Source organism: Euleptes europaea, chromosome 12 (genome assembly GCF_029931775.1).
Source record: "Euleptes europaea isolate rEulEur1 chromosome 12, rEulEur1.hap1, whole genome shotgun sequence".
NCBI classification, from domain to species: domain Eukaryota; kingdom Metazoa; phylum Chordata; class Lepidosauria; order Squamata; family Sphaerodactylidae; genus Euleptes; species Euleptes europaea.
The window spans coordinates 43,882,196-43,954,284 of NC_079323.1; the positions used below are offsets into that span (position 1 = coordinate 43,882,196).

Here is a 72,089-nt window from a genome sequence, read left to right on the forward strand (position 1 = left end):
ACTCTTCTCCCAACACAGCCACATGGAATCTCCAAAACACTGCTATCAAGAGTCTGCAAACCCTCAGAAACAGAGGAGTGCCACTCAAGGGGGCTTCATTTTTAAGGGAAATCATCAATTTGGGAGTTCTGAAAACTTTCTGAGGAATTAAGGGGAAGACTATTTCTGTCAAAGTTTCCTCCTTGTTTCCCCCCCTGATGCTCTACACTCTGTTCCAGAATATATGCCATTGCTAAGATCAGCTTTTAGGAAAATACAGAAGAGTGAACAGGAATGTAGGGGCAAAAGGAAAAACCCATTCTGTGAATTCCTTTTTACTAGTTAGCAAGTAATTTTGCCAGTAGGGTTATGCACTTGGATATACTCAAGCTGAAATTAAACCTGAATAGGGCTATGCATATAGATAAACTCAAATCGAAAATAAACCTGAAAAAAGCCTTTTTGGCTTCTTTCAGGTTTAATTTAAGCTGAATATTAAAACTGGGAATCAAGCCTAAGCCAGATGCCCGATGGCTGAAAAAGCTGAAGGTATTCGGCTTTTTTTGGCTTTGGCTTTCCCCAGGGATATGTGAATTTTCCCTATGAGAATTCTTTAATGTGCTCTAGGGGAGGTATTTTTTAAGGTAGAGTCACCACATTCACAATGTAGCTACAAGGGACTCTCCGTACATGAATGCCAAATTTTGGTAAAGTTTGGGACAGAGGCCCCTGAAGAGGTCACCCCCATTCTCTATAGGAAAGCATGTTAAAGTTTCAATGCTTTTCTATGAAGGAGGGGGTCAACCCCTTCAGGACCCCATAGAATTGGACCCCCTGTCCCAAACTTTGGGGTTCATGCAAGGAGAGGCCCTTGCAGCTATGCTGTGAATTTGGTGACTCTACCTCGAAAAATGCCCGCCTGGGAGAATTTTAAAAATACTTACTTTTCATACTCTGTAATGGCTGCATCTGCACCTGAAATTCATGGGAAAACTCAATGTCCCATGAATGGTTGCAATGCGCCCACACAGAGCTATTGCTATTTATTCCAGTTCCTTTAACATTCAAAGGAATAGGGGACTCTAACTAATAGGTGTATGGCAGAGCCAGCTTCCTCTCCTCCAGCTTCCTTCCCTCCCTCCCTGCTTCTGTTGCCTCTGTGGGCAGAGGGAATAGGGAGAACTGGAAAAATGGTCTTGAACTTTCAAAAGTACCTCCCCCAAAATCCTGAAATTGTAACAAGGGTCTGGAAACTTCAGTTAACAAAAAGCATGCCTTCCCCAATATCCCAATCTAAAATTACCACAAAATTGTTTGAATGAAACACCACTAATTATCAGAAATGAGTACTGTGAAAAATAGTAGTTTTCTAGAGTATATAAGAGATCTAGTAAATTTGTAAGTCTCTCTCTAACTTTCTCTGTTGATGTGGGAAAGAGAATATTAAAAATGGAAAAAATCTGAATTACTTTGTCAGACCTTTTGAATTGTACAGACAATATTGTCTTGAAGTAACATTTCCTGCACACATTCCACAAACTCACGAGGAAACTAACCTTATATACTCACTCCTTATTCACCTGTGTTTTGAGAACCGTGGGAACCCTCTTTTTCTGATCACACGGGATACTCTCTGTTATATACATTCAGAGATTGTTTTTCAGAAATCTGGTACTAGGGCAGGTGTCCTGGAAAACAAATTATCTTAAATTTTTATCCATATCAAGTAGACTCTTTCCCCCCCTCATCTGGGCTTTAAGGCTATTGTAGACCATAATGAAGTTATACCTTTTCTTAGTCCAAGCCCAATGAACCAGATCTTGGCAACAAGAGGTAATATGCCTTCTATATGTTTTTAAAAGCCATCTACACTGTATTAGTCCATGGGAAAGTATCTTCCTTTAAAATCTCCTAATCCTTTTTCTTTATCAGTTTTCTTTGCTACACTGGCTATGTCTGTATATGATGCAAACTATTAGGGAATTGTTTTGTACGTTTCAGAAGTGTAAAGCATTAATTGCAATGTTTTATGTATATAATAATTGAGGAATCTTCACTTATAGTTTCTCCCAGAACAAAACTTGATATTTTTCCGGTGACAGTCTACAAGGCTTTACTACTATCTTCTGAAAAGCTGCTGTCACTGTGCTCCGGAACTCTGCCCCTCAACCTTTGGGACCCAGAAGAAGGTCACCTGTGAGCTCCCCACTCATCTGTGGCCCTAGATTTGACCATTTTCTAATGTCCGTTCTGATAAAATTATTCTCTACTAGCTTCAGCTCAGGACATCCTCATGGTTCATCACCTGGGGGGGGGGGGTACGTTTTTTGTAAACCAGAAAATTGTACCCACATATTTTCCCTCAAGCAGCATTTTTAGACATTAAAAAACACTTGATGCGGACCTGCAACTCATCCGTTTTTGTTCTTCTTGGAATAATAGTGTTTGCCAGAGGTCCCCAGTAGGGGTTTGCAACAAACAAACAAACAAACAAAATTCTGGTAAATTTGAGGTTCAGGTTTATTGGCCCCATTTTTTTCTGGGTAAACCAAAATAAAGCTGAATGCCCATACCAGTAAATGGGTATTTGGCTTTATTTCCAGCTTTCTGCTTATCACAAGCTATATTTTGTTTGTTTTATCTGAATATAGCCTCGACAATATTTATTGCTGAATCTCATTTTGCCTTAATATTAAAAAAATCAGATCACATCCATCTAGTTCATGAGCTTACTTTTCTTGCATATATTTTTTCTTTAAAAATGTTAGTTTTCCAGCCAATTACCTTGTCTGGAAAAAAAAATTGCTGTGGAGGCCTTCCTCCCCCTTCTTTTTCAGACAGGTGTTACTACAGATAAATAACACTAGCTTTCTGCAACTATCGTGTGAGCAGAAATTGGGATAAAAGAACTGCTTCCAGCTACCTATCCAATGTTGTTACTACACAAAAGCCAGCTTTAAAGTATCTGCAAAATCGTGTCTCTGGTTTCTCCTCATTAATTTGGTGTCCATTATATTTGGGTGGGAAGGAAGGAGGTTCCAGAATGATCTGGCAATACAGCCCAGCAAAGCACATTAAAATGGATCAAAAGATTTCCACATGGTATAAATACCTGCACACGACCACCCTGTGCATCGTAGTTCGGGTCATGTATATATGCAACTGAGGGAGTTGCATTAGAAGTTGAACTTCGCTGAACTGCATAGGATAGACTTGGAAGAAAGCAAGGCACGGCATCTCTTTATTGCTCCTTTTTGGTGGGAATGAGTTGTCAAGCCTTTCCTTCATCTGACACCTTCATCTCTTTGAATGCTGAGTCGTCTCCCACTCTGCCTCTGATAATGCACCATAGTGCTGCAGAGTGTTTGCCCGTCTCCAATCATGCCACTAATGTGGTATCTACAGGTACTTTTATTATAATAATAATCATTATGTTCTTGTTTGTGTTCTGTTTTACCACCTCAGCGTTTTTCACATGCTATGCAAGTGCTTTAAGAAGGATATGCAGATTTTTTTTTAAAGAGCTCTTTAGGATACTGCAGATAATTTGAATGCAAGATTAAATAATTATATAAGTAAAAGGTTCAAACAAAAACAAAAAATTACTATGCTAGGTTTGTAATGATCTATGCAATATAATTAAGTTTTGGAGTTTTCATTGCCACGTACGCTTTCTGTTACTTTTTTCCTATTGATAATCACATGGCACAATCAATTTGATTCCATGCTGAAAAAAACTAATGTGTCCACTGAAAAGTGATTTTCACCAGTATAAAACTGGTTTCTTATTTTTTTAACTATGTAAAAAAATGCTAGGGAAGGAGAAGAATTAAGTTTTCTGTTTTATGAAGTAGAGGCTTCAAAATGTAAACATTTGCCAAACTGCACAGTACTCCAATCCCAAACAAATTTCTTCAGAAATCAATTTCCTTTGATTTCATGGCTAGTTATTTTATTTTAATTTTGGTTGACCAAAAACATCCATTTGTGCTAAGTGCCATGAAACATCTTTTGTCTTTAACTAGTACATGGCTTCATCAGTGTCTCTTAATTCAAACAAATGCAAGTCACAGAAAATAGAGTAGAATATTATTGTCATTTCTGGTCATTATGTCAAAGACTTTGATAGAGGCAGAAAGAAACAAGTGCTGAAATTTTGGAAGAGGAAGATGCTCATTAAGGGAGGAAAAAAACTAATTGAAAAAATTATCAGCATTTTCCAAAGATAGCTGTGTTGCTCTGTTAATTCCAAAAAACAACAGTAGGGTTATACCTTTGTCACTTTATAGACCAAAATATCCCAAAATAGTATGCAAGCTTTCATCTAGATGTTCAATACAAACAAAAAAGATGAGGAAGAGAATATGTTTCAGGGCATGAGGCAGAAGCCCTTCATCACCAAAGGCCTGTGTATCATGGCACAAAAGAGTTTTCCTGTGCACCATTCTCTTCCTGTGAGTGTGAGTTAAAGGAGCAATCTGGGCCAATTTCTTCAGACTGAAACAAAATGGAAATCATTAATAATTAGAGTATGATACATGTTTAAAATCCTAAGGCTATATAACCATTAAAATTTAGGAAAGAAATACATAAACATACTGAATAAAACATTTTCTGGAAGATATTATTTACTGTATTTTACTTTTTAAAAATGGTAGCCTTTATTGTCCTATTTTCTCTAGCTAACACCAGAGGTAGGCTGTGTGTAAGTTCACATTAGTATATTGCAGTGAATAGCTTCAGTAAGAACTGTGAGGTGTTTCTGTGTGCACATATAGAAAAAGAAGTTTCGCTGAACCCTCTTTCAAGGCAAAGGTGTTTATGATAAGGTTGCTAAAATGTAAACATTAAGAATAAGAATCGTCCATTTGTAATTATAGGTAGACCTTCATTGTCTCCTAATTCATTGCTCTCCAATGGAACAAAGTTGTGCCTAAAACTTGTCTGACAAAAAGTCAGATATATTTATGTCGGTGTGCTTTTTAGGAGCAGAGACTATATCATCAGACACACCACCAGCTGGAAGATATTTTCATGTTTGCGTGTGTGTTAAGTGCCATCAAGTTGGTTCTTGTAGGTTATCCGGGCTGTGTAACCGTGGTCTTGGAATTTTCTTTCCTGACGTTTCGCCAGCAACTGTGGCAGGCATCTTCAGAGTAGTAACACTGAAGGACAGTGTCTCTCTGAGACACTGTCCTTCAGTGTTACTACTCTGAAGATGCCTGCCACAGTTGCTGGCGAAACGTCAGGAAAGAAAATTCCAAGACCACGGTTACACAGCCCGGATAACCTACAAGAACCAATGAACTCTGACCGTGAAAGCCTTCGACAATATTTTGCCATCAAGTTGCTTCTAACCCTATGAATCAATGTCCTCCAAAATGTCTTACCATTCACAGCCTTATTCAGATCTTGCAAACTGAGGGCCGTAGAAAATATTGTCGAAGGCTTTAACGGTCAGAGTTCATTGGTTCTTGTAGGTTATCCGGGCTGTGTAACCGTGGTCTTGGTATTTTCTTTCCTGACGTTTCGCCAGCCACAGCTGCTAGCGAAACGCCAGGAAAGAAAAAAACCAAGACCACGGTTACACAGCCCGGATAACCTACAAGAACCAATGAGGGCCGTAGCTTCCTTTAAAGAGTAGCAGGCGGTACCATATTCCAGCACTATGTTCATGTACACAGGTCCAAAATGACAACAGGCAGGTAGATATTATTTTACAAAGAGGGACCAGAAAGTCACAAATTCTAACATGAGATTTTAAAATGTTGGTAGAGGTTCCTATGTCTCCCTTCATGTTGAATCAATTAAGTAACACAGAAAATAGTTTTATAATATCATTTCCCTCCTTTTTTAGCTGCTCCGTTTTTTTAAAGAAACTCTATGATAAAAAGGTGCCCTGTTTTCACAATATTTTTCTTCAATGGTGGAATCACACAATCCTCAAAGATGGTTGAAATGTGAGCTGAATGAATTTGGTCTGGTGGTGCTCACACAGTTGCTTCCTTGCATACTTGGAGTCCTAATGTATTGGTGTATCATGCCACCATGTATCCCTACACAGGCTTTCTGGAGTTGCCCACAGTAATAGGACAAAAAATCAGTCCCTACTAAGCACTGTTTGCTCAACTCACATGTCTACCTGTCTGCAGGACTGCATGCAATCTGTCACGGAATTGAGATTTTTTTTTTAGAATAAGATTTCAAAATAAGGCAAGTTGGTTGATTCCTAGAGGTTTCTCTCCATGACGATCAAGGGACAACAAAACTCCTGTCAATTATTTGGGCTGAGCACCATCTTAGCGGTTTTTATTTGAAGTGCTGCAGAATTTGGATCTCTCTGAGTAATCCATGAAAAGGCGTGACCAAATGAAACCTCACTGACAGAAATTTTCACTATGGTCGGATCCTATGGTCTGCTTGTGAAGCTGACCCCTCCTCTCTTTTTTCTCTATTAAATACGAAGGGCTCTCCAGACCCCCAATAATAACACTGAGCATGATGAGGGGGGTCTGCAATGGGACAGAGATGGAGAAAAATTGCCCCCCTACTCCCTTGGGATGTGCCATTGCACCAGCAGAAACAGACTGTAGGGTCCTATGAGTTTCTTCTGCCTTCTATGTTCCTCAGATGATTACATCATGAATACATGAAAGTCAGTGACAAAAAAACTCTCTTTTCCAGATTCTGCAAGGTTTTGTATGAGTACAAGATTTTGTATGAATCCAGATTTGTTGTTTTAATTTCAGAGTCATATCAGGACAGGTGTTAAAGTGGATGACGAGGGAAGTATATTATTTTATGTTCAACTCTAACTGCTTCCAAGACCATTAACCTTTGAGCAGTATGGTAGACTCCAATTTATGAATTCCAGAGAACTGAAGCGACAAGTGCTGAGTTATTAATTAAATGTGAAATAGAATACTTCCAAGATGTGTATCTTTTTTTATTATTATTATAATTATTTGGACCAAGAAAGGAGGGAGGGATAGGGAAACAGGGAAGGGATAAGAGACATTAAGAACATAAAAACATAAAAACAATGCTAGATTAACAATGCTAAAAACCAGGCGTCAGCCCGGGGAATAAAATTTCCTAACTAAGCTAGACTGGGGGCGGAGCAAACTGCCTAAAGGTTACCAAAGGTAGGCATTGAGAATCCTTTCTTCTTAGAGTATCTATTTTAATGATTTAAAACAAGCCTAAAAGAATGAAAAACTGGAGTGATTGGCTTAGATCTACCAATGCATTTCCATGGGTGTAAGGATTTTGAACTGTGGAGTACAGTTTTCCCATATCCCCCCTCTTGCTGCAGCCCAGGATGCCCTTTGCTGCTTCCAAAGAGCTCTCATCTTCCAGGAGCACTCTCTGAGGGGCATTTTGGGATATAATTGGGAGGAGCAGAAAGTTATGCTCCACAGGGGGAAATCCTTCTGTCCACAGAAACTCTCTAGAAGATCCAAGCTGCTATTTGTTTGCATCAAATGTTTTTTCCTCCCAGGGATCTTTTTTTTCTTTTTTCTTTTACTAGTTTCTTCAACATGTATTCATATCTGGCATCCAATAATTGCTTTTGCTATTTTGAATTTTCCCACACAATGATTGACCTGCAATTTGATTATGTTTTCCTTAAGATTTGAATGTATGCTTTAAATAACTCTAGGCTAAAGTAAAAACAATTCATGCAACAAAGTTAATATTTCTGTCTGGATAAAATGGGATGGAACTATGACTAACCTTGTTCAGGATTTTTAAATTGCCTGGACTTGTTTTTATTGGCATATTTTATTGTTCTGTTGTATTTATTCTACTGGCTTGACTTGTTTTTTTGCATGATTTGTTTTGCTCACTTGTTTTATTTTGTTTGTTTTCATTGTGAGCTTCCTGCAGTAGGTCTGGAGATGCCACATACAGATTTCTTAAATAAGAAATATTGTGTATGAAAGAGACAGAGGATTCAAAATTGCACCCTCTGATCCCAACCTTAACCATTTATACATTCAAGATCCCATTTGAACAAGAACAAATACTTTTCACATTAGAAAACACACCATTTGCATGACCCATTCTCTCCATTTTTTCCCAGGGTGGATTGTGTGTAGGAACCATCCCATGTTTCAGTGAATGTGAATTAACCCCTTTGAACATGGGATCCTGAATGCATGGAAGTAATTGGCAGAGAGGGCAGATACAATCCCAATTCTCTCTCCATGCTTTTGTTAGTACACTCAACAACCATCTAATATACACAGCTCACTGAAAAAAAATGATTGTTCATGTCTGAAATATGTGTGTGTGTGCATTGTGTGCAATTGTATGAATGTGATCATTTATGTTCCAGAGTATGGGGTTATCTGACACAGCATTGGATTGCTCTCTCCTTATGAAAATCAAAGACTTATCATAACATCGAGCGCTTTGGTAGGATATGCTGCATAATGAAGTGAAAAATAATTATAGTCTAGATTATGTACTTGATTGTGGAAGCCATGTGGGGTCATCTTACCATATTTGTGGTTGTGAAAACTGACTCTCTGGTGGGTTGACTCAGACAGATCCAAAATGTCAAGATAATACCCTACCATCTGACTGAAAAGATGCATCTTGAATTTTCTTATTGGTCTCATCTATTTTGTTTTTGATCCCAACTCTTAAATGTTCCCATGTATACTTCTCTATGGCAACTTTGGGAGCTACTTTATCAGGTCTGCATTATTCCGTCCCTTCTTGTCATTATGGAAACCAGCAGGCTGCATATGGGGTGATGGCAGGTAAGAAATTCTTTCTTAAACGTGATTTTTTTTATTTAAAAAATGATCCATAAACTCCCCCCCAAAAATCTGGAAACATAACAAAATAATTTTCCTATCAATCACATACTTAACTTCATCTGTAGCTGAGAACAGTTCCAGATTCTATTGCAAGCTTCCTTAGAATATCCATGACACATATTAGTTGGAATTATTCTTTATTCCTATAGCCAAGCCTGTATGTATATGTGATACATTGATAGATATTTTATTGTAGCTGTGAATATGTTACTACCTGTCAGAAAAGGCTTCCTGATCAAGATGCCGGGCTGCCTGAGATCACAGTAGATTCCCTCGTCAAACATGGAAACTAGAGATAGAGGATCTAGATGTTATATGTGAAGTTCAGCCAATGTTATTCAGAAGACTTTATCCAGGAAATAGGAAATGAGGCACAGAATAGATCACTCATTCCTCATATATATATGTAATTCTTTTGCCGTCAAGTCACAGCTGATTTATGGTGACCCTGTAGGGTTTTCAAGGCAAGAGATGTTCAGAGGTAGTTTGCTATTGCCTGCCTCTGTGCAGCAACCCTGGTATTCCTTGGTGGTCTCCACCCAAAATACTCACCAGGACCAACCCTGTTTAGCTTCTGAGATCTGATGAGATACAGCTAGCCTGGGCTATCCAGGTCAGAACAATATCACAAAACAACACACTGCCAATTTTTCAGGTTATGGAGTATTTTGTGTCCTGGTTAGTAAAATATGTAGCTGCCACTGGGTTTGGGTCTGCACATATTGTCAATATGTACCGACCTAGTGACTCCAACTGCAAATTCATATTCAGAATTACTACTTTTTTTGTCAAGCAGCTGCTTTCCACTAGCTTGTGGGTCCATATAGTTGTAATATTCCACTTTTCAACCAAAAGTTGGCACCTAGGAATAATAATAAAAAGTTAAAATCCAGTGCAATGTTTCTGGGGGAGGGGCCTCATCTGGAGCAGAGCTAATTAGAGAGGAGTGCATGGATATTTATGCCCCTATTCCCACCGAAGCAATGGCAATGTGATTTGGAATTTATGTTATTAGCAAGCAAGCGTGGTGTAGTGGTTAAGAGTGGTGGACTCTAATCTGGAGAACCATTTTTGATTCCCCCGTTCCTCCACGTGAAGCCTGCTGGGTGACCTTGGGCTAGTCACAGTTCTCTCTCAGAATTCTTGTGGCCCCACCTACCTCACAAGATGCCTTTTGTGTGTGGGGGGGGGAGGTGATTGTAACCCACTTTGAGACTCCTTCGGGTAGAGAAAAACAGTGTATAAAACCAACTCTTCTTCTTCAGATGGCAATCCTTCAAGCTTATATTGTGATATTAAACTCAGAGTGATACAGCTTCTTTTAAAAACAAGGTGCAGAGAAAAGAGGGAATTGTGGGAAATTTCAATTCAGCCAGAATATACTTAGCCCTGACTGTCATATTTTTTGTATTGTATGAATAGCTCTATAATTCCTGTATCCTAAATGGGACTTTTGTCCTCCATATACTGGCTAAAGGTTAGAGATATTCAGACTGAGGGAGTTTTTGTCACTGACCAAATGCATATCTACAACATTCATTCCTTGAACCAGCATTGGTGGTGTACTGTATACCAGAACAGACTACTACTTACCAGTTCACGGATCTTTTTCTTTCATCGATATCCCACCTTTCTTCTACCTTGGAACTCAGTATCACCAATGCAGGTTCAGACTTAGACCTCCTGCTTAGCTGCAGTAAGTTTGCCATATCTCATGCCTTCTAGCCACACTCAGAGATCTTGTTCTGGATCAAAATGCCACAGGTTGCTATTCCATGCACAGTTTTCCAGCAAAGCATCAAAGCAGGAGTGCAAGAAGATTTCATGTAGGAGACATGGCTTCTAGCATAGGGACCTCTTTTACTGGAAATTAAATATTGGCCTATGGCACTTCCATGCATCATAAAGTGAACTTTAGCTGAACCCAGCACAAACATTTTCAAGTTCAGCTTTGTATATTGAGTTAAAATGGAAAGACTTTTTTTGCAACCCCCCCCCCCATCAGCCATACACCCCTTGTAGTGCTGCTACTGCTACTGCTATTGAAAGGAGCAAACATATGTAAACATCTGGGATTTTATTTCAGGGAGCTTTCAGGTCCCTCTAAATCCCTCCTTTGATACAGAAAACTTTTTCTGTACAGTTTGGCATATAAGGTGGGTATGTGTTTGCCAGAATTCTGGCTGGATAGCAAGTGGTTAATAAATATTGCTAGCTGACATCCCTAATCAAGCATGGTGGAATCATAGAGCTGGGGGAATGTTACAGAAAAAATATTTTCATTAATATTTCTCTGACTGACCATATTATTTCCCCTTATCCATTAATAACCATTGTTTAATTTTTAAAAAATTAGACATGCCCCATACTGTGCAGGAATTATTGATTGAGAAGAGAATGAAAGATTTCCCCTGTTCCATTTCTTCACTGTGCCAGAAGTTCACTCTTCACCACTCCTCGTGAATTATGGTGTAAGAAGAAGAAGAGTTGGTTTTTATATGCCAACTTTCTGTACCACTCGAGGAAGAATCAAACTGGCTTGCAATCACCTTCCCTTCCCCTCCCCACAACAGACACTCTGAGAGGTTGGTGGGGCTGAGAGAGCTCTAAGAGAGCTGTGATTAGCCATTGGTCACCTGGCTGGCTTCATGTGTAGGAGTGGGGAAACCAACCCGGTTCACCTGATTAGTGTCCGCTGCTCATGTGGAGGAGTGGGGAATCAAATCCGGTTCTCCAGATCAGACTCCACTGCTCCTAACCACCACAACCACTATACCACACTGGCTAACAGCCCATTCCTGAAGGGGGGGCAGTTAGGCAGCAGCTGGGAGCAGTGCAGCCATTCCACCTCCACAGAGGCTTCCCAGTCGCCGGAAAAAAAAATAAAAGGCTTTTGAAAAAGTTAAAGGGGGAAATGCCCCCATTGAAAAGATCAAGGCTACACCACCAAAAAAGGTGGCGTAGCCACGCTTCAGCTCAGGCAGGCGTTCCCAGGTCCAAAGGGGTTAGGAAGCTGCCTAAAGGCAGCTCCACCCCCAGAAATACCCCAGAAACGCCCCCCATGTCAGCGTGGGCTTTCCCTTCTGGGAATTTCCTGCCAGTGTGGTTGTGTTGGCAGTGGGGGCTGGCACAGCTCACTGGCTCCCTGGTGCCAGTGTGTTTGCCCCAAGGATGGCGTAAGTGCCCGTTATCCCAGGATAAATGGGCACTTAAACTGTCATGGGCTCACGCTGGCTCCTAAGGAGCTTTGCCCCCCTCCTTTCAGGATTGAAGCCTATGAGAATTGCAGAAACCATGACATTGAATCAAGGAAGGTTTGCCACAACTTTCAGTTCTTTCAGTAGATGTTAACTTTTTTATTGCCTGTGTTACTATTGTGTATTGAGAAAGCACAATAAAAAGTTGGTGTGATTATAGATAGGATCATATCAAAATTTTGTTTGCACAATATTTTACTAATGTAAACATATACATTGTCAAAATACTACACAAAAGAGCATCCCAATACAACCATGCATAATGTCATTTCAAATTTGCTTATTATGATTTTTGGCATTGCACACACATGAATAGCCACATCGATAAAATATTGTATCCAAATAATCCTGATGCAGTTACATATGCATTCACATTGCAAATGCTGTTTTGCAGCATTTTATCAATGCACATATGCATGATGATAATGTAGAGGAGTAGGCATGAACAAACTGAAGCAGTGGCAAAGTGCTTATGCAAAGAATTCTGTCCAAATTTACTTTTAAAACATGAGGATTCCTAATGTATCCAAATTACAGTTTGTATGAAGTAATTTGGAATGCCAAAAGACAAAGTAATTTGGAATGCCAAAATCCAGGAAGAAATTTAAATGAGCACCATTTCAGAAGCATTTAGGTGAAAATTATTCCTGGTTGGTGATTTTTATCTGTATATTTTCCAAATAATAGATTTGTTCTGTATATACATATGCATAATTATTTGTTTTAACAACCTACTATCCTACCTTTCTCCTGGAAAGGACTCAAGGCAGCTTTGCAGCCTCTTCTTAATTTTTTTTCCTGCTACTGTCAACAGGCATCAAGCCTGCAGCTTCTGACATGTTAGCAGCCAGTCTCTCTCAAAGTCGCCTTTTGCAGACCTGCACCATGCCTCATCCCAATGTCGTGAATGGAGTCGGTGGCTTACAAGGCAAGTCTGCCCATTTTTGTGCACTCTTGCTTCTCCTGTTTGAGCATGGATTGATGAGTTGTTTGGGGAAGGGCCGTAGCTCAGTGGTAAAGTATCTGCTTGGCATACAGAAGGCCCCAGGTTCACTCTCCGGCATCTCCAGTTAAAGGGACTAGGCAAGTAGGTAATGTGAAAGACCTCTGCCTGAGACCCTGGAGAGTCGCTGCTGGTCTGAGTAGACAATACTGACTTTGATGGACCAAGGGTCTGATTCAGTATAAGGCAGCTTCATGTGTTCAAGGGAATCCACCCTGGCCTCCCTACTTCCCTCCCCCCACCATATTATTATGATCTTATCTAGGGGGGGGGTGCTGACTGTGGTTCTGTGCTTCTTTAGCTGTGCTCTCTATGGTGCGCCACTTTTTTTATTTATTAGAATTGATTAGTTTTTACTGATTACTATTATTTCAATGATTATAGATTGCTATGTATAGTTTTATTACTGAAGAAATTGCTATATTTTATGTTGTTAGCCACCCTGGGCCCAGCTTCAGTCGGGGATGGAGGGCAGAGCAGAAATAAAAAAATTAAAATAAATGTTACATTTTTAAAAGTCCATGATGATACTTCATGCAACAGCAGAGGTGCCCTTTTGTAGAAGACAAACATTAAATTTGACCATTAGATTTGGGAATCAAATGTGATAAATAGGTGTTCCCAATGCCCTATATTTTGCATTCATTTTGCACAACAGGAGTCAGCACTGAGAAGTGCCAATAAATAAAATCATATTTGTGATTATTGTTTAAAAAAAATCTTGGAAAAAATCTTCTATAAAATATAAACCTTTCAAATGCATTAAACTTACATTAAAACCAAACTAAGGAAAGAGGAACACATTTAAGTTTTATTTATTGATTTTATTTAAAACATTTTTACGCTGTCTTTCCACCCAAATAGGGTCATCAGAAACACATGAACTGCTTTATACTCAATCAGACCATTGGTCTCTCAAAGTCAGTATTGCTTACCCTCACAGCGGTTCTTCATGGTCTCATGCACAGAGATCTACCAGGGAGATGCCAGAGATTGGATTTAGGCATGCCAAACAGATACTCTACTACTGGGCCATACTCTACCACTATGCATTGTCTTGTCTTTCTTGTTTTCTAAAGGATTTACTAGGTAAACCGAAATCAGGAAGAAGAGGGCAAGAGGGGCAGTCAAGAGAAATGAATAACACTACCTATGTCAATTTCAGTTGAACTGATGATCTGGTTGCCAGTTCACTAGGTGTGAATAACTGCTCACGTGAGCGATCTACCTGCATGAGCACTGGAATATCAGAAGAATTGAACTTGTGTGAAACTTTTCTTTTTGTGAATTTCAAGTTGTGGTTTTTCTATTCACAAAAGCATTGTTATCTTGTATACATTTGCTTTTCTAGTATTACACTGCTCACTTGAGGAGAATACTCACATGGACAGCTGTTTGTGCTATTGAGTTAGCTTGATTACATCCAGCTTAGTTAAAGGTAGAGGTAGTCCCCTGTGCAAGCACCGGGTCATTACTGGCCCATGGAATGACAATCACATCGCGACATTTACTAGGCAGATGTTGTTTACAGGGTAGTTTGCCATTGCCTTCCCCAGTCATCTACACTTTACCCCCAGCAAGCTGGGCACTCATTTTATTGAGGATGGAAGGCTGAGTCAACCTTGAGCCGGCTACCTGAATGACTTCCGTTGAGATAAAACTCAGGTCATGAGAAGAGCTTTGACTGCAGTACTGCAGGCACTGCGCCACAGGGCTGAATCCCAGCTCTTCTAAATCCTTTGAATTCAATAGATAAACATGCACCACTGAAATGACAAAAGACTTTGGCTTGTCTATCTTGTTTTCTAAAGTAATTGTTTTTTAAGTAATTAAGTAAATAATTGGACTTGCTTGGATTGTACCTGGAGACCATAGAAGATTGCTTTTAAAAATATATATATGTTTTTATTTAGCGTATTTTTTCTGCCGCCTTTCCAGAAAAAGGTAGAGGTGCATATTAAAGTCAATAAATTGCAAAATCAAAATAGCTGTTAAATTAACTAGCAGCAGTAAAAGCTTATAAGAAAATATAAAGAATAATAAATATATAATATAATAAAATAATAAATTTCAAATGTACAATCTATCTTAAAACAACTCCTCAAGGAAAACAAAGGAAAAAAATCAAAACCAGCAAAGACATAAAAACACACTGAGTCTTATATAGTGATAAAAATTGCCTGTTGGTCTTTGATAATCAATTTAATTACAATGCAAGCTGAGATTACAATAAAATGGTGATTAGACCCTTTGTATTCACTCACTCTTTCTGTTTTTATTCTCTTCTTCCATTGTTCTATTGTTCTCACCAATGTGGACAGAACAGCCTATGTTATGTATGGGAGAACCATAAATGAGATAAGATAAAATAATTTGATCAACTGAACTTATTCTAACTAGTATTTCTCTTGTGATATTTTCATTAGCCGGGAAAAGTGCTCTAAATCCCTAAGATTTTGATTTCAGGAAGTCTGAATTACTTTACGTGGTGTTGAAATTAGCATTTCAGCATATTTCTAGCTTGACAGATTTTATACTAGTTTACTTATATGAAAATAAATAGTATGAATAATTAAAATATTTAACGTTGTTTGCTTTTTTTCAAGATCTATATTTACCACAGCTGGAATTTTCCATGGGAGGGAGGTTGTGACTCACAAGCTCCTTCGAAACAATCCATATGAACATATTAAGCTGCCTTATACTGAAATGAGACCCTTGGTCCATCAAAGTCAGTATTGTCCACTCAGACCGGCAGCAGCTCTCCAGGGTCTCAGACAGAGAGGTCTTTCACATCACCTATTTGCCTGGTCCCTTTAACTGGAGATGCTGGGGGTTGAACCAGGGACCTTCTGCATGCCAAGCAGATGCTCTGCCACTGATTCTCTACCACTGATGGGTTTCATTTTGATTTTTTAATCAGAACAAATTTCCAGATATCATTCTTGAAACTGTACTATGCAGAATAATTGACAGTAGAAGTAAAATCAGCACCCCATCCTATTTAACACAGAGGAAGGTCAGCATAAACACATGAAGCTGTCTGTTAAAGTCAGTATTGTCTACTCTGACTGGCAGCAATTCTCTGGAGCCTCATTTTTAACTAGACATGCTAAGGACTGAATCTGGGACATTCTGCATGCAAAGCACATGCTCTTGTCACTAAGTTAAGATCCTACTCAATAGAAGGTCTTCATATGGCATGTTATAAAGCATATGCTAAATGTTAATATGCCTAACAAAGAACAGACTGCTGTCAATGGTTTGAAATGAAGGTATTTGATTCTCCCCCACCCCCTTTTCTGGTTTCTCGCAGGTGGCCTTACCCCTTGCCTTTATAAATTCCCTGACCATACTCTAAGTGCCAGTTCATGTGCACTAGGCCACACCTTTACCTCCATGCACCCATCCATCCTTGGAGAGGACCCTTCCACTGCTGATTTTAAGCAGGAATTCCGCAAGAAAAACAAGTCAATTGAAGAACCAATAGACATGGATTCTCCTGAAATCAGAGAACTGGAAAAATTTGCCAATGAGTTCAAGCTGAGAAGAATTAAGCTGGGTATGTTAATCATCTTGCAACTAGATATATATATTTTTAAACCTTTATTTTGCTTCTGTTACAATACATGGCTCATATTCTATTTGACTCATGGGAGTGACAAAATATTAATAAGCATTATACAATCTTACGGTGTTCTAGTTGAATTAAAGAAAAATGTCTGTTATGATTTAATGATAGAGTTCATACAGTCAAGCCAAAATGAACTGGGACTCTATGAAGGAAAGCATATGCTCTAAAGTGCCACCTTAAGCCTTTTAGTTCAAAAGTCTGAATATCTCTGGCTACATTCCTGAATGTTCCTTGAGTCAGGATCTTCAGATGTTATTAGTGTAGTGCCATATTGGCAGAGATAATGCATTCTTCACTGGAAAAACATATGCGTTGCATTCAGGAGGTCCTAGATTCAACCCTTACCATCATTAGCTAGAGGACCTCAGGAAACATCAGCGGGTCCCAACCTGAGACCACCACCACTCACAGAAAAAAAATTGAGCTAGAGAGACTAATGGTATGATTGAGTATAAGACAACTTCTTATATTGATATGCATATCTACTTCATGGAGCGGAATAACTCCCAGAAACAAACCACCCTGAAGCCTTCCTCCATGGGCAGTATCTGAACACTCTCTGGGTTGTCAGAATCATACTATTACTTTCTGAGAAAGTGCCAGATTTATGTATAAGCTAAACAAGCTATAGCTTAGGGCCCCACTCTCTTGGGGCCCCCAAAAAAATTTAAAGGAAAAAAAAACTGGATGTACATTTCCAAAATATAAGATAAAAACAAACAAAATAAAATCTACATACAGCAACAGTGTTTTGTGTTGTGTAGGCTCCTATTATGTAAGTAATGGGCCCCGCCTGCTAGCCTGCTCCCTAAAATATCACTGGTTTGCTTTTTAGATACCTATTAGGTCCATAAATTACTATATAGCATATATTCAACACAAAAAACAGCAACAATTTGTTGTTGACAAAGGACAGCTGGACATATAAAGGGCCCCATTACCTTCATTAGCTTAGGGCCTCATCAAACCTAAATCTCTTTCAATGCTGCACCTCTCCCAGAGTGCTGACACTGGACAAATGTTTGCAGCTTTCCTTTCTGATCCATACAGATCTAGCCACAGGAAAAAGACACCTATAGGGTTAGAGAGAATATTGTTAATCCAGGAGTAAATCTCCTGTTTGGATCGATATGGTCCATGTTCTGCTAGCTCCCTGGGCTGTTGATGGGATTGGCTAAAGAAATAGTAATAAAATGGGTTAGTATCTATGTGGCACTCCAAGTGTAGCATATACATTCCCTGAGTAATTCCTGCATCAAAATTCCCATAGATATTACATAATTAGAATATCATATTACAGATTGGTAGCTGAGACCCCTGAAATAAGCTCTTGGCTAAGGTTAGATTTGAACCAGGTGCCTTTGGCTTACAGCTAATGCTCCATTGCACTATACTAATACCCAGTGGTAGGCATGGACCCTGATTATCCTCCAGCCAAATTGGACTATGTAGAATTTCCTCGGCAGACGGAAGTCTCAGCGTGACTACCTCCAGCCAAATATTTTAATAGGTGCTCTACCTGCTTCTGCTGTACTATTTTTATTGCTTGCAGTTTTGCACTGAATTTGCATCTAATAGTAAATCCTGCCATAGAAAGCATTCAGATGTAATGACAACTTGACAAGCAATGATGCGTCATTCCAGTGAGTGCTCTGATTTGTGTATTGCCTCCTCCTTTCCCTGTACCCCTCACTCAAGACCAACTAACTGAAGGTTTGCACTTTCATGGCAAATCACATGTCAGAACGATAAATTATGGTTTCCATCCCTAGAAAGATATCCACAGGTGGAAAGGAAAAGATCCCCACTAATTCTTCCCTCTTGCCTCAGACCTCCAACTCCCCTAAGCTATTCCTGGGGATTCCCCCCAGCAGCAGCATTTCAGGGGACATTTTGGTCAGCAACGGGAGATGGAAAGCATGCTCTGTGGGTGGAAATTCCTTTGGTCCACAGAAATCCTTTGCTGGATTCAGCACATCAGTTTGCTCTCTTTCTATAACCCGGGACTTGATTAAATAGCGTTTAAATACACTTTTGTTTGGCACAAATGTGGACCTCTTTCATTAGATTATCACATGCAAGTAGAGGAAGAGGAGAGACCAGAAAAAATGAAGGCCAACGTTTTCCCACACTTTGCTGCTTTCGCACCAAGGATTTTCTGCATTTCATCCAGATAACTTTTCCATGTTTTAACATGATGTCATCTTCTGTCTGTGCACAAACTATTAACAACTCATTTTTTCAACAACAACACTCTGCTTTATTTTAAACCTTTTGAAAATGGTTTTTCCTATCAGCAGCAGTTTCTTGGGTGTGAAAGGATCTTTGTGAAGGTCTACTCAATTGCAACAATTACCATAACAGATGGAAATTGCCTAGCCTGTCTTTTAGATAAGGGGGAGGGGGAGAGGATCTCCAGAGGTGACTGCAAATATGTGGAGATTAAAAAACAACAAGTTTTTAAATGCTATTGCATTGTTTCTATAAAGCATTTCCCATACTCCTGAATTTTTTTTTAAAAAAAAATTAAAATAGAGTGGGGGGAGAATCCCAATGGTCATGAGTGAACACTGAAGGGGGCTTCAGTGCAAATCAAGTATGAAAAGGAAACCATGGCTAACAATGGAAAGTAAATACATTATCCTCTGATGCCTAGAATCCCCATTGCATGGGCAATTTAACACCGGATCACATTAGCAACCTGACCACAACAGAAAAACACCCTTGTATAGAAGCAGCTCCTGTTCACAGAGTGACAACCCATAGTTTGCTACAGCTGAATCAAACCATTCATATTTAAAAGTTAGGTGTAGTGATCTAAAATGGTTACAAGAACCAATTAAATAGTTACGTTTACAAAATCGAAATATGAATGTGTGCTTTCTAGGTCACAAGAAATGTATGTTTTCACGTTTATTTCGAATATTGTAATGGGGATTATGATGCCAAGTCCTGAGGAAGCGCTTCACTTTTTAAGCTTACTCACTTCCATTCTACAATCACTTTGATCATTGAGTAAGAAAGTAAGAATATAAATCAGTTTTTTTCCTGTGCAATTCAGAAAATCGGAATCAGATTAGTAACATTAAATGAAAGTGGTCAGAAGGGCTTCCAAATCATTGGTGTGAGCAAAAAACAAGGGGAAATGTGTCTTATAAGCAAGGCCATCACCTCCTTGGTTTGAATTTGTAGTTTTCTTTTGTTTTTGGCAGGTTATACCCAAACAAATGTTGGAGAAGCTCTGGCTGCCGTGCACGGCTCTGAATTCAGCCAAACGACCATTTGCCGCTTTGAAAACTTGCAGCTCAGCTTCAAGAATGCTTGCAAACTAAAATCAATCCTCACAAAGTGGCTGGAGGAGGCCGAACAAGTAGGAGGTACAGCAAAATTAAGGTTGCCAGCTCCGGGTTGGGAAATACCTGAAGATTTTGGGGCGGAGCCTGAGGAGGGTGGGGTTTGGGGAGGGGCTTAAATGCTGTAGAGTCTGATTGCCAAAGCGGCCATTTTCTCCAGGTGAACTGATCTCTGTCAGCTGGAGATCAGTTGTAATAGCAGATCTCCAGTTCATACATGGAGGTTGGCAACCCTAAGCAAAATCTCAGGCACTCTTTTGCAGGACGTTTCTAGTTAACGTGTGTTTAGATCACCATGGAGCAGTCAAGACTTGTGAAAAGGATACGGATATCAGAATGGTCCCCACTCTGCATCTTTCATTGCTATGTCATCCCTAAATAGACATAATGCCTAGTCGACACAGTTGTATAATAAAATTGTTCAGGAACAATACTGGAATCACATGACTTGCCCATACATAAAAGCTATTCCTGAAAAAGTATCCATTCAGATATAATGGTGCTTCCACAGGATCACTCTGGGACCATATAGCACAGCCACAGATTCAGCCTGGCTACTGCTTTGTGGAGACATTTGTGAAAGCCATCGACTCACCACAGATGCTGTACATGTTGCGGTGGCTCAGATTATGACAGCCTCGCCCAACTTAACCTAGGAAGCTACATAGCAGTCTCTTAGGGCGAAAACGCATGGTCGCTTTAGCCTCCTTTATTCCCTGTTTCAGCCAGGATTCAGCCAGGATCGAACGCGTGCATTTCGCTGAATGTGCGTTCGATCCTGGCTAAATCCTGGCTGAAACTGGAACAAAGGAGGCTAAAACGACCATGCGTTTTCACCCTTAGACTTGTTCACCATTACAAAGCATCAGATTATGATGCCATTATGTTACCAGCATGGACCTGCATGAAACATGGTAACATTATGTTACCAGCATGGACCTCGCAGGGGAGTGAGAATCCTGGTGACATGAGTGCCCTTCTGCTGCCCCGGTTGCTCACTTCCCCTTCCCCTCTGCTGACCCTCCCCCTTCCTCACTACTCAGCCCACCTGCCTGCTCTCTGCTGCTGCTTCTGGAGTGTCCACCTTGCTGGTGGGGGGGGGCAATGTGGTTCTCAAGCCTCCCACTCCTCCTCCCCCCATGCACTTGCAACATCACTGCCTCTGTGGTAGGGGAAGGCAGTGACAGGGCTTCCCGCTCCTCCCTCCCATCCACCTGTAGCATCACTGTCCTGTGCTCCTTCTCCCCCACTTACCTTGCCAGCATGCTGCACTATTTAGGACACAGTTGTCTGTGCTTACGCAGAAAGTGTTGTCAATGTAGATTTTTTTTTTTGTATCCACCCTTTTTTTAAATGTTTGGGATTTTTCTCTAGTCCTGCATGTCCCTTCAGGTTTGTAGCACTATCTCCCTTCTCTCTACATGGCCCTTATCCACATATTTAAGGATCCACAGCTGGGGCCATGCCGGCAATATAATAAGTAAGAGACACACAAGGACTTCAGGGTTTTTTCCTGTAACCTGCTTCCTACTTTATTTGGTCTTTTCCTCCTCTAGCATTCCCATGTTGTCACCTTTCCGTTTCCTTCTTTCCTTCCCACTCATCAAGCAAACTGCCTTTTATCTGCCACCCCCATCTTCAGCTATATTTATTTACTTCAATTATACCCTGCCTTTCCTCACAATGAGGACCCAAAGCATCATCATTCTCCTTTCCTGAATTTTATCCTCACAACAACCCTGTGAGATAAGTCAGGCTAAGAGTGTATAAGTAGCCCAAGGGCATCCAGCAAGCTTCCATGGCAGAGTGATGATTTGAACATGTCTATTCATGGCTCCAGTATCTTGATTTACGTATCCACAGATGTGGCTACATTGGGAATCCGCTATATTAATAAGTGAGGACTTGCAAGACGCGAAGTGGACAGAATCCCATACACCTGCCAGGCAGCTCACTACTGCTCTGCCCTTCCTCCCCTCATCCACCAAGAGTCTTGTGATGGGGGAATTTCAGCCATCCCCCCCTTCCCTGCTCCTTCCCCTCCTCCCTGCCCACCTGCCTGCCTCCAGTATTGCAGCTTTAGTGGCAGCTACTGAGGAGGAGACATTGGGGGAGCAACAGAAGGTCCCCATCCTCCTCACCCATATACCAGTCTCCAGCATTGCATTGCCACTTCAGCTATGGTTTTGGTGGGTGTGGGATAGTGGGGAGCAGGGGAAACTCCCCCTCCATACCCACCTGAAGCACAGTCACTTCAGCAGCAGTTTTGATGGGGGGGGGGCTGCAGCAGAGGTTCCCCCTTCTCCTTGCCAGCTGCCTGTATACCTCCAGATGGGCTGGGGGGGCACTGGTAGCAGCTCCTGGGCTCTCTGAAGACTGGGGGGCATAGCAGCAGTTCCTGTTCTTCCCCACCAGCCCGCAGGAACAACACCTCATTGGTGGGAGGATAATTCCCACTCCACCTCCCCATCCATCAGCCAGCTGCCAAATGACAGGTAGGGGTGGGCTGTATCAGGGCACATGGGGCCACCTGGCCCCTTCTTCCCTCCCCCAATGCTTGATGTGTGAGCCAGTGCAGACATGTTCCTCTGTTTGGGGTTTTTTTGTAAATACCCTTAAAAAACGTTTCCGGGTTTTTTGTTTTTGCAAACCAAGCGGGTCCCCCAACTCTTCTGAAAAACCTTCCTTCTGTCTCCATGTCCCCGAAACAATGGATTGAAGTATTCGCAGATGGAGCCATGCTGAGAATTAGCTACATTGATGATATGGAATAATAATATGGTATAGTTGTTAGTGTGTTTGATGCTAAGCGGACCTTAGGAAGGCTGTACTGTATTACTCATACCTCAAGAACATTCTTTCATTTTTATGGTCAGAAGTTTTATAAATTGAATTTAATGAATTTTGAATACAAAAAGTAAAAAAGGGAAGAAGTATAAAGTATAAGTTATAAGAAAGGTAAATTACAAAAAAAAACATATCAACCTGTACACACAACAGTAAACAAGATGAATTAATTGGACAAATCTTATGAAAATTAATAAGAAATAACACGTTCATCATTTGTTTTACACTTTGGCACAGATTACATTGATGAAAGATAGTAATATATATCTGCATCTAATGCCCTAGTTTCCAAAAATCAAATTGTTTCTAACTAGCTGCAAAAAATTGCTTTTGTTTGCTACTGGCCTATAACCTGACAAGTTTGAAAATTTAGCACTATTCCAGACTTTATGTTTTATTAATAAGGTTTTTAAAATGTTTTGTTTTTGCTTTTTCCAATAACTATTTTCAATATTTAAAACGATATTAAGATGTCAAGGAGAAACACAATGCATTACAAAATCCAAGAAAACAGCTTGAGGCTTTTTCGGTAGTTTATAACTTACCATCAGATTAATTTCTAGAATGGCTTTCTTCCACCTTGGGAAGATAATGGGCAGAGTTGCTACATTTGTAAAAAAAAATCTGCTGAGATCTGACCGCATTTCCAACCTTGTTTGTCCTATTTAATCTATGAGGAATCATAATCAGAATGATTCTCTTTATAATGATTCTCTCTCATATGCTGCAGCAGCTGATCCTGTTGTGAACATGGTGTTTTATTCTAGTCAATTGCTATAATTTTTTTCATTTATTGCACTGTATTCTGGGTTTTTTGTTAAATTGCAGACATGGAATTTGATTGCATTCTTTTAGGCATGTACAATGTAAGCATAGAATACCAGGGCAATTACTAACACACAGCTAGCAATTGTTTTAATATGATACTGTGCATATTTTCACTAGCCATTGGAAGTAACTTTCTTTCAAATTGCCCTTAATACAGCTTTATACAATGACAAGGTTGGAGTGAATGAACGGAAAAGAAAGCGCAGAACCACTATAAGGTAATAACTATTGCTGCTGGATTGGAATTTTCAAAGATGGTGAGGGGTCTGGAGACCAAGTCCTATGAGGAAAGGTTGAAGGAGCACAGTATGTTTAAACTGAAGACGACTGAGAGGTGATATGATAACCATCTTCAAGTACTTGAAGGGCTGTCATAGAGAGGATGGTGTGGAGTTGTTTTCTGTTGCCCCAGGTTGACCAGAACCAACAGGTTGAAATTAAATCAAGAGAGTTTCCGGCTAAACATTAGGAAGAACTTTCTGACAGTTAGAGCAGTTCCTCAGTGCAACAGGCTTCTTCGAAAGGTGGTGGTCTCTCCTTTGGAATTTTTAAGCAGAGGCTAGATGGCCATCTGTCAGCAATGCTGATTCTGCAAACTTAGGCAGATCATGAGAGGGAGGGTAGGAAGGGTTGAATCTGTGTTTGGCTCCTGTGGCTGTTTCTTATGTGCCCAGAGAGATGCCAATCACCACTTTGGGTTCAGGAAGCAATTTTCCTCCAGGCCAAATTGGCCAGGGATCCTGGAGGATTTTATTTTGGCCATCTTCTGGGCATGGGTGTGTGTGATCCTTTGATCTGAAAGGATCAAAATTAACAGGCTTGTGAGCCACTGTCCACAGGCCTTCATAGATCTCCAGAGAAATACAGCTACTGTTTCTTTGTATCCAAGTGTCCTCCTGCAGTCAGAATTCTAGAACAGGATGGGTACCTTTAAGTGTACCTTGTTTGTTTGCCATTCAGACAATGGGTGCCATGTGTTAGACTGTGCTGGAACTTGGACACAGTTTGCATCCGATTGTAATCCATCGTTCAAGAACCTACCATTTGCATGATCTCATGGATGAATGTTGCAGGGGGGGAGGCAATTGTGAATGTTGCAGGGGGGGAGGCAATTGTGAATTTCCTGCATTGTGCAGGGGGTTGGGCTAGATGACCCTGGAGATCCCTTCCAACTCTATGATTCTATGATCCTAAGTTGTGTGAACACTAAATGCCCTATCACTAGAGATCCACAAAAAGACTAATCTTTCAACTAAACAGCCATTCTCATTTTAATAGACACACTCTGGGGAAAACAACTAAGGAATTTACATAAACAAAAGTAATGTATGTAAACCAAAGAGAAGCATTTTTTTTATTTACATGTTTATACAAAGTGAAATATAATTGGCCTATTAGAGGCAAAATGTGACTGATTGTTTCCAGGCTGCTCATTTCTTTTTCACCAAAAAGAATTTCCAGGTGCTGATACTGAATGCCTTTTCAATAGTCGGTGATGCTTTCATGCCCAACATAAGGCATACTACTGCCCTCTTGAGGTCAAAACTAAAACTAGTTGCAGCTACCAGAACATCCACTTCTCAAAAGCAAATCAAGGAACATACCATAAAACCGAATAGTTTTTCACTTTAGAAGGGTAAAAAAGCGCAAAAAATGTTTTACAAACAATTTTAACTTTAAAAATGTTAAATTTTCCTCTATGCAACACACGATGCAATAACCAGGAATGAGCCAAGAAGAAGCTGCACTGTTTGTGCAGATTTTCAGCAGCAACAAGAAGTGTTCCTCTTTTACCTGTTTTGGAGGTTGCTTGAAAAAGGGACAGAAGTGTTAGTCCATTCATAGTTGGGGCAAAGCTGATTCAAGAAGCATTGCTTTCAGAGTTAGCTTCGCTTTCACTCGGCAATGGCATCATCTGATTGGCTAAATGTGTGTGTGTAAAGTGCCGTCAAGTCGCAGCCGACTTATGGCGACAGTAACGATTTCAAATGGAATCGTTCATGTATAATGGTGGCCCTAGAAAAATGTGGTGGAAACAGCATGCAAACTGCAGACGATAGGAGGAAGCAATAAATGGTGATCCTTCACAAAATTTGTGAGCTTTTGTACCCAACAGAATTACTTTGATTCTGCCTGTTGAAATGTGTGAACTTTCAGCATCGTGATAACCTCTACACAGAACCACCTAAGTGCACTCTATCATTGTGATTCTACTAAAACCACTAGTGTGGATTGCTCATTCTTTGAGGCAAGCCACATTATCTTAGGATACTAGCACTACATGGAAAGGCTTCCAGATCAAAACTTGACTCATTCTACATTCTGAAACCACATGCAGGATCAAGGGAAAGAGCACTAAGTAGCAGATGATACTGTTTCGTTGGCACACACTGTGTTACTGGGGTATTTATTTGCTCCATAGAATGGAATGAGATGCTTCCAGTCAGGCTGTCTTCCATTTGAAGATTAAAGAGTCATGACAGGTAAAACAGGAAGGGGAAGCCATAGAAATATGTTTGGTCAAGAGACTGTAAAATCAGTGCTTTTCCAGAACTCCCCATTTGAACACAATAACAGAGACTAGTGGACTTTTTTTTGTAGCGTAACGTCTTGATGGTACTTCATAACTCAATTTCTGCCCATATGTATCACACCACATGTATCACAGCTGACAAATCTTACCATATCTACTTCCTACATGGACACGTATTAAAAACACTTTTCAAAGAGACCCATGATTTCCTGAGATATTGTTATGATAGGCCTATTATATTCTTCTTTCTAGTATTGCTGCTAAAGAAGCCCTAGAGAGTCATTTTGCTGAGCAAAGCAAGCCGTCTTCTCAGGAGATTATGCGGATGGCCGAGGGGCTCAATCTGGAAAAGGAAGTTGTGAGAGTTTGGTTCTGCAATCGAAGACAAAGAGAGAAGAGAGTGAAGACAAGCTTACATCAGAACACCTTTCATTCCATTATTAAGGACCACCAAGAGTGCCAGTAATTTTTTCCCTATGGACTCTTCCAGAATTATCCTTCAATACTTTTAATTTTTTAAAATGTTTTCTCCATAAAAAGAAGAAATATGCTTGATGAACTAAAAACCAGGGCCTGTAATGTTTGTCACCATTGTAAGTTAGCCTTGTGCAGTCACACAATCATCTTCAGTAATAATTGGCGATGCTTTATGAAGCACTTCCTCCTCAAGGGAGCACAGTGCCTTTGCCTGAAGGCTTCCCACATTATCACTTAGCATATTAATATAGCAACGGACATGAGGAAAATCATCAGAGCCGCTTCTTCCAGACATTCTGGTACAAGGTCCCATACCTGTAGGGTGGAAAGGTAGAATTGGCCAGTGGTCACTGGGTAGATGGCAGGGATTAGGTGTACATCGAGCCATCTTAAAACTGACACATACCCGCACGATCTCTACATTTTATTGCGTTCATTCATCAGTACTGGTACCTCTAGCAAATTATATTTTCTTATTTCGATACAGACACAAGCACTTAGAAGCTGTTGAGACTCAAAAGCGACTGTATAGTATCCTTTACTCTAAATAAAAGGCACAACCCAGCTTCTTAATATGATGGAGCAGATTCACTGGTCCAGAGACCTCTAAAAGATCCCCTACAAAGCCACCCATATTCAGAACGCCAGCAGCCCAGAATGCATACCACTTTGCAATCAGCGCCAGTCTGAGGAAAACAAAACGAAGAGGACGTAACTGACAGCAGCCTGGAGGGTCACTGGTGGCCAGGAGCAAACAGGACCGCACTCCAGCAACTCTACCAGTGCTTCAGGGCCACTTGACTTAGATCCTTGTGTGCCAATGATGATCTGTGTCAGCTCACCAGTTGCCTCCTCCTCCTGCACTGCTGTTCGTGGGAGGTGGCAGTGAGCCAACGTCCCCTGCTGGCACTCAAGTGGTTCCCGCAGTACTGGCTTGTAGCGCTGCAAGGGCCTCTCAGCATGGCCACTTCAGGGCCATTTGAACTTCTCAGCCAACCCATGCAGTAGGTTATTGTTGCACTGTATTGGCTAGGGTGAGGGGGCATGGCCATCCTGTGTGAAAAGCACAGGATATTTGTGTCTGTAGTTTTCGGTGGCCATGACCTGGATGGCCCAGGCTAGCCTGATCTCGTCAGATCTCAGAAGCTAAGCAGGGTCGGCCCTAGTTAGTATTTGGATGGGAGACCACCAAGGAATACCAGGGTTGCTATGCAGAGGAAGACAATGGCAAACTACCTCTGTTCGTCTTTTGCCTTAAAAACCCCATAAGTGGTCACCATAAATTAGCTGCGACTTGACGGCACTTTACACACACACACAATATTCAGTGACCAGCACAAGCCAGAGTACAATATCAAGACTGCACCAGATGCTGTACCTTGCCCTTGTGCTAGTCGTGTTTGCCTGTTCGACAACCTCAGAAGACAAGGGATAGATGTGCGTGTGTGTCTTTCTTGTAACCTGCATTTTTGAAGATCCAGGGATGCTGTAGCGTAACTGCTTCCTTAAATTAAGACCCATAGATTGTTAAATCCTGTGTATTTCATAAAACCTTTCAATCCAAATTTTAGACAGATACTTGGATTGGAGTGATCTATTGTAACATCCATAGGCTATGGAAAGGCTGCTGGTTTCTATATGCTGTAGTCCTTTTAAATCCAACTGCTCTATTAATGGCATGGGAACTTAAATCAACAAGCTAAATAATTTAAGCACGGAGCCTTTTTGAGACTGTGAAGAGGACAGACTACAAGTATTAAGAGATTTCAGAGGAAGAAAATGGAAAACCTGTCAACTCCCACTGTGACTGAGCTTATCTGCCAGTTGATGAGAATACCCTGACTTGACAGGATCCTCCATGCAAAAGCAGTTTAAATTGGGGGCAGCCTAATGAGGAGCAAACTTTAGAAACAGTGAGTGCCCCTGCTGGTTACAATATTGGCAGCAGCTTTAATATGGGAAAGGCTTATAGGGAAGACCTTAACTCAGTTCCTTCAGCTCACATTTAAGCTACTTTAGTCTATCTCTGCCTTTTGTTGTTTAATGCTGCTTAGAAAAGCCCTGTGAGGATTAAAAGATTGCTGTTACCAAAGGAACCTGGCCTAGAGAGAGATACTGCTTAACCTACTTTGTGCTATACTTCAGCATCAAAGGAACAATTACCACAACAGTTCACTTAGGGAAGTCACATGTATTCGTTTGGATACCCCAACCTAAAAGCAAGGCTGATCCCAATGTAGTATACATAGGCCTTAAAAAATCAGCAAGTCCTTCTTGATAAAATAAAAATAATGAGCCTGTAAGCAGATGACCCACATTGACAAGCTAGTCATGGCAGACAGGAAAGAGCTTGGCATAAACTAGGACTTTTAATACACTGGTATGGTTCCATGAACAACAGCAATTCATGCTTTGTCATTCTGTGAACAAGGCTGAAGGATCCTAGAGCTCCGTCATCCCTCTTCTCACCCCTCTTGTAAAAAAATGAACAGGGGGACGGTCCCCTCTGACCATCAAAAGCCTATACTGTGGATCATGGGACCTGCACTGACAAAAACCAAGTGGGACAGAGGACAATAAGTAAATAAAAGGGGACTGCTTGCAACGCAATATGCTATTTTCACTTTTGCAGCAAGTCTTTCTTTGCCATTAAAGCCAAACCAGAAAACTTCAACTTGCATTTTCCCTGCAAAGTAGCACTCTCAATAATCCTGATTTAGAAAGAAAACAAACCACGGTTTGACAGTTTTAACAGCAAACTGTGCTTTGCCCAAAAAGTAGAAATATTTCATTAGCTGGCCACACATAAGGGGAGAAGGAAACATGCAAGCCACAGACCAATCTTGACTTGTTCATGTAACAGTAATCACTTTGTCACTATGCCTGAAGAATGCCATTGTCACCAAAGTTGTACTCACTGGATCAGTTGAGTGGATAAGGTCACTTTAAAAAGCATCACCAAAAACCAGGGGAAGAAGATATTGTCTGAAAGCTGTACATTTATTTTGCTATGTGTGTTTTTGTGATATACTAGCCATTTGAAAACATGGTAGACATTGGTGTAAGTTATTTGACAGTGTTCAAACCTAAAATACATATTTTTTTGCGGGGGGAAGAGTTGTATTAAACCTGTATTGCTTATTTTATTGTGCTATTTTAATCTCATTTAGCTTCAAAATTTTCAAATAGCCACACTTGCAGCTACTATTTAATGAATTATTTATATCAAAGCTTCTTAAACTGTCGGTCGCAAGCCCATATGGGGTCGTGTAACTGAATGTGGGGGTCGTGGAAAATTTGGCAACAGTATTAATTTCTTTATGATTTATTATCAGTAAATGTTTGATTTGTATACTTATTTTATATACCTATATACTTGAGGTCACGTAAAACTTTCTCGGGCGAAAAGGGGTCACGAGTGGAAACAGTTTAAGAAGCCTGATTTACCGTATATGAATTGGGCTCTAGTTTGTGGTACCATATATAGCCCAAGGAGCACGAAATAAGGCAACTACATACAAAAGCCATGATTCTGCTGTTAATTTTTACAGCAGGGCTCCTGTGTCTGCTTAGCTGTCCGTTTAGGAAACCATGCTTTGCTGCGTAAGGGCATGATGACATGGCAAACTCTTGCACCTGCAAAATGTCTGACTCGTTAGCAGTTATTAAGAGGAACAGCAGGTCTGGAAAAACAACAACAAAAAGAGTTGGGAACACCATTCACAAGTAAAAATTATTTTCTAAGATCCAACAGAAGAGAGGGGTACAATGACCTAATAAGGCTGCAATCCTATGCTTATTTACTAGACAGTAAATGTACATTTAACTCTAAGACTGATATCTTTGTACATGACTGGGTTTTAAATAATCCTAAACAGAGAAGATGGTCCAGCTGACTAATTTCCTCCTCTTTCAAGATCATCAGCTTACCGTGCTTCAGGCTCACTCCACTACCTTGTTTAACATATACCTTCATTTCCTCCCCTACAATACAGACAAGAGCTGAGCCAATGTTAAATGTCAGTTTAATATTGTTCAATGGATGAACAGCTTTATTGGCCATCAGGTTTAACTGGTTCCTGATATGTCAGTTCAATATAGAATCCATCAGGGGCATATTCTTGGTTTCATATTTTTGTTGAAACACTAGACTTGCATAAAAATGTGAATGAACAAAGATACTGCAGCCAGTTTAACCCCTACCTTTAGTTGCTGGTTATTTTAAGCTTGTAGGGCAGGGATCACCAACCCTTTTGACTCTGTGGCACCTTTGAAATTCTGACACAGGGTGGTAGGCACAACCACAAAATTTCTGCCACAAGAGGTGGAGCAAACCGCAAAATGGCTGCCATAAGAGGCGGGAGCCACACACACCCAGGGAAAGCCCACGTGCTGGGGAGAAGTAATTTAATAAATACATCAAGAAAAAGGAGTGAGTGAGAACGAGACCAACATTGTGTTGGCAGCTGCCTCTGAAACAATGTTATTTTAATCTGCCCTGCCAACCAGTCCTCCAGTGGCCAATCAGAAACCCTGCTGGGCAAGTGCCCCACCTGGTCCCACCCTCTTTCTAAAAACATTTGGTGGGCACCAGGAAAGGTGCCACAGTGTGCCATGGTGCCCACAGGCACCACGTTGGGGACCCGTTGTAGGGTATATTGTTCAGCAAAATACAACATGAACTTTTGCAAATGGAAGCAGCATTGGAGGAGCTAAAAGCTTTTATTTATTTGATATTTATAAAGTCCATAAAAAGAGATTCACCCAGGTAGCCTTATTGCCACATATTCTGTAAAATTGTAAAACCCAAATATGTAATGCAGCTTGCTTCGACCTTTTGTTTATCCAGCCAAGAACTGGAGTTCTAGGCTCTCTAAATTGCGGCTGATGCTCTACTTTGATGCAGTATATGGCCAGAATCACAGTAGTTGCTTTCTTGTCCTTTTCTTCAAGGACAATCAGCAGATGCTTTCTTGGTCATTTCCAAAATCTGGATTATTTCCACAAGGCAGCGAAAAGGAGGATAACCTCCTTTTTCACATCCCAGTGTAAATATTGCTATAGAGTTTCAGTGACCTACATTTCCTATAATACGTCAAGATATCCACTGTTTTACTTTAACTTGTAATTTTAATCTTCCAAGTAAATCCAATAACTTTAAATAGACAAACATATAATCATTCCTGTTAATGTGCAAGAAATCTGTTCAGCATAAACAAACTTACTACATTGGACCATCAAATATTTTTTTCAAAGGTAACACTTTTTTAAAAGAAAAAATGATGCATAGCAATATGTACACATGCCATTTCAACAAAAAGCGTTTTCCCCAGGCATTAAATTTACATACTTTGCAGCAGTTGCTGTTGAGTCTGTGTAACTCTTTCAGTGCTGTAGAAGTTGAGAGAATGGCTTTGACATTTATTTTCCACAATTCAAAGCTTAATAAAAAAATATGGGCTATGTACACAAAGGCACACAATTTTCTTCAAGTTAGCTAAGTTACAGTACAATGGAGTTTGTTTCGTACTTTCCTTACAGACAGTCTGCTACACCAAAATACTGATGGCACACAACCTTGTTTTCAGGAAGGTTCCACTCATGATAGAAGCATTGTACTCAGATCTTGGGATAATTAGAAATGCATGTATCATGCCAAACAAGGATGAATGAACAACAATGTGCTAGAAAGGCGCTTATGAAAAGGCCCCCTAAACAGTTAAAACACATCCTTCACCTGAAGAAAATAAATGCCACCTCCCAATTGAAAGAAAAAACCATCTCAGTTAAAAAGTAATATATTACACTAAGAGGCCTTTTCCTTTACTTGCAAGATACTTAATTTACCTTCATTGCCTCCAGAGGAGCAGCTAGCAATAAGTTCAGGAAGTTTACACATCTGAGGGAAAATGAGTGCTGGTCAAACAAGGCATTTTTGGAGAAACGGCTAAATGCAACCAATCCAAATTAAGACCCCACATAACAGATGTCCTCATATGCCTGACCAAATTGGGTTCTACTGTAAACAACTTCGGCATTATGCAAGTTGCTTTGTAGATGATCATTTTGTATTGTTCTCTTGCAATAGATTCCGGCTAGCTTCTCCAACTGCCTCAAGAATTCGTTATCACCAGTGATAGCTGAGGCAACAGAGATAAGAGGAATTTGGTTTTTACTGAAACCTGCGTTGGAAGTTCATAGGCATGCCTGCGCTGGAGTAACTGCAGAAGGCAGGCAGCACATCACCATCAGGTTAATCTACTCCCAGGGCTTTGAGCTGCCGCTCAATCTCTTCATCTGAAATGGTTGCGCTTTGGGATGTTGATGCAGATGGCAGGCCTCTGGCAGCAGAAGGAGCTTTGGCCATCTATTATAAAGGGGAAAAAATGACAAGCTTCATTTAGGCAAGCAAGGCAACATCTGGTGACTGAGACAACACTCAGAACGCAGGCATAGAAGAGGTATTACAAAAGGTGTTCAAAATTATCAGAGCAAAGTGAGGTCATCCTTCTTCCACCCGCCACATCCTTGAGAAGCAATTTCCTCATACCTTTCCAGAGATTTCAATTCCAATTTCATCAAGGACTTGATTCACAATATCCTGGCTTTCTTCTTCTTCCTCAGAATCATTGAAAATGTCATCCAAAGTATCATTAACTTGGAACAGAAAGACCCAAATTAGTACCATAGAAGTAAAAGTTGAGTTCCTATTCTGCAACTTGTATTTCCCACATGTAGCAGTTAGTTCTTAGTTTGCCTGTCTGCCAATATATTCACTTCAAAGAGAAAGCAATGTCAACAACATAATATACCTCTAAAGGGCTCATAATTATGTAACACTGAAAGTCAGCATTCCTTTTGGTAGGAACTGACTTCTGCTTGATCATGAGGACTCATTCATTCCCTGATCCAAACTGCAAAATTGGTAAAATGGTGACAAAGTCATTGTGAAAAGGAATGATACAAGAACTGTGAAGCCCCTGTAGGATTTGGGAAAGCATGGTCATGTTTTCCAGGTGTTAGGAGAAGACAAAAATGGATCTGGCTCATTCTACAAAGACTCATCCATCCCTGTATACTATTTAGATTTCTAAATAAGATTTTTGCAAATTATTACATTAGTATTTGCTTTCCTAAAGTTTTAGTCCATCTTTGAGACCTGTTATGGCTGAAACATTATTCACTTCTGAAGTCAGACTAATTATTCTATCCTATATAGATAGCAAGGAATTTAGTTTGTAGAGAACATAATATCAGGAGCCACTCTTTTTTTTTTTTTTTGCTCAAGTATTAAAAAGCTAACTTATAAAAGTCAGTGTATTCTGATTTGACAAGCTAACCATAATATACCTCCCACTTGTATTTAGTCCCCACCCCCATGTCTTCATTGCAGGAAATCTCCTTATACTACATATTAGGGTAAGGCATGCTTGCAGACTGGCATTTACACCTCATGAATAGATGACACGCCATTACACTTTAGAGACAAGAAGAAGGTCAGCATATTGGCTTGGATTCTTTGAATGAGTTCCATGCATGCTAGATGAAGAGAAAGTGGGGCTGTGGCAGAGGCTAGCTAGCATGCACAGATCTATGCTATAATAATTAAAACTAATTGTTGCAAGTATCATTAAACCCTTGCGAAGCAATCCTATGCTTGTTGATTATGAAGCAGAAAAAAAATCCACTTTCAACACCAGAATGTACAGACTGCCTCATCCCACAAAGCTGATGTTTTAAACTAATGATGCTGAATATTGATGCTGAAAAGCATCCCATTCTGAGGCGAGAGTCTTTGTTACTACTTGGTCAATTGCAGCTTTAAATCTACAGCACAGTCTTTTCACGGACTCTTGTATTCAAGGCTCCACTGGCACTCCAACAGGGGACAGGTGCAACTAAGATGATGATCTGGTGCTATATGAACAAAGAATATTAGAGTTCTGTACTCTCTCCTTCTCCAACACTGGAAACCATTAGTTACATCCTGGTGTCCGGCAAAGCATGCATCCAAACTGGCAAACAGGAGCATATATTTGCCACACAGACTAGGAACAAACTGTGGGCTTATATATTGCCAAAAATTAATGCTAATGGAAGGATTTCCGTCAGCGGTGCATGACTTTCTGACTTATCCCTTCTGACTGCAGCCCCAAATACTCCCCCATATTGTTCCCATGGGACAGAGGGCATTCTAAAATGTTGTTGCAAGCTGCAGGTACACATCAAACTAAAGAAAGATGTTATGCAAACAGCAAAATCCAACTATTCTCAACTTGGTTAGTGATCCAACAATGAACAACGGAATATTTTGGGGTGTAATGTGAATAGTTTTAACTTACTCATTTCTTCAGTCATTTCCATTTTCATGTTTTCCTTCTGGAAATTCTGCATTGTTTGCAATGTCTTTTGTGGATCCATCTTTTTATTAACAGCCTGCATTGTCTAGAAATATAAAATATCATACTATGAATTTGGAAATGTGTCCAAGGCATCATAGTTGGCATGGGCTTAACTGACAACATAGTACTATTTGTTGATTTTGATCTTTTTTAAATCCCAAGAAAAATACCCCCTCTTAATTGTTCATATGCATATATAACACTGACCTATGTTTACAAAACAAAGTGACACTGAGGGATTAAGGTCAGAAAGGGAAATGCTTGAGGTGTGTACAAGCACTCCTGAAACCCTTACTTATAAAGCTGTGAAAACATACATATTACTCTCTCTTTGCATGGCAAGGTATTAGTCGGCTAAATAAGCTGGGCTTAATTTCCTCAAACCAGCATTCACTGTAAATTACAAAAAATAGTGACCCATTGTTGCCAAGATAGTTATCTTACATTAACATCAGTTCAGAATATGAACTACATCTGGTATATGGTGGATTACCTTTGCTGTTGTTGACATCGCTCCTGCCATCTTCATCTGGGAGTTCATCAGTTTCGTTTGAGTAGACATGGATGTAACTTTTGAACTAACAGCATAAGTTCGAGTTTTCTGTTTTCTCAGCTGCACAAGCTGTTTGGCTAGAACCTTACAGGCTTCTTTGTTTCCAGTTTTAGCCATTTTCTTTATTTCCAATTCCTAGTTATTAAAAAAGAAATTACTTTTAGCATGCACATGCTTTGTTTCCCTTAGCATTATTAATGTACTTATTACTGGAAAAGAAAGCAACAGAAGGGAAAAACACAAACACAGCCAGTGACTGTGGGATCGAGTGATGTTAAACAACTAAGCTTGCTTTCCAGTGGTGTGTGTGAGGGGAGGCGGAGCCAAAAGGTTCCATTCTGCTAATGGTCAAACCTTCCTCAGATGCCAGCAGGCTTGTGCAGGCCACAGAAAACAATTTTTAGATGCAGCCCAATGTTTCCAAAAATCTAGTGGTAGAGAGGTCAGCAGGCAGACCGCAAACTATGTTCTGATAACAGGCAAGATGTTTACCATAACTAGTTTGGCCGCCTACTGTGAAAGGTGAACTAAAATGTTGTGACCTACTTACCAGTTGCTTTTCCTGTTTTTCCAAAGCTGCTCGATCTCGGACTATGGCCCTCTGTGTACCTCGCAACTCTCTATTCTGTTCTTTAATTATATCTGCAATGTGAGACAGCGTATGGATAGTTAGCATCATTGGTACAGGAAGTGTGCTGCAAACATGTAGCATGTCAGATGAAAATATGTTTCCCTTCCTAAGGAATATCATTGCTATGTGGAAGCCAGCCACACAAGCAGCCCATTCCTGAAGGGAGGGGCAGAGCTCCTTTGGAGCCAGCATGACCCCGCACTGGTGTAAGTGCCACCTTATCACAGAATAAGGTGACATCTACGCCAGCACAGAGGCAAACATGCCAGCACACGGGTGCCACCAGTCCCTGCTGCCAGTGCGGCCATACCGGCTGAACTTTCCCAGAAGGGAAAGCCTGCACCGGCATGGGGGAGGGGCATTCCCGGGGGTTGAGCTGCCTTTAGGCAGCTTCCACAGCCCTTTTGCCCCAGGAACGCCTCCTTGAGCAGCGGTGAGACTGCACCACCTTTTTTTAGTGGTGCAGCCTCACTGTTTTCAATGGGGCATTTCCCCCTTTTTTCTTTTGTAATTTAAAAAAAAAATTTTCTCTGCGGTAGACAGGAGTCCTCTGAGGATGCAGCATGGCTCCGCTGGTCCCAGCCGCCACAGACCTACCCCCCCCTTCAGGATTGTGCTCTTTAACTATTAGATTAACAAATAAAGCATTAGCACTCCACTAGAACACACAATGTATTATAATACCACTTTAGTTAAAGTTAGTTAAAAACAAAACTACACTCGCATGTCGGTTTTGGGCACCCAGAAAAGAAAAAACCTCCCGATAGTATGTTGGAAATGCTCTAATATATGTCATTTTTCCAAATGATATCCAGCAGCAGTCTATGTGGAGCAGGGTAGCTTAGAGTTAATGAACATAACTTTGACACACACACACACACACACACACACACACACACACACACACACACACAAACACAGAGAAATAAAACAAAAAGAAAATTGTCAGGTGCAGCTTTCTCAATCGCTTTACCACACTAAAAGCAGGAGCCACATCTCCTGGCATTTTCTCTTCTATGCATCTTTTGAAGATGCAGAAGCCCTGCCAAGGATCATCACAGCATCCCTAATAAACAATCATCGAAGACTGATCGTATACATCTGGGTCTTGAAAACAAGAGATCTCTCAGCCACTACAAGGAATACATTAGGATTAAGAATCATACAGACGGGGGACAATCAACTTTGATTTACCATACATCTAAGCATTTTCATCTCACCCTTCCTCTGAGGGGCTCACAGTCAGGTTGTTGCCCATCCTCCTCCCTGTTTTATCTTTACAAACCTCCCTGTGATCTATGCCAGGGAGACAGAGAAAGAGGTCTCTCTGGTCAAATTTCAGCACTCTTGTTCATTAATCCTAGTTATGTTCAGATACCACGAATGGAGTAAGCACTATAATGTTCCTTAAAAAGAACATTCTGCACAAAGTGGGCAAGGGTGGCAACTATGCTTCTGATTAACATTTGAAGATGTGAGAATACATATTGTTTACTCTTCAGATATAAACTACTATGTCAGCACACACACAGGCATTCATATATGGTATGATTTTTTTTTACAGACCTATACAACTAAAATCATATTTCTGGTTATTATTTGAACTATTTATATTTTCTCGTAACTACTCAAGCACAGCTTGTCCTACTAACTCACAAAAATACATACATCTGCTGTCTGCCCCCCCCCCCCCCATCTTACAGGAACACATTTCCATTACCATCTATCCCCAAAATCAGATCATTGGGAGTCAGGAAAGTATAACAATATTACTATCACTAAGCAGACAAAATAAATTTACAACCAATACTGCCTCGACAAAACAAGGTATTACAGTTCTGTTGAGATAGTATTTCTCTGAAGAGGGCATGCCAAAACTTAGTTCAAAACATTATTGATTTTCCTGTCATTTTATTGCAGAACGGTTGCTCTCTAAACCACAAGCCTTTGGGGTAATACATACACCCCATTTTGATGACATGCCAAAAAACTTTCAGTGAGGCATGGGAAGAAAAAACTGGTCTACTGCCAACCTTTCCTGCCCCAAAACATTAGCTGCACTTTCAGCAGTAGCTTGCCACTGTCAAACAGGAGACTGGAAGAATGTGCATCTAATGCATACATAAGCAAATTGCATTAACAAAATATAACTCACTACGACATTTCAATACTGATGTTTTCAGTGGCCTACTTGTAACAGCAGATCTGAGGTTGCCAGCAACATTTCTAAACAAATTTGGAGATGTAATTGGAAAGTCATCCATATAAAGTTAGTTTTGTAAGTTTTAAATTGGGCAGTCATGTTTCCTCCATTGAAAATACTTGTAATGCGTCATTTGAAAGGATACCTTTAAAAAATATCAGAAATAGCACATCTTTTCAGGATGGAATCTTACATTCTACTCCAAGAGAAGCAAACAACATTTTCCTGTGCTACAGATGACACTATGGCTTCTGAATGGCAACAAAGTTTTTAAATTACAGGATGGACAGGCAAAGATTGACAAGATTTATCTATTCCTTCATAATCAAGAAGTACGGTTTGTGTTTTGACGCCTGGGGTCATTTCAAAGCGGCACACAAGATGGCCAAAATAATGTATTTGGGTTTTTCAGAAGACATCCCCCCTCAAGCTTATACAGAGAAATCTTAGTCTATTAAAAATCCCATTTCTTTTCAAAATGAAACATTTCCAAAAGTAAGTTTCCATCTTGGCTTCACAATCTGGAGGAACAGAGTAGCCATAATAAATAGGATGCTGCTGCTTTTCACAATCTAGACTGGAAAAATGAATAAGACATGAACTGTTGCCAGAGATTTATTTTAATGCTTATATTAATCTTTCTTCAAAGATTCATAAATCTAGACAGTTCCAAGTAAAGCCAGAATAAAATTATTTCAGAGACGTAAGAGGTGCTACGGAAAGGTTTAAGCAGGAGGTATTTAAATAAGAGAGAGGAGGAAAAAGCCCTCTAATCTATACATCTAATTGCAAGGTGTGCCCCCTGCCTGCAGATACTTAAATCCCCACATAGGGGGCACACTCACCCCAAACAGATGTTTCTGCACACTTGGGGGACCCCATAGGTCTGCAGAAAAACCTCAAATTAAAAAACAACAACAGGGGGGTTAAATACCCCCAATTAAAAAAAATATACTGTTGAAGTGAGGAGGATGCAGGCAGCCTCTCTGGGTCTAGGATTGTTGGAGGTGATTGTGGGGTGGGGGGGAGGCCACAGCGGACTCAGCAACAGAGGCTGGGCCTGGGATCATTGGCGGCAGCGATGGGGGGGGGGGTAGAAGGAAGCCAGAGGAAGGGAAGCTGCAGTGGGCTCAGCAGCAAAGGCTGGGAGCCCCTCTGGGCCTGTGATCATTGTCATTGGCAATGGCGGTGAGATGGGATTCCCCGCCCCCGTGCGCGAGTTTCACAGGTCCCTATCTGTTATCTATAAATGCTTTAAAGTCAGTTAGCTGCCCTGAGAAAAACTTCATGAATGTTTCATTACCTGGTCTGGGCACTCAAATTAGAACAACGTTAATCAGCAGCAAAGTTATGAGAAGAACAACAATGGAATTCACAAACCACTGAAACCAGCAGAAAGATACTTAGCATGACACTACATTCCTAACGCATTAAGTTCAGCAAAACCTACCTCCAAGTAAAAATGCTTTCATGTATAATACGAGTAACCTGATCCAATATGCTTTTCAGTACAAGCATATGCAAAATCACTCCAATCTAGCCCTTGAAGTAACTCCCCCCACCCAGTACTGTTTCCACATGGCTTGGGGTTAAGAGGCAGGAACCCTTCCTCCCATAATATAGCAGTGTTCTGGTCTGTTTGGGCTCTTTTTAATTTTCTTTTTAAAGCCATAAGTGGGGACCCATGATACTCAAGAATTCTGCCCCCCACCCCCGGTCAGTACCAGCTAAGAGATGGAAGAGATCCCCCCACGAGTATTGTGGTTTCCAACCCACTCCACTGTTGGAGCCATTGCCATGAGCCTGGTGGGGCTCCCAGCCTCTGCCATAGGCCACCACGCCCCTCAACCTCCCCACTGACATTAAGGTCAGCAAGCCCAGCAAAACTCAGGGCCTTCACTGCCAGGCCCACTGTGTCTCCTAAAGCACCTCCACCCTCACAGCTTCCACTGGCATGGCTCGTGAGGCTTCTGCCTCCTCGACATTGATGCTGGCAAGTCCATCACATTTTCCAGCCTCTCCCGATGACATTCCCCCCCTCCACCGTCATCCGCGCTGAGGCTCCCCCCCCACCGTCACCACTGAGACTCCAACAGAGATAGGTGCATTGTCATGTATGCACAGACAATTTTGTTTGAGGAGGAATTTACCCCCATGTAATTTTTTAGCTTTCAGATTTTTTCTGCAAACCTGGGGATTCCCCCGAGTTTGGGGGAAAATCTCCTTTTTCTCAGTGTGGGCCAGATCCATGGATTTATGTACCTGCAGATCTGCCCATACTTGAGAAATATATAGATTCTCCACAGCTATTGTGCAGTGGTGAGGAATAGCAGGCGTGATGGGATTAGGTGTGGTATGCAGAAGAGTCTGTGATGTCCAGGGGAGAGATGGGTGTGGAGAAATCAGCATTGGTAATGAGCCATGAATGCAAGGTCTTTATTCAGCCCAGGTAAATGATATTCAAACTAAAGTCAATGCAACTGTAGTTTGAATTTCAAACTAAGTTATGGGAGACCCTGCTATGCCACAGAAACTCACTGGTTGGCCTTGAGCCAATTTCTCATCCTCAGGGTTGTTGTGAGGATAAAATGGAGGAGAGGAGCATGATGTAAGCTGTGCTGGATCCCCACTGTAGAGAAAGAAGGATATAAATGAAGTAAATTAATAATAAATATAGCTGAAGATGGGAGCAGATACAAGTTACGTTTTCTGGTGAATGGGAAGGAGAGAAGGAAGCAGAGAAAGGTGAAGTTATGGGGGCTGCCAGGAGGGGGGAAGAGAAAGTAGTGTGGAGAAGGGGATGCAAGAGAAAATAATGTGCCCCCCACTAGTCCTTTTGGGCTTCCTGCTTGTTTTAACTAAATTATATCTACTGCCATAATTAATATTCTTCTTGGGGTTGATGCTACCATTGAAGGCTAGAACTAAATTAAGTCACTTGTACTCATTCAAGTTTGGACAATTCTCAGAGAAGCAGAGGGAAGGGGTGAAGTAGGGAATTTGCCTACTGAAAATCTATCTATATTTATGTATTACATTTTTAGCCCACTCTTCCTCCAAGGAACTCAGAACAGCACCCACCCATCTTATCCTCCTCCATAACATCTTATCCTACATTTTATCCTCTTTTTTCCTCATAACAACCTTGTTAGGTAGGTTAGGGAGACAATGAATGGCCCAAGGTCACACAGTGAGCTTTGTGCTGTCATGCCACAGATATTCTGGCATAATAAATATCAAGGCACAGTTGCAAAGCTGTCAATCACAACCTTGTGCCCATTTATGCAGAAGCTATTCTTATCAGTCCTATATATCCACTTTTTGATAACACAAAAAGCATAAACATGCAAGATTTCTATAACAAAATAACTCATTAAACGGTCACTAATTTTTATTATAACTTGCAACATTTTTAGTGTCTTATTAGAATGCACATACATACTAACCATGCAATGTGATAAAATGGTAAAGAACGGATAAATATCAACAGCTCACACAGAAAACATATTAAGCTGTTGGAAGAAATATATTCACCACTCAATGCCAACAGCTATCCCAATTACTACTACTATACATCCAATAGTAAAGTGGGTGTAACATATCAATTATGAAAGAAAAACCAGGCCAGCCACAAATAAGGCAGGGTCTTCCAGACATTCAGGGGATTCCCTAGGATACAGAAAAACATGTCTTTGTACAGAACAACCCTCCTCCCCAAACATCCTGATAAGAACTGAGGTTTTAGGAGGCACACAATAAAAGAATGATGGAAGGGAGAAAAAAAGAATAGTATGGTGTACAGAAATATTTGGATTTGGCAAAAGGTTTCACAATCATTTATTCCTCATTCCTATGCCAGGTGATTCCTCCTGGGCACTGGCTTGTGATTTACTAATACATAACTACATAATACATGTAATACATAAATGACTTACTGCTTTGTAAAGATCCCAAAATTCACCATACAGGAGAATGCGTCTCAGAAAAGAAAAGATTACTGTTGTGTACAGTTTAACAGATTGTGTACAGATTAACAAACAGCAACCTGATTGAAAATCTTTCTGTATGGTAAACTGGTCTATATTCACCCTGTTGCCTAGTTCAGGAGAAACACAGCAAGATACTTAACACTGCAGATGTATATTAGAGGAAAGTCGAGCAAACCAGCATTGCCATTACAATTCTGCGTTCACATTCTTCTCCAGCCAATAAATGGAGGAGGGGTGTACTTAAAAATCCTGTGGTGCAAAGAAATTAGTGAATGGGATATATGTTTTTTCCCTCCATGATCTATTAGAATATATTACATAACCAACAATATTTTTTAAAAGAGGCAAGGGATAAATAGTACAGATTCTGTACAATTCATAAAGAAAAATTTTCTCTGAAACAAAAATCACCAAAAAGAAGTATTATTAGTGTGATTTAGTTCTTTATACTTCAAAGGAATATAACCAAACAAATCCCTCCAAACAGAAGAAAATCTTCAAATGAATCACAACACAAAGTTTTGCCTGTGACTGTTCCTTTAAAAATCTGTTGTAGATGAAAATGCAAGTCCCCCCCCCACACACACACAGGATCTCCCCCAAGAAAACAATAAACATTTTATACCAGTAAATGTGCAGTAAAAGAAATAAAGAACATCATTTAGAACAGAACACTAAGAGCTTCTGTTAAATCTAGGAACCAGATCCCAATGCTAATGCTGAGCAGCCCAGCTGCTCCAAATAGGAAAGAAAGTTCATGCTTTAGTGAACAAAGCACCGTGTTTCCTTGGTATGTATTGTTAAACTTCGGAAATGGTTTTTTAAATCCTTTCTAACCGCTTCTTAAAACAACTGAGACAAACCAATTCTTAAGAACTCTGACATACTCTTAAAACAGTGAACTAGCTCCAGTTATAACCCCCAAGTATACCAATGTCATAGTGTCTCAGTTCCTTAAGGTGCTTTTGCATGTGTGTGACAGTGTTCTGCCTATCACACACCCCGAAGGATGAGTCATGCTCATTTTCTTCTCTTCCTTTCTGGCACAAACAGCCACCTTAACCAATACCGAGTTCAAAGCACACATACACCTGACTTATGGCCCATTGAAGGAGGAGGTCGAGGCAGACTGCCTGTGAACTTGTGAGAAAGGGCGAGAAACCGAGGGGAACTCGGAAAAATGGGGCAGGGAGGGGGGGCTGAAAGGTAGCAATGGGAAACCGAAGATATGTAGGGGAAACCGAGCCATGGAATGGAAGCCATCCGTCCAAACCCTTTAATCTGTGATGAGGGGCCGTGGCTCAGTGGTAGAGCATCTGCTCGCCATGCAGAAGGTCTCAGGTTCAATCACCGGCATCTCCAGTTCAAGGGACTAGATAGGTAGGTGATGTGAAAGACCCCTGCCTGGGACCCTGGAGAGCCGCTGCCGGTTTGAGTAGACAATACTGGCTTTGATGGACCCAGGGTCTGATTCAGTATAAGGCAGCTTCATGCGTTCAATTGTCTCCTTCGCAAAGCTAGATTACAAATGGATGAAAACATTCGCCTTTAGGGGAGGGGCAGTGGCTCAGTGGTAGAGCATCTGCTTGGCACGCAGAAGGTCCCAGGTTCAATGCCTCCAGTTAAAGGGACTAGGCAAGCAGGTGATGGGAAAGACCTCAGCCTGAGAGCCTTGGAGAGGGGCTGTGGCTCAGTGGTAGAGCCTCTGGTTGGCGCGCAGAAGGTCCCAGGTTCAATCCCCGGGGCCTCCAGTTCAAGGGACCAGGCAAGCAGGCGATGGGAAAGCCCCCTGCCTGAGACCCTGGAGAGCCGCTGCCGGCCTGAGTAGACGAGACTGGCTTTGATGGACCAAAGGGTCTGATTGGGGACAAGGCAGCTTCACGTGTCCGTGAGACAGACCCCCCCACCCCACCCCCGGAGCAGATATAAGTTAGCCTCAGACCTTCCCGGAAGGCTGGGCGACGGGGGGGGGGACGCGTCATTGGAGCAGCGCCGACCCGCCCGCGGAGGAGCAGGCTCCGTCTCCAGAGGGGACTACGAACAGACCCCCCACCCCAAACTAACCTCCCCTAAGGAGCCGTCCCCCCACTCACCGTCCACCGTTTTCTTCTTAAAGAGCGAGGCCATGGCGGCGCCTTTCCGCCTCCGCGTCGGGCTCTTCCCTGTCCTCGCGCAGCGGAGCAGGAAGCGGCTTCTCCGCCCCGAGCCCCGCCTCCCGCGCTCGGGAGAGGCTGAGGGCGCCGCCGAGGAGACGGAGCCAGGAGGAGGAGCGGCGGCAGCAGCAGCAGCAGCCCTGGGCGGGAGGGCCGGCCCTCGGCGCCTCGCCTGGACCCGACCGGCCGGCCGGCCGCCGTCACCACCGCTACTGCCGCCGCCGCCTGGGCCCTGCCGAGGCTCTGGGCCCCTGACGGGAGCTCGGCGGCCGGGCGGAGCGCGCGTGTGCGTGAATGGGACGGCTCACGTGACGAGGGTGTCCGTTGGGCGAGGGGGAGGGGGAGGGGCGCGCGGCGGCTTCCCTGGGGACGTGGGCGGGGCCGGGCTGCCCGGTCCCTGGGTTCAGCCGTCAATCAGGGATCTGCTGGCGTCGGTGGTTTGGAGCGGTGGGTTTGTGCACGGGGAGGTTTTGCCTTGGATTCGCCGCTCTGTGTGTGAGAGTGTGTGAGAGAGTGACTCATGGCGACCCCTATTGAGACAGCAAGGTAGACTTCCCCTGACTATGGAAGATCCACTGATTTTGCAATTTGTGAGAGTGAGTGAGTGACTCATGGTGACCGACCCCTATTGAGACAGCAAGGTAGACTTCCCCTGACTATGGAAGATCCACTGATTTTGCAATTTGTGAGAGTGAGTGAGTGAGTGACTCATGGCGACCTCTATTGAGACAGCAAGGTAGACTTCAGCTGACTATGGAAGATCCACTAATTTTGCAATTTGTGAGAGTGAGTGAGTGACTGACTCATGGCGACCTCTATTGAGACAGCAAGGTAGACTTCCCCTGACTATGGAAGATCCACTGATTTTGTAATTTGTGAGAGTGAGTGAGTGAGTGACTCATGGCGATCCCTATCGAGAGAGCAAGGTAGACTTCCCCTGACTATGGAAGATCCACTGATTTTGCAATTTGTAATAATCTCTTCCTTTCTGTAAATGTATTGAGATGTATTAGGACAGCCAGGGTATAGCTTGTTGCTGGGCAGGGCATCTCTGTGTGTCTGCGTGCTAGGAATTGGGGCAAGAGTCACGGAGGGTTACAGTGAACCATCACAAGAACTGGGTGAAACTGTTACTATACTGCCGCCTCTCTGTCTGTATTACAATCAGATATGCCCTGAATGTTGATGGCTGTCATATCTTGAATTTGGATAAATACCCCTTCCTCAGTATGATCGGGACTCAGAGATTTCTGCCCATTAGGGTCTCTGGGTCGCAGCTGCCAGAATAACCTGTTTTCTTGAAATAACGGTTCAGGTCTCTATTTCCCCCACGAACCCGTTTACCGCTACACTATGAATGAAAATAATTCCCAGTGGGTAGCCGTGTTAGTCTGTCTGCAGTAGTAGAAAAGAGCAAGAGTCCAGTAGCACCTTAAAGACTAACCAAAATATACCCTGCCAGAAAATATTTTTGTTAGTCTTTAAGGTGCTACTGGACTCTTGCTCTTTTCTACTATGAATGAAAGGGCGAAAACGCATGGTCGCTTTATCCTCCTTTAATCCCTGTTATAGCCAGGATCGAACGCACATTAGGCAAAACGCATGCGTTCGATCTTGGCTAAATCCTGGTTGAAACAGGGATTAAAGGAGGATAAAGTCCTCCAAAATGTCCTATCTTTGACATTCGCCGCTCTCTAGATGCACATTTTCCCCATCTGAATTTTCAAAACTGCATGGGGAGGGGTGGTGGTCTTATTTTCGAGTTTTGAAAATTCAAATGGGGACATCTGTTGAGCGGCGAATCCAAGGCAAAGCCTCCCCGTGCATAAATGGCCGGAGTCTGATCTGGAGAACCCGGTTTGATCCCCCACTCCTCCTCCCCATGAGCGGCGGAGGCTGATCTAGCGAACCGGATTTGTTTCCCCGCTCCTCCACACGAAGCCAGCTGGGTGACCTCGGGCTAGTCACAGCTCTCTCAGCCCCACCTAGCTCACAGGGTGAAGGGAAGGTGACTGTGAACCGGTTTGAGTCTCCCTTAAGTGGTAAAGAAAGTCGGCATATAAAAACCAACTCCTCCTCCTTCTTGTGTAGGGCTAGGAGAGGTGGGTTCAAATTCCCACTCAGTTATGAAGATGGTAGGATGACTCTGCTCCAGCCACTTCCTCGCGGCTTATCCTGAGGATGAAGCCGAGAAAGGGAGAAGCAGAAGGGGGGAGTTGCCACGTTTAATACTGGCCCCTAACAAATTCCTGTCACTTCTGGAGTTGGGCCACTTTTAACGGGTTTGGTTTCTGCTGAAATCATATGTGATGACCCTGTTTTATCAGCTGTTAGGGTGATGGTAGAATGTGGAGGACGTCAGGGCATAATCGCACCCTACCACCGCTTCTGGAGCTGCTATTGATTCTGAAACCATCTTTGGCTGTGATTCCCATAAATAAGATCACAGGAGTCTATAGGTACATATCACGAAACTTAAGGTTGGGCAAAGCCACATGGGTCAATCAATATAGCCAATAAAACACAGCACTGCACAGACTGTTAACATCGTGAATTATATCTATATCATAAGTGCTCAACAACTATTCTGAATTCTGGCACAAAAACTAGAGTTCTGTCAATGTAGTGGATATAACCAACGACTGTAAACTTCATCTTTTGAAAGAGCTACCAAATATAAACTGAAAGACAAGATACTTTTTTGGAAAAAGCAAAAGTGGAATTTTAGAATGGGGCAGCAGGTTTGTACCTGCCATCCTCAACAGCTACATTACTTCTAAATAATTTATTTTAAAACAAGCATAGAAATAAATTACTGTGCCTATTTTGTAGCGAGAGCTGTCATTAGAAGATCTAGATCCACTCTGAAACAGCTGTTAATAGCCTTATCAATCTTTCCTAATATCTGTTGTAATTTCACATCATAATCACATCCCAATAATGCACACAGACATCCATAGTCACATGCCAAAAAAGCATGAAATGTAGCCCAATTTTCCTAAAAGTTACATGGTGTTGCTTTAAAAATAGAATCAAAGGTAGCATGTTTTGTTTATTCTTCACTTCTTGTTAGCAGCACACTTCTAGGTGCTAAATTAAAGATTCAGCAATAAAGAATATCTAGTTACTAGTACATATAATGGCATAATTACCTTGAAAATTAGAGGTCATCTGATAAGTAGACTTCAGTGGCTCACTCTTTTTCCTATAGCGATGTTGTTTCTGTAACGTATCTGACTGGCATTTAGTTAGGCAGATGGTATTTGGAGGAATGCTTCTCATTTTATAATTTTACAGCTTTAGAGGACTTTGTGAGTCAGATATCCCAACTTCTTAGCCAGCCTTGTTTTGCCCATTTTTGTCCATAGTTGTGTTTCGAAATATCCTTGCCAGTGAAGGTCTGTGTAGCCGTGACTACACATGACGTGCTGAAGCAAGTCGGATCCTTCTGCACATGACTTGTGTTGACTCCTTGTGGACTGAAGCACCTTCGGTAATGTATCTGCTTCATTCATTTTGTTACACACCCTGAGCTTTCAAAGTGGGGTGGGCGTTTCTCATTTCCTGTTCTGCCCCTTCTCCATCCAGCACCATTGTGTCATACCACTTTTTTGCATCTGGTGCTGGTGGCTGTCAGAAGTGATGCAGGGCTGCTGCTTCCTGGTGTACTGGCATAGGCTGCCTATGCAGAACAACATCACATGCTAAGAAATAATTGCACTGATGGCGTAATTGCTGAATCCGGTCTTAAAGTGTCTCTTTTCTGGGGGAAGCGAGGTATTGTACTCTTTTGTTCAGTGCAGCAATAATTCCCACCCTTATTTCTATATTAGGAAAAAAAGTTTTTCTAAACAATCATGCTTTTTCTATTATTGCTGGCAATAACAAAAGATGTGGGGAAGATGTTTATAGCCCACAACGCTTATTAAACTGAACAATTAAGATGAATCCCAGGGCATATGGTCTGTCTTCACAGAAATGTATGAGTCAGGTAAAGAAAATATGAATTACCTACAAATTTAGATTGGTCTGAAACAAGTGATTCTTGATCTATAATCCTCTACCACCCACCAAATATGCAATGTTATTTCGGAATGCCTCCAAAACTTCAGACAAAACCAATGCCCCCCCCTCTCTCCCCTTTGGCAGAGTCCCTTTCCCAGCAAGCAACCGTGACCACACCTGGGGAGCCACAGCAGGTGGCCCTGGGCAGTTGGTGGCACAGCATTTGGCCACCTTCGGCTACCACTACCCTGCAGGCACCACCCCAAGATCCACCCACTGCCGAGGCCAGCTTCAACAGAGCCTGGGGCAGCCCATCCAGTCAACTACAATCATATATACCCACGTACCCACTAAGGAAATTACTGTGTCTGCCCCCCCCAGAGACCCCAGTAGGCCAGGGCACCTCCACAAGTAGAACCATAACCCCGATAGCAAGACCACCTACCACCTGGAAGATGTCCAGTCAGGAAGGTGTCTTCCACAGGCCCACATTCCCCTGCCTTCCAAAGACATAGGCCCATCTCAAGTTGCAAAGGTGGATTCCCCATGGTACGGGACCCAGTGGGGGGGTTCATTGCTTGCTGCACATCTCCATATCTGCACTAGTGTTGTTCTTCTCCCTTCTGTAAGCAGGACCCCCCTCCCCCGCAGTGGTCCATCCATTCCCCACCCACCAGCTGGACTCCGGAGCTGTCCATAGCAATAGCTAGACAAGTGCAGCTCCTCCAGGCCTGCCCATTTCACAAGCCTTGCTATGTGGGCCTGCCCCCCCCCAACTGGTGCTAAGCCCCAGATGTGGGCAAGATGTACAACCAAGGGAGGAGTGGGCTATGCTACCACAGAGTTGAAGCAGTGGCCAGGCGCATATCAGCAATAAAATTTAATATGAATACATAATAATGAAACCAGCAACAATAGACTTTGCACAGCCCCCAAACCACACAGGGCGGGGAAGAGACCTGAGGAGAATGGGCCAGGCTGCCCAGTTACTCCCCAATGTTGCATGTGTGTTGGCTACAAACCCCCATGATGCCCTTCACCTGGTGGTGCCACCAGAAAGTCCAACAGCCGGCCCAAGGTCTCGGCAAGCTGCTGCAAGTGCTCCTGGATGTCTTCCATGTCCATAGTGATTGCTGGTAGGCTACACAGATGGTGCTCCATGTCCCACTGGAGTGTCCATATGCTGTCCATATCCTTCTCCGGGCACTGCAGGATGGTTGCCACCTGGTCCAGCCAGTCCATGTGGTGCTGTACTGCCAGAACAGTCATGAGTGATGTCCCTGTGGGGAAGGAAAGAGGACATGGTCAGGCTGCAGCCAAGGAGTCCCAGAGCTGCCCCCCAATTTGGAGTTTGCATGAAAGAGGCTCACCATCTACGGCCATGCCCCAGAGCTGACCTGCTTCTATTCTGCATTCATTCTGTGGCTGGCGGGGAGCAGAGTTGCATTCCATGGTTTGGTGGTTTTCAAGGTGCTTGGCCCTGCCAGCTCACCAGCTGGTGCATGCCCTCATGGCTCAGGGCATCCTGCATGAGTGGACTGTGAAAGAGGGTCTGCCAAGGCCATGCTGCACACAGTGATCCCACCTGTCTGTCAAGGTCCTGTCTGGTGAGAGTATGGTCGTGTGGCCACAGTGCACCTTGGGACGCAGCAGGGGCCAACCCCCGCCATCCATGCACTCTTGCCATTTCATCTGCAGACAACTTGCTCAGCAGGAGGCTAGTGCCAGGCCATCAGGTCCTGAGGTTGGCAAGGGGACCAAGCCACATGGAAGCTTAGGGATTGCAGACCTGAGTGAAGAGGATGTCACTGCCATTGTGGGCCCATCAGCCACCCTGGTCGATCCCTTTGTGGGGCTCTCAGCAGGCTGCATCCCTGCTGTCCATACCACAGCGGGAAGCCCAAGAGGTCAACAGTGGGGCAGCCACCCCCATCGCAGAGGCTGCAGGCGAAGATGGAGAGTGAGGTGAGGTGGCTGTGGGCCTGCGCTAAGCATGGGTGGGCCCTGTCAACTGATGTGTTGCTCTGTCTTTCATATGCGCACCCCGGCTCCTCCTTAACTTCCTCCACCAGTGTCCTGGAGCTTCTTCACACTGTCAGTTCTCCCCCTGTAATATGGCAATAGTAGAGTTAACCTACAGGGTTGTAATAACGATTATACCAAGACAATTTACATGAAGTGCTGCAGACAGCAGAGTACTCAAAGGCAAGAATTAAATTGTTTATTTTTTATCTTCTGATAATGATAATACTACTTAGTATCTATACAATTAATTTCAAATACAAGGGGAAGTATTCTCATTTGTTAAAACCAAAAAGAAACATCATTTAATCTTTGCATTTGAAAAAAATCCAGATGTTTTGCTTCTTAATTTTGATCTATTCACATATATTGTTTTTTTTTTAAATTGCAAGCTATTCAGATTCAGTGTTCAGATTTGCAAGCACATGAATTTTCTTTCCAAATTATCTATTGGCAGACAACTACTTCCCTGTTTTTATCTCTTGACATTAATCTACTTGCGCAGTTGGTTTCCCTGCAGCTGTATATCTGTATTCCAACGTATGTTTAAGATAAGCCCATCGTGAGAGGGGAAAAATATTTGAAGGGATATAGTTTTTATTTGTTAAAATTATGTTGTTTAGCTATTATTTAGCTATTAGCAAAAACATTTATGTGAAATATTGTCCCACCATAGGCTTCCAATGTCATTAGTTCACTTTTCATTTTCTCAGTATTGTACTTGTGCCATTTATCAACAACTAGGAATACCTAAAAAATAACCATTTCACATTCTTGTAGTTAAGAATTAAAGATTCAAGTCCCTAACAGTTCAGACGTTTTTAAATCCAATCCAGCAACATACACTTAACACTAACAGGGACCAGCCCAAAATTCTGTCTTTAGTGGAGATTACTTTTACCTCCATAAACCACAGTACCTTTTTTGCACCGCAGACCTGTAATTTTGGAAAGCCCTTTTATGACCTCCTATTCTATGGGCTTTCATGTTGAGCCTCTTACATGCTGTTTCATCAAGTATTGTTTTAAATTTTATTATCTGTTTTTTGATACATATTGAAAGGCAGTAATACCATCTTGGAAATAAATAAAAATGTCCAATGATAGAGTTTTCTTTGTTGATATCATCCTATTATGAGAAAAAGGAAAGAACCTGCCGTCTCACAAAACAACAGTGGAGTCAAATACCTGGCTTTCAAGCCAAGCATATTTGCAAAGTAGATATTAAATTACGGGTGTTGGGGGCTCCTCTCCCCAATATCTAACATGTTGCCCAAGATGCATAAAAGAAAAAAATTGCTATCAAAATATGGAAATAAAATTATAAAGCACTCTTAATAAAATGATGTAAGTCCATCACAACTTGAAATGTCAAAGAGAATTTTGTCAGTCTCCATAATATCACATACTCCAGAAAGACTATCTATGCATACATTTTCTTTTAAAAAGAGGGGATGAGGGGAGCTCAGTGTAGTCCTTCACAACCCAGTTCTCACTTGTATTGATTCTCCTAACCGATACCTTTCACCAGAAAATCATTTATTCAGCTAACAATGTATCTGCTCACAGCTCAAAAAGCAAGGAGGGTTTTGTGAACACTGTCTGACTTTGTCCAAAAGCAGTGACTCAGAAGGATACTACTCACTAATGTTGCCTCTTTAGGACTGCCCCACTGACCGTGACTCATGACATCCCAAGGCTGTGATCCCAGCAGTTGGATGTTATTGCCTCTGTCGATGTAGGACTCTCTATAGCCAGGATGGGGATGATCTAGCACAGCTTCTCTGTGATTTTATGCTGCAAGATATCTTACATTTGCCAAAGTTGAGTGTTGGCTGGCCTTAATCTTGCAACCGCCCCAAATGGTGCTGAAGAGACAATATTTGTTTTAAAGTATTGATTTCCTTTCCTTGTGGCTCAAAGTAGCTTACAAGTCACAGTCAAAAACATTAAAATTTAAGAGCAACAAAATAAACCCACCAACAGATACCTGCAGATTATACCCCATTAAAAGACGGTGCTGCAATCACCTCCTCCTGGAATTGGTTCCTCAGTGAAATGACCATGGAGAAGGTACAAGCTCTGTTTTATGCTAGGTGGGCTAGGGGGAACAGCCCTAATGTGGTAGCCTGAAGACCTCATTTGGCACATGGGGTTATATGGGAGGGGATGGTCCTTTAGATATACGGGCCGTAGACCATAAAGACCATATCATCCTTTCTGACCAGCATCATCTCTGTCTTGTCTGGATTCAGCTACAGCTTGTTCTGCCATACCCACCTGACCATGGCCTTGTTCAAAGAAAGGACAGATGCACCTGGATAACCAAATCCAGAAACTCAATCTGTGGCCTCAGATAAAAATGGGCAGAACATAAGTGAGAGAAAAGCACCCTATACCTGGTTATGCGGTCTTCCATCAACCTCCACAAGGGACTGGGGTTGAGGGGTTGCTACTATCCTCCTGAATCCTTCAACTTTCGCAGACTCCCAGTACAAACTATAGCTGTCGTTGACTGTGTGCTCTTTATGTTGGGAACTAAGAATACATTAGCCATTCTGCTTGTATACCAGCTGCCTAGTTCCCCAGTAAGCACCCTCTCTAAGTTGGCAGAGGTACTCTCGGACGTGGTGCTGGACAGTTCTTGGTGATTTCAGCATTCATGCTGAATGCTCCTCACCAGGGCCAGCCCAGAATTTTATAAGCCTCTTTGACAGCCCTGGGCCTCTTTGAAATGATGATGGGCCCAACTCATGAAAAAGGCAACACCTTGGACTTAATCTTTTGCACCGAGCCTTTGAGAGGATGTTTTAGTGGCCTGAACCATGGTCTGAATATGGCATGGACACCCCACAAAGAGGCTCATGGATAATTCTGGGGGATTGTAGGATTCCAAACACATGCTTTTTTGAGGCTGGGGTAGGAGCTTGGAATGTGGCTTCAAGTTTCAAGGTCCCTCACAAAATTGCTCATTGTCAACCTCTCCTGCCTTTTGGGCAGAAGCCAACCCCAACTGAATCCAGTAGCGCATGCTATGGAAGACCTATGAAACGGTGGTGATAGCAGCAAAGAAACATTACTTCTTTGCCACTATTGCATCAGCTGATTCACAACCACCTCACTTGTTTAAGGAATCTTAGCATCTGCTGACTCCTAAATCTGCAGTTCTGCTGTCTCAGGAACAGAAAATTAGCTGTGACACCTTTGCAGAGCTTTTTTTTGCTGATACAGTAACATGAATACACTCTGATCTGGATACCAGATGTAATATAGGCCAGGCAGAAGAAATGTTTAGTACATCATCTAGTCTACTCGTGGACCATTTTGAGCCAGTTACTGTAATTAATATTGACATAATCATGAGATCTATGAAGGCCACCACTTTGTGCACTGGATCCTTGCCCATCTTGGCTGCTAACATCATATAAAGACTACATAAATGGGCCTTTGAAGCCAGTGATAAAATAGGTACTCACTCAGGGGACCTTCGCTTAGCTGCTCAAAGAGGAGGTTTATCTGCCCACTATTTAAAAAACCAAAACACACACACACACACAAATCAGTGGGTTATAGATCAAATCAAGCCTGAACTGACCCTAGAAGTTAAAATGACTAAACTGAGGCTTTCATATTTTGGTCACGTCATGAGACGACAAGAGTCACTGGAAAAGACAGTCATGCTAGGAAAAGTTGAGGGCAGCAGGAAAAGAGGCAGACCCAACAAGAGATGGATGGACTCAATAAAGGAAGCCACAGCCTTCAGTTTGTGCAAGATCTGAGCAAGGCTGTCAAAGATAGGACATTTTGGAGGACTTTCATTTATAGGGTCGCCATGAGTCGGAGGCAATTTGACGGCACTTAACAACACACATTTAAAAAACCATCCCTAGACAAAAGTGATGTGGCCAATTATTGTTGCAGTCTCTAATCTGCCCTAGTTGTGGTTGCAATGATATCATTTCTTTTGCTTGCTGAGTTTGCAAGTTGACTAAGAGATTACACACCTGTTGCTTATATCTAGATATAAACAGTTAGTTGGAACAGTTAGCAGACAGTTAGTTGGAACAGTTATAGAAAAAGGCTAAATTAATTGCATTTAAGAGTTGTGACTGGCCTTCTTATCTTGCTATATCAGCTGTATCTCAGATGTACCTGCTGATTGGCTATTTGTACTTATGTTGTTTAGCTCTTATTTAGTGGTAAACAATCAGATATCTAGAAATAACCACATGATCGTAATAATGCAAATTTAGATAAATATATTTTTCTATAAACACTTGTGACAGGCAAATTAGATTTCTCTAGCTGGACATCTTGGTAGGAGAAGAGGGGAGATCTCTTGGAGAGATTTTGGGTAATTTAGGCTTTTTTGATAATCGCTAAAAGCTGAAATCTGATTTGTTTTAAAACTACAATTAGCTATAATATGAATAAGCAATACTAGGAATGCTGATAATTTTAGCATGTATTTCCACAATAATTATGGGGTTAATTCTTTTGTGCCTTTATTTTTTTCCAGTCTTGCTCAATAAAAGGAATCTTTTCTTTTTTTCAATAAAAGATAAAGGTTTATGTAGGTGCCCTGTCTAGTTTGCTGGCTAGAGGCTAGTTCAAAAGAACGGAACTCACTCCTTAATTTTGTGTTATTGAGTTAAAGCTTGAAAATCTCCTTTAATATGATAAACCCTAGAGAATTCTGTAGCTAATCAGTTTTTGCACAGACACAGCCTTGAAAATTGTTAGTGTAGAGTCTCTAATAGGGTGCGGGATGTAATCTCTCACTATACCCTTTCCAGCTAAAGTGATTGAGAAAACAGTAGCAGACCAACTTCAGATCTTGGATAACTCATGTGCTATGGACCCTTTTCAGTCTAGTTTCAGATTATGCTATGGGAGGTAGATAACTCTGGTGGCTTTAGTTGATTACCTCCATCTAAATGTAGATGAAGGCAGTGCTTCTTTGTTGCTCCTCCTGGATCTATTTGCAGCTTTTGATACAGTAGAGTAGATCATTCCATCCTGCTGAGGCTTTTGGAGGCAGAAATAGGCTTCAGGGGATATGCTTTGGAGTGCTTTAATCCTTCCTCATGCAACAGATTCAAAGGATTGCCATTAAAGACCAGTTTATCTTAAGTGTGGGAGCTGTCTTGGGTTCCACAGGGTACACTCTTATCCCCCATGTTATTCAATCTGTACGTAACACCTTTAGGAGGGGTCATTCATAGATTTGGAATTGGATGTCATCTGCAGGTACCATTCTGCAGAATCAACAACTGCCTGTACACATACATTCTCTGTTGTGGGCCCCTACATCATGGAATGGCCTGCCTGGTGAGGTTAGAAAGGGGCTCACTCTCCTGGCTTTCTGCAAAGAGGGCAAAACTGGATTACTCAGGAGGGCTTTTTTACACAGTAATAGGGCTGTACTGTAATGAAATGGTTCGGAAAGAAGCTTTGGAAAAGAGATAGGGACTATATACTACTGTGCACTGTCTGTTGCTGTAAGTATGCTCTTAATTTCTGCATCATTTAATATGCCATGTTTAAACATTTAAGCTTTATTTCAGCATTGTTTCAGCTCTCTGTCAGCTTTCTACTTTTCTTTTTCAAATTGCTGCAATCTAGACCCTGTGGCATTGTTTATTGGATGCCCCATCCTGTTGTTTGTATCGACTTGCACCATGTAATTCACTTTGAGTCTCAGTTGAGTCTTATAATACTATAAATAACATAAATATTTTAAAAAAATACAGGAAAAATCTCATCTAACTGATTCTGATCTTCCAGTGGAAACTCTTTTTTTTTCTGATTAGAGACAAAAGACCAAAATCTCAAAGAGCTGCTCTCCTAACAGCAACTCCATATTCTAACCAATTAATAAGAGTTGAGTGGTCACCTGTAGCAAAGACTGCAGATAGATCTAACTATAAAAAGGGATGACTGTCCCCCTGTCCACCATCTTGGTTTCTAAGCCAGCCCTGATGCCAGATTGAAATGGACTGTAGATATCCTTCCATTAAGCAAAATATTCTTGCTGCAAGTAGACTGTCGATGAATTCAGGAAAAAAAATCAAATATAACTTTCCCCCTATCCTGTCTTCCTGAAGCATTTTCCACTGTACTTTATTCCCCTAACTACTTGAGAAAATTAACCCTTAGCATTTCTACAATGGGTTTTGAAGTAAATTTGATTGAAATGTAACAAGAAACTGCCTTTTCACCAGCCACACATTTTTTTTCACATTTAAAAAACTTACCGGTATCCTGAGTATTTCCTCATATTATAATGTATATGATACAAAATTGTAAAACATATATTAAGAGCCACTTTTGTCTTTTAAAAAACTCAGTATGCAGCCAACAAGATATTTATTTTGCATGTGCCAGATAATTTAAAGAAAGGCTTCTGTGTTGGTCATAAGGACACCTTGGATTCAGCAACTGCTAGAAATGTTCCTTGTCACCTTGTTCGTTTTAAGAGAAACATGGGCATTTCTGCATGATCTTATGCTGTGGTTTAGTTGAAACCAACCCCACATGTAAAATAAAAACACACTGGAATTCTCTACAAGTCCTCCAGAGATGTGATCGATGTATTTTGCCATTTAGTCATACTCCCCCCCCCCTTTAACAAGCATAGAGGGCAGAGAAATTGCTTTCTGCAGGTCTTCGTAGAATATGTTGTGTGTCAAGAAAGAAGCCATAGAAAGATAAAGAAGATATTACAATATTTCTTAAAAAGAGCTGCAAGACAAGACTGGAAGGCTACATTCTAGTATATGGTGCTCTGTACATGATTTGATTTTTATGTAATTAATTGGAAGTAGAAACGTATATCAATCTTACTGTTTTCTGATTTTATGCAAGGACCCATGTAACTTGGAAAAGAGTGGAATGGGAGGTAAATTGTTGATTTTTATCTACTTTAGAAAGCATATTAGTCCATTGAGCACCTAAGCATTTAATATACCGGTAGACCTCTTTTAATATTCATGGAAAAGGGAAACAGCGAACTATGAAAAGTGTACTTGGTGTAACCTTTAGAATGCAAGTGTCTTTGGCCCTAAGAGGAACATTTTGATGTGAGATTTCCCTGATTCCCAGCATACTGAGCTGTTGAAAGCTATTGAAATAAATGGGGCCAGCCATGGTATGGTTGTTTGGGGCTTTCAGCCAAAGTCTAGCCTCATCAACCAGGTAAAGTGGCTAAATATCTTTCTTAAGGGCGTTCATAAAGCTACAGCTTTTATTTTTGAAGCCATTTAACTTGCAAACTGTGTTTCTTTAGATGACTTTGCCCCAGGAAGAACAGATACCAGGGAGTATCACCTCAGAAACTGAATGCTTTTAGTATTTTGTCATGAGCTTCAAGATTTCCTTAAGGCATAGTGTTTAAAAAATATGAGAGAGAGAGATTAGACGAGGGTATTTATTATTACAAACTGCAGAGTCAACAGGGATTGCTGCTAAATGCTCTTATGATCATAATAGCCAATCTTGTGTTAATTCTAGCCTGAAGCTCCTTGACTTTTTATGTGCAGAGATAATGGGGGGTAAAACTACAGATTTTTGGTTGTACAGCAGATTCTTCCCAACCATGTCAAATAAATTATACAGGCTTGCAAACTAAAAATGGTTTGGGCATTGAAAGAATTCCCAGCAATAATATGCAAAAGTTATTACCCTTGATAGTTAGAGGATGTTGTATTTTATAGTTGATGCTATTTGAATGAATATTGCCTTCATAGAGGGCTGGCAAAAAAAAAAACCCTTCATTCTGTCTTCACAGTATAACATATTCCTTGCAAACATACTGCTTTTATTGCTCATACTGGATACATATATTTTGTGTTCCTTAATGTGTACTGCTGTATTAAATACACACATTCATATAGAGTAATTAATCTTTGTTTTATACATGTGCTTTCAGTGAATTATTATTTTGATTAAACAAAGTAATGCGATTAATGCTAAAACTTTTTAACCTGACTTGTCCTTCATTAGCATAATTACTGTTCAAGCTCAGCAAATGATCAGTGTCCTCAATAACACAATTATTTAAGAATCATTCAGTTTCCTGTCGTTGTTTAAAAGTGTGGACATTCATATTAAATTGTAGAGGAATTCTTATGGGATTTATAAAAAAGCATATCTTAATTACAAAAAGTGTACAACAGCACTGAATTCTAATCTAAACCCAAAAACTTACTTCCAAGTAAGTGTAATTAGGATTGTAGTTATGCAGCCTGGCTTGTCTGTCCATGTTAACTTGTAACTAAAACTGGACTAAATAATGTGGGACTTACTTGCAAGTAATGGGACTGCAGCCTTAAAAATGGCCATTAAATTTTGCTCCTAAATTAATTGTTTGAGTATGGCAATAATACATCCTATAAATAATATTGAGTCCTGTGCTAACTGGAAGTCTGAATTTTACATACAGCATTAAGATTGCTAACACGCTTAATAGGTAAAACATTGTTTCTGATCCTTATTTACTTTTGTTTTCACATGTAAACTGACCCTTGTCAGTTTTATGTCCTGTTAAGAGTGCAAAAAAGGCAGCCTGTAGAGCCAGTCTGACAAGAATATGTGTCATGTCTACACTACACAATTGATGGAAAGCCACAGAAGTCACTTAAAATCTGTGTCCATGGCATGTGCAGCCAGAATTTAGGTCATATTTTGTGCCGGCTTAGGCCCCAAAGTGCTGTAAAAAATAGCTGTCTCTCCTCCTCCCTTGTCTTGCCTTTTTATCACTGCAAATCCATGTGGGCAGAATCAAACCGTTTATGGCAAATCTATTGTTTGAGCCTCGCAGCACCGCTGCTCAGTAGGCCCTTGTGCACTGTTCTTTTTTTTTTAAGTACCATGGAACTGCTATCCTTTTTATTTAAATCTACCTTCCTTTGTTTTCTGCTTTGAGTTCACACTTCCCCCCGAAATTAGATTTCAAAATCAAATTAAAACCAGGCCTACAGTAACTTTGCTATGAATGATATACTATGATATTTCCTCTTGCATCTGACATTCCTTTCCCAGATGCATTTATTAGAATTAAACTTCTTCGTGCTATGTTCCGTCGTGCGTAAAAGATCAGTGATACAGAAAAGAACAAGATAGAAAAAGTAAAAATACATCTCTACTTGTTTCATGTACATCACTGAAAGATGTAAGGACAATCCCAAGATGCTTCCTTGATATCAATTGCAGTTAAATCTAAAATCTAACACTTGGGAGTAAGATCCATTGAATTCAGTGGAACATGGTTAGTAGCAAACATTCACAGGAGAGGAATTTCAGTAGTATTTAAGTATGTTTAACACTTTTACTGAATTTCCAAATCGGTGGAGAGAGCAACTTCCATATCTTTTTTCCATTAGTATATTACAGGTTGAGTATCCCTTATCCGGACATTCGATAACTGGACTGATCCAAAAACCAGATGTTTTGAGTTCACATGCAGGCAAGACTCACAAGCCCTCAGCAGCGCCATTGATAGTTCAATGTACAAAAAATGATTAAAAATATTGTTTAAAATTATATTCAGGCTATGTGTATAAAGTATATATAAAACATAAATGCATTTAATGTTTAGACTTGGGTCTCATCCCTAAGATATCTCTTTCTGTATATGCAAAAATTCAAAAATATTTCAAAATACGGAAAGATCCGAAAAACGGACCACTTCTGGTCCCAAGCATTCCAGATACGGGATACTCAACGTGTAGTCTCAAGCCAAGTGGAGGCAGGCAATGGCAAACCACCTCCAAATGTCTCTTGCCTTGAAAACCCTACTGGGTTGCCTTAAATCCACTGTGACTAGGGTTGCCAATCTCCAGGTACTAGCTGGAGTTCTCCTGCTATTACAACTGATCTCCAGTCGATAGAGATCAGTTCCCCTGGAAAAAATGGCAGCTTTGGCCATTGGACTCTATGGCGTTTAAGTCCCTCCCTTCCCCAAACCCCACTCTCCTTAGGCTCCACCCCAAAAACCTTCCGCCGGTGGCAAAGAGGGACCTGGCAACCCTAGCTGTGACATGATGGCACACATATACACAGTCTCAAGCGCCATGCAAAACAGCTTTACAGCTACCCAGTAGATTCTTGTGCCACAGGGCCAGGCTATGCCTTGCCAATAAGAAAGAACAAATGTGACATCTTTCAGTTGTTGGAGAAGTGGCATTTATCCCCCAGGATAATGGTTGGCTTATTAAAGTGACCTTTTTTTGTCAAGCACAGAATTGCCTGCAGTTTGTCCCTTCTTTTTGATGCAGTTGGATGCAGCCTTTAGATGACAGAAATTGAGTACATTACATTGCACCAGAACCCAAGATTAGCGAAGTCTGTGGGCAGATAGGCCGTTAACGCATTGCCATCTTTGCATTTATTTGCCCCTTTTCTAACTCATGGTTTTTGATCCTGCAATGGGAATCTTGAATGCCTGGTGCAATGGCATGATGGAGCACTGGTAGGAGCTGCCGCCACTCTGCGCTTCTCCACCCTGCCATCCCCCAGGTAGAAGTGAGGAGAAGCTGGCATTGGGTGGAGACAGTGGCGGTGACTGGAAGGAGCTTCCTCTGCTGGGTGGAGGGGAGAGAGGGGAAGCCGGCGTCGGGTGGAGGGGGGAGAGGGGGAGAGAAAGAGAGATGGGCACGGGCTCCAGGGTGTACTGCTGCTGTTGCTGCTGTTGGGCCAGCTAGGCTTCTTCTGGTGAGGGAGTCGATCCGGATGCTGAAATGCCCTGGCAAGTTCTCATGGTTGCAACAGAAATTAAATTTAAGTCGAGACAAACCAGCACTTTGAAGTGTCGGGGAAGTTACGGAATTAGGTGAGTCGATCACGCAGCCTGAAGACAGCCATGCATGTTGACTCAGGTGATTTGCAACATGCCAGGGAGATTAGCTGGACAAAACGGCCATGTGTTTTCGGCCATGACACACACCAAAGACACACAGATATATGAGTAATAAACTTCAACTCAAAAATCCCCATTTCAGCTATGTGCCTTTTAAGAATTGGAGGTAGTGGCAGTAGCCACGTTCAGGGGAATGACAGCTGTGAGAAAGCTGTCTAGTCATGAAAATGGACACAGCTGAATTTGTTAAAGTGCATCTGGACGGCTCAGCAAATGATTAGCTCCCTGATCACAACTAGCAAGCAGATTGTAAGTTAAACCTGGTCAAGCATTACTACTCTGCAATCCTGGCGTTACTGTGTCATAGTTGTACTTGAGTTGGTGTGTTTGAAAGTGGGAAGAACCGTAGTAGAACACATGCCTGGAATCTACTTGAAGAATCTCTTGTAGGTGTAGGGAAAGAATTTAGCTGTCTAAGATCTGAAAGAGCCATTGTCATAGTAGATATTACTGAGATAGATGGACCAAACTGACTCAACACAAGGCAGCTTCATATGTTCATATATGGTTTTATAGTTCTAAGTAAACTGCTCAAGAAGTTCAGCAAACACATTTAACTAAAGAAACAAGATACAGTATTCCTGTTTACATTAGTCTAGCCTGTCAGGTATTGGACCGTACAACCTGCAACATTCCTAGTCCTCCAGTCCTTATTCTTCTGTTTTCTCTGGTGAGATAAATTGTTCAGTTTTTTTTAATCAAATGCAAAAGCCTATAAAATATTTTTATCTGAGGCAAACATGAGATGATTATGCACAATCCATGTAGCATTCAGACTTTCAAACCAATTTGCTGGGGGGGGGGGGAAATCTACCTTATATTCTGACCACAAATGGTAACATCTATCCTAGATGCTTTTCAGTGACAGCTCAAGCCCGTCACAAAATAGCCCAGTATAAGGAAGTGATCTTTCTTCCAGAATAAGGTCAGTTCCTTCTACTGATTCTGCAGTTGGTGTGAGCTCCCACCAACCCTGCTCCTTGCACGTTTTCAGTAATCAGCTTTCAGAGAGTAGCCGAGTAGGTCTGCAGTAGAAGAGCTACTAGATTTGAGTCCAGGATACTAGATTTGAGTCCAGTAGCATCTTAGAGACCAATAAGAGTTTCAGGGTATAAGCTTTTGAGAGTCAAAGCTCCCTTCATCTGAGGAAGGGGCCAATGGGTATTCTGGTAGAACAAGGAAGAGAAGCAAGGTCCAAGGTCCTGGGAATAATTCCAAATTAAGTAAGGGGGTGAGGTGTTCAGAGACAGGTTCATCTTGAATAAAAACAAGTATTTGGCAGTTCAGAGGTGTAAAATGAAATGGAGGCTTATCTGTTTATGGACATGGATCCTTTATTTCGGAAATGCAAATGCTAATGATGATGGAATCTGCTAGTGGCTAAAGGCATTTCACTGGGGCTCCATGATTAATGATCAAACTGCTAGCACCGGACAAGGTGGGGCTTCTTCCAAGTGGACCCCCTGTGATGTCTGTTCAGCTCCAGTGCCTAGCATCACTGCAGCAAGTGTGGTTCTGCTTTCTCTGTTGGCTGTTTGCCTGTTGTTCTGTGCTGGGCAGGAAAGCTGCTCACTTCTTTGCTTTAGTGCAAAACATAGAAGCAAACACACGTTAGCACCAAAATGGAAATAACAAAGAGCCAAGCCCACCAAGCTTTCCCCACCAAAATGGAGACAGCATGCAAAAAAAGGGACTATTAGAAGACAGTCTCCATCCTAATTCTTAATCCTTACTCTGAAATTTGCTTAGCCTTTAACACTGCTCTTAGTAGAAATGTTATTGTGTAAAACATACAGAAGCTAGTAAGTATTCCACTAATTCACAGAATTTCAGCTTCACAGAAACCTTGTTAATTCAATGCGAAGAAAGGTGGTGAAGGAAGTTTGGAGCTGCGTTAAGCCAACCAGTTTAGGGAGGGCTCCACAGTGACAGATCATTCATATTCTTTATTAGAAGGCACTATGCAAACTACTTTGATGAGATCTAATTAGTATTGATTGGTCATAATGTTTTCTAGGGTGGTATTAGAACAGTGGAACAGAGCGTTTCATTCACATTTCCGCTGAGTAGGATATTTAACACAATAGTTATCTTGTTGATAATTGCCTAATCAGTGCCATTATAATTTGCTAAGTTAGCTACATTCTGAAACCAGTGGTGGGTTCGAAACAGTCATTGCTAGACTGATTCTCATGTTCATTCTCATTTTGTCTCTTATGTTAATGAGATGCCATTTATCCCATTATTGTCATTGTGATGCCCCTTTCCCACTCACACTCAGGTTCAGGGTTATCAGTAGGACAGAAATTACATTCGTGACCCTGCTCAACTCTTAAAATATAGAGCTCCTTGACCATTTGGCCTCTCAGGTCCTCTCTGTCACTCACCAAGACATCTGCAGACAGAGTAGCCCACCCCCTTTTAACAACAGGCCCTCACTCACACAGAGTTAATGGGATTGGGGGCTCATACACTGCCACCATCTATTCATATTGTATAATATATATGTATAGACATGAGTCATGATAGGAAAAGTTGAGGGCAGCAGGAAAAGAGGAAGACCCAACAAGAGATGGATTGACTCAATAAAGGAAGCCACAGCCTTCAATTTGCAAGATCTGAGCAAGGCTGTCAAAGATAGGACATTTTGGAGGACTTTCATTCATAGGGTCGCCATGAGTCGGAAGCGACTTGACGGCACTTAACACACACACATAGACTGAGACATCAAACTGTGTGTTTGAGCTTCTTTCCCTTAGACGTGCACCCCATAGGGTTAAACAAAACAAGAAGTTAACTTTTATTTATGTTATGAACATAACACTGAAGAAAGTAAGGTGCAAATTACAATCTTTCCCTTCCATTGAACTTTTGAACTGTGGCCCTATTTCTGCAACCGAGATCCTTTTGTTACAAATTGAGTATTTCAGCCCACTATAAGCAGTCCTTCTCTACAGTTTCACTCAGACATCCTCCTTTCCCCTCTCAACTCCCCAGCTGCCAACTCCCAACTGCTGTTCTTAACTGCCATTTTCCAACTCTCTCCCCAGCATACCGTCAGCTCTCACTGGTTGCTCTTAGGGAGAGGCGGAACCTACCCTGTCCATCACAGTCATAAACGAAAACCAACCTGCATTTTCTAAAGGTAAAGGTCCCCTGTGCAAGCACCAGGTCATTCCTGACCCATGGGGTGACGTCACATCCCAACGTTTCCTAGGCAGACTTTGTTTACAGGGTGGTTTGCCAGTGCCTTCCCCAGTCATCTTCCCTTTACCCACAGCAAGCTGGGTACTCATTTTACCAACCTCGGAAGGATGGAAGGCAGAGTCAACCTCGAGCCGGCTACCTGAAACCAACTCCCGGTGGGATCGAACTCAGGTCGTGAGCAGAGCTTGGACTGCAGTACTGCAGCTGACCACTCTGCGCCATGGGGCTCCTTTTTCTAGGCCCTGCTCTGTTGTCCAAAGCACAGCCATTTTAGAATCCTCTGTGCCTCTTTGTCTTTTTGATGGCCTGTCTTGCCGAGAAACAAGTGTATGTATTACACCGAATGGAGACAGCAAGGAGGACCAGCTTATTGGTCCTGAAGGTCGGTTGTCTGTTTGAAAGAAGAAGGATCCCAAAGACACGCCCAATGAAAACATACAGTTTATGAGGTTCGGTTAAGGCCAGACGGAGGGTGCATTCTATCTTTTCACATCAGGGGCACTTCCAACATGTACAGAGCATGTCATTGTGCATGTTCATTCTGATGCACTATGGTACCATAAGCCATATAAGAAGGAACCCCAACATGAGAGAAAGATGGCTTCTTCTCCAGAGAGGGTGACCCTGCTTGAGCCGTCAATCTCCTCCGCGGCCTCTATGTGTGTCTGTTGCCCTGACCGGGATGGCCCAGGCTAGCCTGATCTCGTCAGATCTCAGGAGCTAAGTAGGGTCCGGTCAGCCCTGGTTAGTATTTGGATGGGAGACCACCAAGGAAGGCCAGGGTTGCTGTGCAGAGGAAGGCACTGGCAAACCACCTCTGTTAGTCTCTTGCCATGAAAACCCCAAAAGGGGTCGCCGTAAGTCGGCTGTGACTTGACGGCACTTTACACACACACGTGTGTGTCTGTTGCTTTGTTCTCTAGCCCGAGCTGGGGAGTCAGTGTGGGATTGTGCTAATTGCTTGTTAGCTGTCTGTTGCTGAATAAATGCTGCTTTGGGTGGGAGTTTGTTTCTGTGAATCTCTGGATAGAGTGTGGAGAACGTGGGACTTGTCTATGTTCTGCAGGGCATGTAAGACAGAGTTACCGGTATTCCACTAGGCATTCCACTAATGTAATGTTGGTGGACTCTACTATCAACGTTGCTGATCCTTTGTGCCAAAAGCGTTAGATTGCTGTGTGCTGAGTTTTAAATTGGATTTTATTGAAATCATGGTTTTATTATTGTTACGGTATTGCCATGTTGTTTGTCACCCCAAGCCCTACTCTGGGCGAGGGGTGGGATAAAAATATCTAAATAAATAAATAAATAAATAAATCTCAACAGTGCCAGTCCTACTTCTCTCGGGGAAGTGTCTGATCTGCCCTTTCACAGCCAGCTGTGGTTGCATAACTAGATCCTTGAGAGCATTTCCCCGTAGAGCCTAGCAGCTTGATTTTGGTGCAGTGTTAACCTGTAGAACTATGCTCTTCAGGCCATCACTGTAAGGTAGGACAGGACCTAAAGACACCAAACCAATTCCCATAAATAACATTATCAAAGACAAGATTTTCCTATATGGTTGATCTTCAAGCCTTCCCCCTGATTAAAAAAATAGCATTTTATCAGTCAAGCAGCAGTGCTCAGTATCCATTGCCTTGATATTCCTGATGAAGGAAGAAAGAGGTAAGTGTTGCTATAGGAGAACAGCCAGTGTTGGTCACACATGAACACATGAAGCTGCCTTGGTCGATCAAAGTCAGTATTGTCTACTCAGATTGGCAGCAGCTCTCCAGGGTCTCAGGCGGGGTCTTTCACATCACCTACATGCCTAGTCCCTTTAACTGGAGATGCCAGGGATTGAACCTGGGACATTCTGCACGCCAGGCAGATGCTCTACCACTGAGCCACAGCCCCTCCCCGGTCTTCGAAGAAAGGATGAATATTGCAGCAGTGGATCTACATGGTACAGGAAGACAACACTGCTGCCACCTACACTCTCTCACTCTTCTCTGTGGCATTACTGTCAGTTTTAAGAAAGTGCCCTGGAGGAATACAGCTTCCATATTCCTCAATGATTTCCTCATATTACCTCAAGCAGCAGTCACCCCAAGCTTATCTGCTGTCCTTCACATCTAACATACTGTAAACGGGTACAGGACTCATCCTTTTGTGCTCTCTTGCACAAAAGCTCAGCTTTTCCTACTGCCTCTTCTGAGCAACGCTGCCATAAGGAAAAAAACATAGACAAATTTGAGGGGAAAGCCAGGTTCCCCGTGTCTGACTGCTGCTGTAATAGATCCTGTTGATGCAGAGTGAGGACTGTCTAGCCAGAAAATTCTTAACACATAAATTCTATACTGAAGGGGGCAACAGCAGTAGAGCAAAGAAAACCCTCCACTCTTCAACTGTCCTGCCACAGGGATTCACACTTTTGTATGACGACTGCCAGCCATGCTATACATTGGTACCATGCTGCCCTTCACAAAAAGTAGTTGGCAGCAAAGGTGGCACTGAACAAGCCTGAACACTTATAAGCATATAAAAGGCTCGTATGTTGCATTAAAGCCATTGGACATAATGTCTTTTTTATTGAGTGGTTCCAGTTCTGGCTTTGCTACAAGCCAGGCGTGTTTTTTACTCCGCTGCTGAGATAAGTTTTAATTGCTATTTAACAGGCTTTAGTTTGTTTCTAATATTTTGTTTCTGCCTTTTTTATTAAGTGACAGGGATCCCAAGGCTACATTGTCAGTGGCAAGATTGATTTCAGTCCTCATATCCCTCCAACATTAGATTTAAAATCACGCTGATCAAGATCAATGGATCAAGGAGCTTCTAAGGGATAAAGGAAAAGAAAGCCATTGGAATACAATAGTGCACACCCATCTGGAAATAATACAACAGCTGGAAACTATTTTGTCTGCTGATTATTAACTCTTATTTGAAAATAAATTGAATTCTAAATAAAAGAACGTCATGTGTCCAGGATTCATATGTTACCCTGTTTAACATCCAATGTGTGTGTGTGTGGGGAGGAGGGGGGCAGGATCCAGTATAATCCATAATAAACATGCCTTTTTTTTTTCATTTTGCCTGTTTAAATCAATGGGGCTTTGCAATGTTCCTATTGACTGTGCCCATGGAAATATGAAATATTTCCTATGATATACTACAATGTACTTTTTTCTAGCTAATTTTAATAAACATTTAATAACATGTTTGCAGTGTATGTATGTAATCAATTGCTTATCTTAGGACCAACTGAAATTCAAACTTTTGCAAACATAACAATTATGACTGGCAACTAACAAGGTGGGAGGGGTTCTTTTGCTTCTCCTTGTCTTCCCAGTAAACCGGTGGTTTTACAACATACATACAATGGCAGTCAAGACAGAAGATCTCAAGGGAGCATTCCCTAGCCCTCTGTGGAGAGCTGGACATCTCCAGGAAGCATCTGAGGAGCTGAGGGGAATGGCTTCTTCTTCTTCTTCTTCTTTTTAAAAAAGGACAGTTCAGAATGGCAACGTGGGGAGGAAGGGCCCCTACTCCCCCCCCCAAGCCATTTTCCTACATCAAAACCATGCTGGGGGAGTTATTCCCCTGATTTTGCGGCTCCTTGAGAAGGATCCAACTCTTTAAAAACTTTAACGTTTAGTGTGGTCCTCGGCAACAGCATGGAGGGGCATCTCCAGTGAACTGAAAGAATTTTCAAAGATTGTTCCCACTTGAACTATCCAAAAACTACCTCTGTATTAATGTTGTGGTTCATCGTATATACTTTGTCCTGTCAGAGTCTTTTTCATACAGTGATATTTTATAGACATTTTGATTAAAAAAAAAATCAGAGTCTGCCATTTTTCAGCATTTCAAATTCACTGGATATTTTTTTTCATTTCTATTTGGAAAGCACTTCCTAAAACACACTGCAGCAGCCTTCTCCTACAGAATATGGAAGCTGATGCTTTTCGCCCAGCTGGGAAGGGCATGAAGAATCGGGCAAGAGGCAACCTCTGCTGGGACCAGGACTGCAGGGTGTGGGGGGGGGGAGGCAGAGTTGTAAGAACAGGTGAGTCTTGGTGTGGCGAGTGTGCCCCACAACCACAAGCCTAGAGTGAGGCTGGCTGCTGTGATCAGACCATTAATGAGGGGCCACCTTAGAAGGACAGACTCAGAGCTAGAGGGGTTGTGAAGGCACAGAGGTGCAGGTGTGCCCAAAGCTAGTTGTCTGGGTTAGTTCAGGCTCCAGTGGCGCTGAGTAGCCCTGCTAGCCTATGCCCTTAAGGAGGTCAGTTGGAACTGAAACATATGGCCCTGTCCCACCCTGAAGTAAGGTGTCGGGGTAACAAGGTTCTTGGGGTGAGGCTCTTTTCTATGGCTTTAAATAAGAAATATTGGCTGCATTATTTCCTGGGAGGAAGTCCCATTGAACAATATGGGACTGAATAGGCTTGCATAGGTGTTCTCCCCGGAAGGACTCATATCATGTCTCTGCCCTCTGCTATGACACCCCATGGTCATGTCTGCACACGCAAGTACTGTAGTTATATTGAAAGATGATTATAAGGCTTGGCTACATCTATATGGTGAAAATCCATACACTGAGGGAACGTGTATTTGAAGTGCTTAGTTTTCTCGCTGTAAAGTATAGACAAGCTAGAACAGTGCATAGAATAAAAAGAAACAAATGTTAACTTACATAATAAGCAAGTAATACTTGATGTAAAAGCAATCTGCCTACTGTTGCACAAAAGGTTTCTATTGCCTTTTAATCTTCCTCCATCGGCCTCAGGGAGGCATGCACTGTTCACCTCCTCCCTTTAAAGTTCATAAGAAACTTGTGAGGTACGCTGAATTGAGTGACAAAAACTGGCCCAAGGTCATCTAGCGAGTGTCATAGCTGAATGGGGATTTGACCCTTGGTCTGAATCACTTGTAGTCCTTTCAGTATTCTAGCTCAACACAGAAGATGAACTATATATAGAAAAAAAAATTACTTGTGCCGTTTTTCAATCATAACCAAAGCATGCAGAGTGTGCTGAGAGAATGAAGCCATGAATAGAAACTCCTTTTTTCCCCAATTCCCTTGCCCTACTGAAATGATGTGTGACCCGGGACAAGTGATTCCAACCTTCCTTTTTCTCTAAATCTTAAAAAAAAAAACCAAGGATATTGTTCTTCACAGAGTTATTGCGAAGGTTGCAATGTTTTGAAATTACAAAGGGTATTACGAAGAAGTACATTAGGTATGTGAAAAAAAAGGAAAGAATCAGAGGTGATTGGCTTGATGCATGCTAGCATCGAAACCCGAACAGATAGGAAATAAACACAATCAAATAATTTATTAGGCACATCTGCTAAACAGCTTACAGCTAGACAACCTGTAGCTTAATTGCTCCTTGTACAGCACTGGATTTATGGATAGTCTTTCTGGCCCCAATACGCAAAGTAGGAAAGCCAGCCTCAGGCACTGAGTGTGTTGTACAAGGAAACATAGGTAGCATAATTCAGCCGTGTCAAATTAATGTTGCTATCATGGGACAGAATAGCATAATGAGGGAAGACTAAGGGCGTTAAGGAGAGTTAGTCCTTCAGTAGGACACCCCGTCAGATTTCATCTTGTTATGCACAGAGAAATAATCTCATTTCTTCCCTAAATGAACAGTGTTTTGTTGATTAGCTTTGATCAAATATATGACCAGAAGGCATGTTGCACTGGTAGTTATCATTTTTATGGGTTTCATCCTTTCTACGGTTGGGGCAATTCAATAAATGTAAAAATTCTCTAGAACGTGACACACAAAAAACTGAATATATCAGAGACATATTTATATAACGTTCCATTGGACAGGTGAAAGGGGAATTAGTTTTGCACCTAATGGCTAGATGATATCCAGAGAGGTTATGCTGGAGATGTGTGGTATGGATTGGATTAATTCAGGACCATCAGCCCGATTGATTCATTTCACTTGGAAGTGAGACTCATGGATTTTAGTATGGCTCAGTCAAATCTAAATATGATTAGAATAAATTGCATATGTTTTAGAAAGAGCCTTTAATTTTATGAGCCAAAGTACATTTACATGGAAGGAAGACTGGCTTTTTTTCTCACAAGTGCCATCAAGAAAAAGAGGGGGCAGTCTTAAATTCAGAAAGAAGTTACAGTTATATACAGTAGAAAAGAACAAGAGTCCAGTAGCACATAAAGCTAGAAGTGAGCCGTGACTCACGGAAGCTCCTACCCTGCCAGAAATTTTGTTAGTCTTTTAGAAGCTACTGGACTCTTTTCTTTTCTACTGTTACAGACAGACTAACAGGGCTACCCATCATGATAGTTATATGCAGTAATTTAAAATAAAAATGTTGTGGCACCTTTCTAAAGAGTATCGTTTCACTTTCCTCATCCTCCTCTTTTTGTGAATGGTATTCAGTGAACAATTATAAGAACAGGAAATAAAAAAATATTTATTTGTATGAAGTGATATAGGTCACATGCTAAGTCATTTTTGTGTGGGAAATGTAAAATTAATGTAAAATCTTGTGAAAATAGATGCAATAATCTGCATTTTTTTCACGACTGCAATCAATCGCTCACATATCTGCCCACCATAGGCAAATAACAGGTATATTACATTTCTGTACATTTTACATTTTTGTACAGTTTGATGAGTTCTCTCTACGGAGCATAACTATTTATATTCAAAGGTTGGTGTTCTCCAATAAAACATGTTACAGAAGAACGGGCCTGGTTTTCCAGCTTGAGATGTTCAGGGCCTACGGTAATTATCCCAAATCGGATTCTCTTCTGATCTCCAAGAAAAGTTGCTCATGAACTATCTTGTCACCAGAGAAAAATGGCAATTCAGAGGGAACCTGTACCCTTCACCTGTACCTGTATCCACTACCAAGTGTGTAACAGCATTGTCTGGAAGTTTATCTGTGAAAACAAATGCTCTGAGTTGTTTTTATTTAACAGTCAATTTTGTAGTATCATTCACTGAGACCCCTTTGCTGGAGCATTTGGCATTCAGTTCTGTTACCCTTTTCCAGTTATGCCTAGGGTTGCCACTTAGCCAGCGGTGGTAGGGATTCCCTTGCTTTCATTGTACCCTCCTGAAGCTTTCCTTGGGGCAGCAGAAGAACAACAGAGCAGAAGAACAATAGACGCATTACATGCGTCTCAATGTCACTTCTGGCGAAAACTTGTAAGTGACATCATAGGCACCCAGAAATGCTCTAGGTAAAGCCACCTTGCAAATCTTTTGGTAAAGACCATAGAGATTGGGGGG

The 72,089-nt window shown here is 41.6% G+C and overlaps 2 protein-coding genes across 2 annotated transcripts; one reads left to right on the plus strand and one right to left on the minus strand.

Moving 5' to 3' along the window:
- The first annotated feature begins 3,242 nt into the window (after positions 1-3,242).
- POU1F1 (POU class 1 homeobox 1) lies at positions 3,243-26,731 on the plus strand. Its single transcript, XM_056858621.1, has 6 exons — positions 3,243-3,384; positions 8,673-8,750; positions 16,387-16,632; positions 19,917-20,081; positions 23,890-23,950; positions 26,518-26,731. The coding sequence occupies exons 1-6, from the start codon at positions 3,243-3,245 to the stop codon at positions 26,729-26,731; spliced, it is 906 nt and encodes a 301-aa protein (XP_056714599.1).
- A 6,065-nt stretch (positions 26,732-32,796) lies between these two features.
- Positions 32,797-50,130, minus strand: CHMP2B (charged multivesicular body protein 2B). The gene is given in 11 exon segments (XM_056858200.1): positions 32,797-33,109; positions 33,293-33,399; positions 35,085-35,187; positions 35,638-35,832; positions 36,248-36,339; positions 44,614-44,663; positions 44,665-44,723; positions 44,725-44,905; positions 44,944-45,070; positions 49,719-49,958; positions 50,049-50,130. Coding segments are annotated over 11 exon segments (1,350 nt in total). The 3' UTR covers positions 32,797-32,995.
- Positions 50,131-72,089: the final 21,959 nt, after the last annotated feature.

Coding starts and splice junctions, on each gene's coding strand:
- POU1F1 (XM_056858621.1), top strand. CDS start 3,243: ATGAGTTGTCAAGCCTTTCCTTCATCTGACACCTTCATCTCTTTGAAT. Junction 3,385..8,672: donor CACTAATGTGGTATCTACAG/GTACTTTTATTA, acceptor CAACTTTGGGAG/CTACTTTATCAGGTCTGCAT. Junction 20,082..23,889: donor GGAGGCCGAACAAGTAGGAG/GTACAGCAAAAT, acceptor CCCTTAATACAG/CTTTATACAATGACAAGGTT.